General features: G+C 43.5%; 2 protein-coding genes across 4 annotated transcripts; one reads left to right on the top strand and one right to left on the bottom strand.

Moving 5' to 3' along the window:
• The first annotated feature begins 18,703 nt into the window (after nt 1-18,703).
• Nucleotides 18,704-40,061, top strand: DENND10 (DENN domain containing 10). 2 transcript variants are annotated; one of them, XM_084748850.1, is made up of 9 exons: nt 18,704-18,828; nt 21,437-21,633; nt 23,367-23,446; nt 26,606-26,754; nt 27,731-27,842; nt 30,743-30,843; nt 33,295-33,402; nt 34,545-34,639; nt 39,584-40,061. In XM_084748850.1, the coding sequence occupies exons 1-9, from the start codon at nt 18,774-18,776 to the stop codon at nt 39,758-39,760; spliced, it is 1,074 nt and encodes a 357-aa protein (XP_084604976.1). In that variant the 5' UTR covers nt 18,704-18,773; the 3' UTR covers nt 39,761-40,061. The 2 variants fall into 2 exon arrangements, with proteins under 2 accessions (XP_084604976.1, XP_084604977.1); XM_084748851.1 differs by lacking the exons at nt 18,704-18,828; nt 23,367-23,446 and having other exon boundaries at nt 21,496-21,633.
• A 3,028-nt stretch (nt 40,062-43,089) lies between these two features.
• SFXN4 (sideroflexin 4) lies at nt 43,090-64,586 on the bottom strand. Of its 2 annotated transcripts, XM_084748869.1 has the most exons (14): nt 64,443-64,586; nt 62,693-62,758; nt 60,947-61,021; nt 59,774-59,800; nt 59,634-59,688; nt 57,665-57,690; nt 55,453-55,506; nt 55,313-55,369; nt 55,145-55,210; nt 53,398-53,476; nt 51,857-51,972; nt 46,293-46,378; nt 44,398-44,515; nt 43,090-43,403 (listed from the first exon to the last, which is right to left on the bottom strand). In XM_084748869.1, the coding sequence occupies exons 1-14, from the start codon at nt 64,479-64,481 to the stop codon at nt 43,326-43,328; spliced, it is 942 nt and encodes a 313-aa protein (XP_084604995.1). In that variant the 5' UTR covers nt 64,482-64,586; the 3' UTR covers nt 43,090-43,325. The 2 variants fall into 2 exon arrangements, with proteins under 2 accessions (XP_084604995.1, XP_084604996.1); XM_084748870.1 differs by lacking the exons at nt 57,665-57,690; nt 60,947-61,021; nt 62,693-62,758; nt 64,443-64,586.
• Nucleotides 64,587-65,774: the final 1,188 nt, after the last annotated feature.

Raw genomic sequence — 65,774 nt, 5'->3', positions numbered from 1 at the left:
AATAGTTCTTTCATGCAGTTTTTATTACATAAAAATTACTTCATAGACTAAAGAAAGATGCAAATAATAAAAAGAAACTTGGCCTAAATATCAGAAAAGGCTTTCTCACATTCTCGAATTCATTATCAGAAAACAATAAAAATAGGAGCTGAAGAAATGCTTTTCAGCTTAGAGCACTTGTTGCTCCTAAAGCGGATCCAAGCGTCCACCTGGTGGGTTATAACCCTAACCCAGAAGCTCCAGTTCTTGTGTATCCGACACCTTCTGAGCTCTGCAAGCACCAGGCACACACATGATGCACATACATACATGAAGGCATATACTCATGCACATAAATCTAAAACAACAACAAATACTAAAGGTAAAATGGGTTCAGCATTACCTGTTTGGAGGCCCACAGTCAGATGAACGCTAGAAAATTAAAAGATGAAGTGAAAAGCCGAGTGCAGTGGTGTACACCTGTAATCCCAGCACTCAGGGAGGCAGAGACAGGGAGATATTTGTGAGTTCGAGACCAGCCTGGTCTTAGTCCAGGACAGCTAAGGCTGAGAAACCCTGTCTTGAGAAAAAAAATAAAAAAGATGAAGCGAAATCAAATATCCTCATACTGATAATTTTAACTTCACATTATTTAAAGCATATGAAACATTGTTGATATAATACCCAATAATCATGTAAGTGCATTAAATAAAATAAGTCAAATTAGTTAGTATTCAGAGGCTGGTATCTATAGTCCCAGCCACCCAAAGACTAAAACAGAGGATTGCTTGTGAGCTCAAGACCAACTGAGCAGCATATAAGACACCATCTCCAACTATTTCGAATCCGGTACTCTTTGTTAATGAGAATAATAATCATTATCAGGATAAATACATTTCGCCACAGGTTTTTTTGGTTTTGTTTTTGTTTTTTAAGATTTATTTATTTATATATACATGTACACCTGCAAGCCAGAAGAGGACATCAGATCCTCTTCTGATGGCTGTGAGCCACCACGTGGTACCTGGGAATTGAACTCAGGACCTCTGGAAGAGCAGCCAGTGCTCTTAACCTCTGAGCTGTCTCTCCAGGCCTCACCAACAGGTTTTTTGACACCAGCTAGCAGCCATAATGTTGAGTGTTAGAGATGGGTAAGGTACTCAATGTTTCATTTCAAAGAGTCAGATAGGCTTCTTACAAGCTCTCTCTAGTCACCCTGTCAGTCCTTTCACCCTCTCACAAGGCTGGTTGAGTTTCTCCTTCAGTCTACTGGCTCCCAGAAGGGAGATTAGAGACCAACTGCTGCTTCCCAGAAGTACTTCCAGAGCACTCTCTTTCCCTCCTCCCTGACCTCTGAACTTTGAAGCTCACTACTTTCAGATTAGACTAAAGCTTCTTATGGGATTATGTAAGTGAATGTGGATGTTGAAAAATGTTTGGCATCAGTAAAAGGTCTCTGAACACACATAGCCAAAAATTAATTCAAGCTCAAATGTGTAGTGAACCTGGGGTTATTGTCAGAGCCAGCCCATGTTGCATCATATAGCCTTTGTTCTGAACATATGCACTTTGTACCTGCTTTTACAACCAACAAAGATATTCTAAAAAGCTAAAATTGGGGCTAAAGAGTTGGCTCTCCAGTTAAAAGCACTGCCTGCTTCTATCAATCCTGGGATTGATTCCCAGAACCCACATGGAATCTCAAAACCATCTATTCCTCTAGTCTCAGGAAATCTGACACTAGCTTTCAGCCTCTTGAGGATACCAGGCACAGGAGTAGTGCAAGACATAGATGCAGACAAAACACTCAAACACATGAAATTTTAAAATAAAAATACTTTTTAAAAGAACTGAAATGTGTATGTTACGAAGTACGCTGTTATTTACTATATATAGGAAGTTTTATGCTCTTAAACAATAGTTAGCCGGGTATGATGGCATACTACACCTTTAATCCCAGCACTCAGGAGGCAGGGGCAGGCAATTGCTGTGAGTTCGAGGCCAGCCTGGTCTACAAAGCAAATCCAGGATAGTCAAGGCTACACAGAGAAACCCTGTCTCAAAACAAAAAACAAAAAAAACCATTAGTTTTGTTGGTCATGGTGGCACATGACTTTAATCCCAGCCCTTGGGAGGCAGAGACAGGCCTAGTCTACAGATCCAGGACTACACAAAGAAACTCAAAAAAACAAAAACTCAAATAAAACAAAGCAGCAGCAGCAACAACAAATCATAATAGTTTAATTACAAAAAAGGAGGGCTACTAGCATTTCCTACCATCATTCTTCAGCATATATCAAATTAGTCTGTCTGTAGATTGTATTGTGTTAGACAAGCACATCAATGTTGGTATTCAAATTTTCCCACCATCTTTAATAAAGTGCTGAATTTATATATATACATACATATACATACATACACCATTGCTTTAAGATGAAGTTACGGTTTCTTATCAGTTTGATTTATATGCCTGGAGCCACATAAAATTTTCTCAGATGAGTCAAAACTAGAAAAAGTTTAAGAAACCTGCTATTCCTTCAAGTTACATCCTGAAACATCTATAAATCCCAAACCATGCCTTTCATTCCCAGTTTTGGGGACATGTGAAGGCATTTACTGGAGATTGAAACCAGGGCTTTGTGCTTGCTAGGCAAGTCCTCCAGAACAACTTTTCCCCCATCACTTTTTTTTTTTTTTTAAAGACAGGGTTTCTCCTATGTAGATGAGGCTGGTCTTGAACTCATCCCAAATGCTGGAGCTAAAGTCATGCACCACCGTGCTTAGTATTCCAGCCTTCTTTTTACCTTTTGTCTTGAGATAGGGTCTTCCTAAACTGCCTAGGCAGAGACTTGAACCTGCAGTCTTCTTGCATCCGCCTCCTGAGTAGCTAGGATTATAGGCTGGGTTTGAACTTGCTATAGGGCTAGCAAAATAGATCAGCAGATAAAAAGCTCTTCACACACAAGCCTGATGATAACCTGACTTCAACAGATAGATAGAGCTCAAGTAACAGTGGATAGGAAGACCCAACTCCTGAATGCTGTCCTTTGACCTCCATAAGCAGGCCCAGACACTCATATGCACATGATAATAAAAAATATTTAGAAACAAATAAAATATATTTGTTGCTGTTACAGAGGACCCAGGTTCAGTTACCAGCACCCACATAGTGGCTTAGGATCAGGATTGTTTGGAATCTGCATTCCTTCAATTCTGTCTGGTTAAGCTAGAGACACGCTGTCACATATCTGTAAAGGCAGCTACTTGAAAAGCTGATTCGGATTATAAGTTCAAGGCCAGCCTAGGCTACATATAATCAGACTCTAACTCCAGAAAACACCCTGCTACCCTTTTGCTACTCCCCATCCTCTATTTCCTCCTTTCCCAACTTAGATTCTCTCATTGTTGATAGGTTTGTTTGTTTTCTTTTCTGACTCCTTTCTCACTTTTTATTATCGTCTGAAAAACCCCATTGCATACCCTTCCTGCAACCAAAGTTGGAAACGGATGTCACCTCAGATTCCAAACCCTAACCCTTGCATCCACTCAGCCACTCCTGCACTTCCCTAGGCCACTACCTGTTCTCTTGGCCTAGTGTTTCCCACTCTATCCCGCCCTCTGCTACCTTTAGCATATTGGCCTTTTCTGTCTTCCACCCAGCTGCCTTAGTGCTACACAGCCTACACCTTTCCTTGCTATCTTGCTAAAGCCACCCTGTATTCCAGAGTGTCTTCCCATACACAGGCTTGACCACTCCTTGTCCTGAAAGCGTGTTCTCCTTGGCTTCCAGGACCTGATATGCACCCCACCTTGCTGACTACTATTCACCTGTGCCCGTCATCCTCCTCCTCTCTCTCCATCATCATCCTCTCTCCCCCACCCCCCAAGATTGAACTAATCTAGACATCATTTCTATCCTGTATACAAAACTCTATCTACATTAACACCCTTTGACTTCTCTCCAAGAAGTTACACTTGCCACACCATACCTCTATTTTACACATCAAATAAATGTTTACCGTATTGTATACATCTAGCCTGTTACAAATTAAACTCTGTGGCATCCTCTGCCTCCACTTTTTTTTTTTTTTTTGAGACAGGGTCTCTCTGTGTTAGCCTTGGCTGCCTTGGACTTGCTTTAGAGGCCAGACTGGCCCCAAACTCACGATCTGCCTGCCTCTGCCTCTGCCTTTGGAGTGCTGGGATTAAAGGTGTGTGCTACCACACCCGAATTCTTCTCCTTGACATCTTTCCCAAATTAATGCCAACAATTCCATTCTTCCACTTATGCAAATAAAAGATGTTGAAGACAGCCAGGTACTGCCCATTTCCCTGTTGATCTCCTGTGTGATTCTGGAAGTCGCTTAAAGCTGGTGACTGGAGCAGCTCATCATTACTCAGGAAACATTTATTCTGTGTCTGTGTTTTCAGAACACCTGGATTATTCCACCTGCAAGAAAAAAAAATCCAAAACCTCCCATTTGCATCCTTCACCAAGTCTAATTAAGATTGGACTCTTCAACAGGGACACACCAGGGATATATCAGTACAACTGTTATGGGTAGCTTCGAAACTCAGCTTCTGCGTGGGGTTGTAGGAAGTTAGGCCCAAAGCTACCCAAACCAACTGGGCCAAAACAAAATGAGTAAGAAGAGTGCTTTTGGGGTGTGGCCTGAAAACAAATGTCTCTGTTAAACATGTCAAACATGATTACAAGGAAACAGGAGCCACAGGGTGTGGGCTCTCATTCTGGGGAGGTAGAGATAATATTTTTTGTTTTGTATTTTGAGAAGGGGTTTCTTTGTGTAGCCCTGGTTGTCCTGGACTCAGTTTGTAGACCAGGCTGGCCTTGAATTTACAGAGATCCATCTGCCTCTGCCTCCCAAGTGCTAGGATTAAAGGAGCTCGCCGCCACAACCTAGATACTTTTTTTTTTTTGTTATCAAGACAGGGTTTCTCTGTGTAGCCTTGACTATGTATCCTGGACTCACTTTGTAGACCAGGCTGGCCTCAAACTCACAGCAATCCACCTGCCTCTGCCTCCCAAGTGCTGGGATTAAAGGCATGCCCCCAGCATGCCCGGCCTGCATTACAGCATTTTCATGAGTGCATATCATGTGCTTTGAAGTAATCTTACTCCCTTTTCCTTTTTTCCTTCTACATCTCTAGTTTGAATTTTCTGCAGAATGATCACCATTAGCTGATAGTTTTGTTTCCTCAGTTACTGGATGGCCAGCTTTAAGGGACCAAGGCAGTTTTAAAGTTAGTTCACTTTTGTACCCTAGGTATGGTGGTGCTTGCCCATAATCCCAGCACTCTGGGAGGCTGAGACAGGCAGATCTTTCTGAGTTCAAGGCCAGCCTGGTCTACAAAGTGACCAGCCAAAGCTACACAGAGAAACCCTGTCTCGAATTTAAAAAAAAAATCATTTTTGTGTTACCAGTCCTGGAACCCTGCTTGGCCCAAAGCAGTCACTGCATAAATATGTGATGTGTAAATAAATAAAGGAGGAACAAGAAAGGTAGCTCAGTGGTTGAAAGGACTTGGATTTGAACCGTGCCCACATAGTGGCTCACAGCTAGAGGATCTGATGCCCTCTTTTTGCCCTCCACAGGCACCAGACATGCATGCCAAATACAGACAACATGTAAACAAAAGACCCATATACACAAAATAAAAAAATAAAGTGGTGGAGTCTGACCATGGTGACCAGAACTCTGATAGTCTCCTCATGCCTGTCTCATGGTGAGCGTGCTTGGTATAAACCCTGGGCCTGTTTTTTTTTAAGTAGGATTTGGTTGTTTGCTACAGTTAACTTTTTACATTTTTTATTATTGTATTTGAGTGTGGATGTATGTGGAGGTCAGAGGACAACTTTCAGGAGTTGGTTGTCTCCTTTCAGGGAGATCTGGGAATAAAACTCGGGTTGTCAGGGTTCTGCCCAGTTAAGATGACTTTAAAAGGGGGAGATGGGCCAATGAGATGGCTGTGAAACCCCTTAGCATGCACACGCTTACGTATAATACATGCACTAATACACACATTAAGTAAATGAATGTAATAAAAATTTACTTCCCAGCACTTGGGAGGCAGAGGCAGGTGGATCACTGTGAGTTCAAGGCCAGCCTGGTCTACAAAGCGAGTCTAGGATAGCTAAGGCTACACAGAGAAACCCTGTCTCAAAAAGAAAAAAAAATTTACTTAAAAAGTAAAAGAGCCAGGCAGTGGTGGTGCACACCTTAATCCCAGCACTCAGGAGGCAGAGGCAGGCAGAGTTCTGTGATTTCGAGGCCAGCCTGGGGTGCAAAGCGAGTCCAGGACAGCCAGGCTACACAGAGAAACCCTGTCATGAAAAACAAAAAAAGAAAAGAAAAGAAAAGAACTAAGAGCAGTCAGCAGCCACCCAGATAATAAATAGATGTCAGTACTGAATGCTGTCAACAGTCTGAATTTAGAAGCCGGTTCTGCTCAGTCTCCAACAAGAAATGCAGACTGGACATCACCTGGATTCCAGCCTGGAAAGATGCTGAGAGAGCTATGCTGCACCAAGCCCAAAGAGCTATGAGATCATGAGTTTGGGTGGTCTGAGCCTCTAGTTCATGCTAATTTGTTACACAAAATGAAAACTAATACAGAGGCATTAACAGTTTTCTCTATGTTGTTTGTTTTTGTGTGTGTGTGTGGGCATGTGCATGTCATGGCATGCATGTGGAGGTCAGAGGACAGCTCTTACTACTCAGTTTTCTCTTGTCACCATCTAGGATCTGGATAGAAACTCAGGTTATCTGACTTGCATGAAAACACCTCTACCTGCTTGGCCACCTCGATAGTTTTTGTTCTTGTTTGTTTTTGTGAGATGGGGTTTCACTGTCATCCATTCTGTCCTCAAACTCAGGAGGACCCTCTTACCTTAATCCCCAGGATGGAGGGATTACAGGCATTCATCGTTAGGACCTTCTCTCCATGTTATGTCAGAGGAACAATGAAATGCTAAAAGTAATATAGCCCCAACACTTGTAAAGTAGAGGCAGAAAGATGATCAGAAGTTCAAGGTCATCCTCAGCTACATAGGTAGATAGAGGCCAGCCTGGACTACATGAGACCCTGATTCAGAGAGAGAGAGGAGAGAGAGAGAGAGAGAGAGAGAGAGAGAGAGAGAGAGAGAGAGAGAGAGAGAGAGAGAGAGAGAGAGAGAATGAGACTATTTTGGTTAATATGCCACCAATTCCCCTCAATCCACCCATGGTTAGGTGATGCTCAGGGTCAGTTACTAAGGATTCTCATGCTGGGTAGCAGTGGTGGTACAAGCTTTTAATCCCAGCACTCAGGAGGCAGAGGAAGGCAGATCTGAGTTTGAGGCCAGCCTGGGCAACAGAGCAAGCTTCAGGATAGCCAGGTCTATGCAGAGAAACCATCTTGAAAAACAAAACAATTCTCAAACAGAATGCTCTATAAAAAGTACCACTAGTACTGCAGCTAATCTACCATATCAAACATGTCAGGGTTATGGGGAATTGGTGCAGCAAAACCTGCCAGAGATGCAGCTGGCCCTGAATGCCAACAATGCCAACAAGATGAAGGTGAAGGCCATGAAAGTGGACTGAAGAAGAATCCCAAAGAGCTTTGTGGAATCAGGTTTCACACACAAACATGCATAATTCCTCACTGGGGAAAAACTTATTTTTAAGTGTTTTATTCAAAAATGTTATGCATATGAGTGTTTTGCCTGCACATATGTATGTTCACTTCATACATACCTGATGCTAGTAGAGGGTGTTAGATCTTCTAAAACTGGAATTACAGATGTCTGTGACCCACCATGTAGTTGCTGAGAAACACAGATACTCTGAAAAAGTAACGAATGCTCTTAATCATGGAGACAGCTTTCTAGCCCAGAACTTTTTTGTTTGGTTGGTTTATTTTGGTTTGGTTTGGTTTTTGTTGGTTTTTGGTTTTCAAGACAGGGTTTCTCTGTATAGCCTTGGCTGTCCTAGACTTGCTTTGTAGACCAGGCGGGGCTGGAACTCAGAGGGTTCCACCTGCTTCTGCCTCCCAGAGTGCTGGGATTAAAGGCGTGGACCACCACACTCTGCTCAGAACTTGTTTTTTGAATAGGTGATTTGAATATGATCAATACGTCATAAACCTAGAGTATTTTTTTTAAGATAGGATTTCACTGTAGGCCAGGTTGGCCTTGGAGTCTCAATTCTCTTGCCTCAGCATCTCTAGTGTTGGGGGTTATGGGGTTGACCACTGCAAATTACTCACCTAGGACCTTCAAGTAACAGTAGCTGTACACCAGCTAATGCTCATTACTTGCAACAAATGTTCTGATTGATACAAAGTTGACAGAGAAACTGGGCGCAAGTTATATGGTCACTCTCAGTACTGCCCTTGTGGCTTGTCCTTTAAGGAAGAAATTATTTTTAGACACATCCTGTAAATGATAAGTTTCTTAGTGTTTTGAAAGAAGTAAATAAGGATCTGTGGTGATTTGAATGAGAATGACCCTCATAAGCACATATAATATTGTGACCATTTGGTTCCCCAGCTTGTAGGAACCATTTGGAAAGGATTAGGGGTATGCCTTGTTGGAGGAGGCGTGTCACTGGATGGATAATGAGTTTTCAAAAGACTGAAACTGGTGCCATTCTGTCTGGTGTGTCTGTCTCTCTCTCTCTCCTCTCCTTTCTCCTCTCTCTCTGCCTCCTACTTCACCATTATAGACTCTAATCTTCTGAAACTGTAAGACTAAAATTAAATGCTTTCATGGTGTTTTATCACAGGAATAGCATAGTAACTAAGACAAGATCCAAATTAGCTTTAGTTACATTTCCCCCCTGCCCCCCCCCACCCGCCCAGACAGGGTTTCTCAGTGTTTGCCTTGGCTGTCCTGCCCTCACTTTGTAGACAAGGCTAGCTTCGAACTCACAGTGATCCACCTGCCTCTGCCTCCCAAGTGCTGGGATTAAAGATGTGAGCCACCACGCCCGGTTTAGTTACATTCTTTTTATGAACTTTCTCTTTTAACACAACAGAGCTCCAAAGCTGGGCTTCTCAAAGCCAGGTCCCAACAACAGCATCATGACTCTGGAGAATGCAGCAAGGACTTCCTCTTAGATAGCCTCAACTGCCATCTTCTCTGGATTGAGAAATGCCTAGGAGACTATAAAGCACACCTCTGTGGGTGTGGGTGCTGTGATAGTATTTCCAGTGATATTAGTGCCTATGAATTCTGACATAATACCTGGCCTAGTCCCTTAAGGATTATTGTGGAGTGGCGAAAGGTAGGAAGCAGAGCAAGGTTTGAGGATGAAGTAACTCATTAGGGACATGTCCTTGAAATGCCTTCCTGTGTTCCCCTCTCCCTGTTTCTGGCCTCCATGACAGGAGATGTTCTGCTTAGCCGTGCCTCCATGGTTCATTGATACCTCTGAAACTGTGACATGAAGTGGACTGGGGTTTGAACGTAGGAAGTCTTTCTACACCCAGCTCCGTCTATGACACAACAGAGGTCGGCCTTCTACAGCTAAAGTTTGGTTGGATAGATTTTCCCCCATCTCTTCCTCTATCCCTTTTTACTTAATGCTGGTGAACAGGTCTGACAACACAAAGTAATGAAATAAAAGGGAAGGAGGCATAATTATCAGTCATCTCCTCTTAGTCACTGTTCTATTGCTGTGAAGGGACGCCATGACCAAAGTAACTCTTATAAAAGCAAGCATTAGCTTGCTTACAGTTTCAGGCTTGAGCCAGGTGGTGATGGTGCACACTTTTAATCCCAGCACTCTGGTGGCAGAGGCAGGCTGATCACTGGGAGTTCGAGGCCAGCCTGGTCTACAAAGTGACTGCAGGACAGCCAAGGCTACACAGAGAAACCCTGTCTTGAAAAACCAAAATAAATATATTTTTTTTAAAAAAAGGAAAAAAAGCCAAAAAACAAATAAGCAAACAATAAAAAGCAAATAGTAATAAGCAAATAAATGTGGCAACAACAACAAAACATTTTAAATAAGAGCACATCACCAATAATGTCTTTTTTCCACCAGCCCCACAACCCAGTTTTCATCACCTCTCAGTGATGCCATCAGCTGGGGACCAAGCCTTCAACACATGAGTTTTGGGGACTGTCTTAGGGTTTATCTTGCTGTGAACAGACACCATGACCATGGCAAGTCTTATAAAGAAAAGCATTTCTTTGGGGGCTGGCTTACAGATAAGAGGGTTAGTCCGTTATCATCATGGTGGGAGGCACGATGGGGAGCAGGCAGATATGGTACTGGAGAAGGAGCTGAGAGTTCTACATCCAGACCACAGGCAGCAAGCATGAAGAGAAACTCTGAGCCACTGGACCTGGCTTGAGCTTCTGAGACCTCAAAGCCCACCCCAACAAAGCCACACCCACTCCAACAAGACTCACCTCCTAGTAGTGCCACTCCCTAGGGGGCCTATAAGGGCCATTTTTATTCAAACCACCACAGGGGCACTTTAAAAAAAAAAGATCATTTATTTATTATGTATACATTGATCTGCCCACATGTACACATATAGGCCAGAAGAGGGCATCAGATCTCATTACAGATGGTTTTGAGCCACCATGTAGTTGCTGGGAACTGAACTCAGGACCTCTGGAAGAACAGTCAGTGTTCTTAACCTCTGAGCCATCTCTCCAGCCCCCACAGGGGCGCATTTAAGATGTAAACCTTGGAGGCTGGAGAGATGACCCAGTGGCAGAGTATAACTCTTGCAGAGGACTCAAGTTCAGGTCCCAGTACCCACACCCGGTGTCTTACAACTGTAACTCCAGTTCTGTGTGCTTCTGCATTCTCACACAACACCACACACACACATACACACACACCACACACACATCTTTTTTTTAAGTGGAAGAGATAGTTCACTGGTTATTGTTACTCTTCTAGAGGACCCCAGTATGATTCCCAGTACCACATGGCAACCTTCAACCATCCCTAACTGTAGTTATAGGGGTATCTGAATGACCTTTTCTGGCCTCTTCAGGCACTGCAGGCGTGTGGTACACAGATATACATGCAGACAAAACACCTAAACACATAAAATTTTAAAAATCAAATATTTTTAAAAGATGCAAGCCATAATGTTTGGCAAAAGAGAAGATCTGTATGAAAGATTAGGAAAGGCAAGCAAGCAGCCTCACAGAAGAGCAAAGTGAGTGGAAGCAGAAGGAATCAGAGCACTCGCAAAAGAGTGCTCACTGAAGGCTTCTACCTCACACTTTTCATCACAACTTTGTGGAAAGAATGTAACCTTGCCTTAGGCTGGCCCAGGGTGAAAGCAAGTATTGGGTGGCTTGACCTTGTCTCTACAAACTGATAAAGATCTTAGATAGACTTAGAGAGAGGGAGAGAGAGAGAGAGAGAGAGAGAGGGAGGGAGGGAGGGAGGGAGAGAGGGAGGAGAGAAGAGAAGAGAAGAGAGAAGAGGTGGGGAGGAGGGGGGAGGAAGAGGGAGAGCCAGAGAGAGGAAGTTTCAGGTGTATTGTATTGCGAAATGGACCATGGATTAGGGGGAGAAGGCCTTTGGGGAATCAGAGGGGGGCACAGATCCGAGGTTCCTGCACTAGGAGTTGGACGAGCTTGGTGGATTCCTCCAGGTTTGGTCCACAGATGTGCGGCTTCTTCTGTCCGATGGAGGATCTGCTAGACTCCTGAGAGTTACAGCAGAGGGTTCGCCCCGTGGAACTGATGCCCAGAAGGTTTCCTTCTTGTTCTCCTTATTCTCCTTTCCCTCCTATTTAGGAGAGTCGGATTGTAAGGGAGGTACATTTATAATAAAGTAGAATTGTTAAGGAGTCAGAGCCAACACACTTCATAGCATTTATAATACAAGATGTTCTGTCTTTTTCTTTTTTTTATTAAAAAAATATTTTTAGGTGTTTGGGTAGTATGTATGTATGTATGTATGTATGTATGTATATGCACCATATGCACGCCTGATGCACACAGAAGTCAGAAAAGAGTGTCAGATGATGCACTGGAAAGGGAGTTACAGATAGCGGTGAGCTGACATGTTGGTGATGGGAATTGAACCCTGGTCCTCAGCAAGAGCAAGAAGTGCTCTTAACTCCTGAGCCACCTCTCCATTCCCTCCATCATTATTTCTGTTTTGTTTCTGTATTTCGAGACAGGGCTTTTCTGTGTAACCTTGGCTACCCTAGACTGGCTTTGTAGATAGGCTGGCCTCGAGGAACTCACAGTAATCCACCTGCCTCTGCCACCCTGAGTGTCAGGATTACAGATGGGTGCCACTGCACCCAGCTTCATCATTCTTTAAAATGTTTTTAAAAGTGTCTTCACACATTTTCATTCTTAGCAGCAGCACCCCATAAATATCTTTGTACCTGCATATTAAAAGAGAAAGGCTTCTTCAGGGACTTTAATGTATCTAAGTGGAGGTGTGGCTCAGTCATTGAGACTTGGATGCCAGGATTTTAGCAGGCAGTGTTGAGAGAATGAGGAAAGGACAGACACATACACAGTAAAGCTGGCACCAGCTGGGGTTCTCTAACCTCCATACCCCGGAACCTCAGCATATTTATTTATTAGGTATAGCCAGTCTCTGGAGGAGGTCTCTGCAGGCCATCAGTCTCAGGCTATAAAAATGAGGGAGAAAGAAGATGTAGTAGCTAGTGGTTCATAACACTCAAACCTGGACTCCTGAGGAAATGGCCATCCATCTTGAGCTTGGCCCATAATGATAACAACTTTGCCAATTTCCCATGGATCAGTTGGTCTTGGAGTCCTCCACAAACTTTCTCATTTAAAAACATACATTCAAGCCGGGCGTGGTGGCACACGCCTTTAATCCCAGCACTTGGGGGGAAGAGGCTGGTGGATCTCTGGGAGTTTGAGGCCAGCCTGGTCTACAAAGTGAGTCCAGGACAGCCAAGGCTACACAGAGAAACCCTGACTCAAAAAAACAAAAAATAAATAAAAATACACATTCACTCAGGACTTAATTCATTCGGTTTGTCCTTCAATCCTTAAATCCTGTGTGTGGAATGATGAACCTTGGAACCAGCTTTGACCTGTTGCTCAGACACAGCTAGTTCCCCTGTACAGGCTTGGTCCTCTTCACAAAAGTAACATGCTGGGAGCTGAGTGCGGTGACACAGGCCTGAGATTCTGGCTACTTAGGAGCCTGAGGTGGAAGGATTTTGAGTTCAAGGCTACTTAGGAAGACCTATCTTAGCAATAACAACAAAAATATAAATTATAAACAGATGGTTATATGCCTTTCTATTTCAGTAGACAATGTCAATCTACTTTCCAAAAAGAGTTTCACTCACTAGTATATTTTCTTTAAATGAATAAACCCAGATAGTTTCCGGAAAATCATTATGAATGGCCACAAAATCAGGATGCAATGAAAAAGTGAGCTGATTTTTATCTTTCACATTAAAACCTAAAGCATCTTTATTACCAATGAATTCAACATTTTCAACTGTTACATGGTTGGCCTTTACAGAGACTACCTGCCAGACACCTGTAGGCATAAGGTTATTGTGTAGTTTAAATTCAGATTTCCTGTCTAAATGTGTAAACTCTGATCCCCAGTTGTCCCCCTGCTATGTCAATAAAGCAGCTTATAGCCAATCTATGAGAGGAGAGAGAATAAGACTGAACTTCTTGCCAGGCAGGGCAGGAGGAGTTAGGAGAGGGTTCAGCGGGTAGAGGTCCAAGGATGATCAGGAGGAAGGAGCTGCAGCCAGGAAAGCTACAAAGTGCAAGTAGTGCTGGGATGTTTGCTGGGAGTGAGATAAATAGCACAAAGGGTTAAGAACAGACTTCAACTGCTCAAGCTTGTGTTGTGAAGACTTGTATTATAAAAGAGTCTCAATTATTTGTGCGATAACTGGTTTAAGAAACAAACAAGAGAAACAAGCACTGTTTTATAAAAATAACATCAACAGACACCTCCTTGCTTGGTCTTTCCTCTGTACACCACAAACCCATGTCTCTCTGTCTTTGGGTTTCCCCTTCTTTTGTTTATTTATTTGGGTTTTATTTTCTTTTTAAAAAAGATTTATTTATTTATTTATTTATTATGTGTACAGTGCTCTGCCTGCATGTACACCTTCAGGCCAGAAGAAGGCACCAGGTCTCATTATAAATGGTTGTGAGCCTCCATGTGGTTGTTGGGAATTGAACTCAGGACCTTTAGAAGAGCAGTTAGTGCTCTTAACCTCTGAGACATCTCTCCAGCCCTATTTGGTTTTTCAAGACAGGGTGTCTTTGTGTAACCTGCCTGGGTCACAGAGTTCCAGAGTGCTGGGGTTAAAAGCATGTGCCACTCCACCTGGATATATATTTTTTTAATTATATATTTAAAATTATATATATATATAAATAAATATATATATATATGTTTAATTATGTGTATGTGTGCCTACATGTGGAGCCCCCAACCCCAAGCCCCTGGGAACCAGTCCTCAACAAGAGAAGTAAGTGCTCTGAACTACTGAGCCATCTGCATGGCCCTGAATTTTCTTCTTTATAGACACTTGTGATTGGGCTAGTGGCCATCCAAACAGCTTTATTAACTTTAACTCTTTAAAGGCCTTCTCTCAAATGTAATCATGTTCTTAGGTACTAGAGATTGGTAGTTCAGCATAGGAATTTTTGAGGGGACATATCTTTCAGTTCCTAGTAGTAGCATTTTGAGGTGCATATTGGTGTATTGTTAAGGTTCCTGAAGGATGTTGGAAGTTGGTCTTGTGTATTGTGTGTTCAGATGCTCATTCCTGCACCATGAGATCTGGTTGCAGTCAGGATGTAGACGTTATCATCTCTATGAAGAATCTTCCTTCTGTCTCAGTGTTGTGTAAAAATTGTTCTCCGTCAGCTCTGATTGGTTAATAAAGAAGCTGATCAGCTAATAGCTGGGCAGGAGGGGGGGCTGGAGAGATGGCTCAATGCTTGAGAATACCGACTGCTCTTCCAAATTCTCAGGTTAAATTCTCAGCACCCACATGGCAGCTCACAATTGTTTGTAACTCCAAGATCTGACACTCTCATACAGACATACATGCAGGCAAAACACAAATGCACATTAAAAAAATAATAATAATAAACAAAGCTGGGTGGGAGAATTAAGATGAGACTTCTGATCCCAGTGAGGGGGGTCTCAGAGAAAGGAAGGCTGAGGAGCTGGGCAACAAGGAGGTTGCTATGGCAACAGGGAGGTTGCTATGACGACAAAGATGGAGTAGGCATGGCCAGGGTGAAACTAGATGGCAGGTAACAGGGCACATGGCTGGGAAATAGAACAGGACAGGCATAGGAAAAAACCTATTATAATATATGTAATTACAAAAGGGTCTTTTATAAATGTGAAACCCTACAAAGCACTACTCAATTTGAGTACCATTATCACCTTGACTTAGAGACAGATTTTGAATCTGCCCTGTCCTTCATTTCCTAAGTACCCGCTTCTTCTTGGTGAGGACTGGATGAATAAGAGTTGGATACTACAACAGAAAACACAGGGAATGTGAAAACAAATAGTTCAGAGTCCTGCCCTTCAACGGGCGTTGTGGCCCACACCTTTAATCCCAGAACTCGGGAGGCAGAGGCAGGCAGATCGCTGTGAGTTCGAGGCCAGCCTGGTCTACAAAGCGAGTCTAGGACAGCCAAGGCTACACAGAGAAACCCTGTCTCGAAAAAATAAAATGAACAACAACAACAGAAAACAAAACAAAACAACAACAAAAACCAGAGTCCTGTCCTTCACAATATCTGAAGAACGGGAGCAATAGAGCCACAAATGTAAATATAATGTAGAAATTACTAACCTTGCTCCATAGTCAAATGGTGTTAGACCCTGGGAGGCTGCATCACTTCTTGCATTGCTGTAACAAAAACCCGACAAACGCAATGTAAGGAAGGACTTACTGTATGGTGTGAGTACTGTCTATTACATCAGGGGTCCACACTCTGGAAGCTGAGAGAGATGAGCACTGATGCTCTGTCAGCTTCTTCCTTTTTCCTGACTCTAGGACCCCAGCCCCTAGAATGATGCCATCCACATTTGGGGTGAATCTCCCATCTTCATCTGAACTTGTCTGGCAATATTCTCATAGACATAATCAGAGTTGAATCTTCTAGGTTTTTTCAAATCCAGTCAAGTTAACAGTGAAGATTTGCCATCAGAGTGAGGGAAGGGGAGAGGGAGAGGGAGAGGGAGAGAGAGATATACTTTTGCCTAGGTTAGGAGAAGAAATGGCACTTGAATTTTCATGATTTCAAATCTCCCAAGGGAAAGAGCAAGTAGGAATGAGAAGACTTGTTCAAAGTATAGAAGCAAAAACAACAACAACAACAACAACAACAAAACCAACAATAACAAAAAACAAAGCATTATAATAAAGTAGATAACAAATATTAAATGTAATTCTCCTCAATAGATAAGAGAAATAAGCATCTTTTCATGCAAAAAATATTACTCAACAATTAAAAGTACTTGTAAATGTTGTTTTTATTTCCTCAGATAAGAGGATGAAATGAGAGTTGTACCCAAGCTTTACAAATGCATGGCTTGGCCAGGTGTGGTGGTGCACATCTTTAATCCCAGCACTTGGGAGACAGAGGCAGGTGGATCTCTGTGAGTTCAAGGCCAGCCTGGTCTACAAAGAGAGTCCAGGACAGTCAGGGCTCTGTGTAACAGAGAAACTCTGTCTCAAAAAACAACAAAAAAACCAAAAAAAAAAAAAAAAAAACCAAAAAAAAAAAAAAAAAACCTCAAATACATGGCTTGGACTTAGCCCAGAACATTTCTATCCACGTATCCCTAGGCATAGGCCTAGAAACTTCTAACCTCTGTACAATCTAATATGCAGCCTGGACTTTGAAAGCTTCAGCTTCCAGTCTTTGTCTGCTAAGTAGGCCTAGAATGTTTTCATCCTCCAAGACTTACTGCTGAATAAGCTCAACCTTTCTAGTTCTTTCTGAACTCTGGCTGACTGGTTCAACTCAGCTCTTCAGGCTCAAAACTCCTCTCCAAGCTGAGTGAGTCAAACTGGCTTCTTGATGCTTTTCAATGAACTTCTCTGCTTGGAAAAACTGTCTCTAAACTCCACAAACTGAACTGCACTGTACTGTACTGTACTCCAGAACTCTACTGTACTGTCTCCATGAATTCTCCCATATTCCTTCCTGTACTGTACTCTCCTCTACTGTACTAAGTGTTCTGACTGTCTGACTCTCTCTCTGTGCTGCTCTTAAGTAGCCTCTCCCTCTCTGGGTAAGAACACCTTGACCCTGACTTGACCCCTAAGCCCAAGATTAGGTCCAAGAAACAGAATCCCACCAATCTCTGAGTTCTCCCTATACTCAAGTCTTGAAATCTTACTAATTCTCACCCTGGAAAGCCTCATCTCCCAAGAAACTATAAACCCTGCCTTCTGCTCAGTTTCCTGCAGAGGCAGCCGCTCTCCTGGGTTTGTAAGGGTCTGAAAATTCAAAAACAGCTCATGGAGTCACAAGAGTCCAGCAAAGCAAGAGTTTTTTTTTTTTTCATGACAAGGTTTCTCTGTATAACAGTCCTGGCTATCCTGGATTTGCTTTTGTAGACCAGACTGGCCTCTAACTCACAGCAATCCACCTGCCTCTGCCTCCTGAGTGCTGGGATTAAAGGTGTGCGCCACCACACCCAGCCAAAGCAAGATCTTTATTTGAATTAGGCAGCAAAAACTGATCAGTCTGGGCAACAGCACTGGGGAGCTGACTGCATCTTGGAACGTTCAACTTAGAAAGTATTTAAGCAGATGAAAAAAATGTATTGTACTCAGGCTGCTACTGATCAATTGGGGTCACAGAACAAGACGTGGGAGTGAACTGTGACAGAGTTTTTAATGCAGGAACTCTAGGAACATCTGGGTTAACTGACATGAAGTTCTCCACCCCGGAATTGGAGACTGTGGGTCACCCTGCAAGGGCTCCAACATCGGCTCCAACACTTCCTTCCACAAACATCTTTACCAAATTATCCCACCAATCAGGACTTAGGAAAAGGGGACTTCTTAGGAACATGTCTTTGTGGTAGGTACACTTATCTTGCTCCCATTGGTTGGTTATTCAACTGTGGCAGGGTGACTTGCCTAGCATTCATGTCTCAACTTGCCAACCAGGATGTCAGTTACTTGCTTACGTGTCTCTTTTCTGCCAAGGAAGATGTCAGTTACCCAGGGAGGTCTTGGGAACTTAAACTTTATTTGACCCCTATTCATAATGGAAGTTTTATTCAAAATGGCTTCAGTTTAGTTCTTTTTTACAGGTTCATCTCTCGTCTCTCACCCCAGTAAATCTCGTGTGAGGTTTGTTGTGCGATGTGACGTTATATTCCTTGGCTTCTGAGTGCCAGGTTACCTCTCTGAGCAGATCTCTCTGGGGAAACCACCCTCTGCTAGAGCAGAGCTGTTACATTTGCATTGTGGAAACTGCTAACACTTCCGTAGGGGAAGCCTTTCCCTTCAAAGCTGCAACATTTACATATTAAGTCTACAATTATTATTTGTTTTTGTAAAAAACCAGTGAATAGAGATCCATCTCTATGGTACTAGACAAACAGCTATTTCTCCGTGATAGAACAAGGACCAAACTGTAGTGGAGCTGCAAGAAGCCTCTGGCCAAGGGAGAGAAGGCAGAGGCGGCACCTGTAGAGCCTGCTCCGCCCTCCCGGAAGGGACGGGACTTGTATGTGGGCGTGGCCAAGAGGAGGGGCGGGACCTGCGCTGCGGAGCAGGGGTGGTAGCGGAAGATGGCTGCGGTTGTGGCAACGGACACGCAGCTGATGCTCGGAGTCGGGCTGATCGGTGAGGACGCTGGCTCTAGCCCGCCAGGCGTGCCGCAGCTCCGCCCGGGTCCTCAGATCCGCCGGGCTGTTCCGCCAGGGAGGGGGTAGACCTGGGCTGTGAGCTGGGCCTCCTCGGCGCCGGGGACTGACGTGGGGCCTGCGGGCGGGCGGGGCTCTGGGACTTGGCGGCTGGGGAGCTGGGGCCGCCGCGCACGTCTGCGACCCCCTGAGAGTATGGGTGCCGCCCGGGGGCCCTGGGTGCCATTGGCAGGACACCCCAGGAAGTGGCGGGGCCGATGTTGGAACCCGTGCTTGGTGACCCACAGTCTCCAATTCCGGGGTGGAGAACTCCATGTCAGTTGACCCAGATGTTCCTGGAGTCCCTTCGTGGTCACATGTGGGACCCCGGCTAGTTTATAGGCATTCGTGGTGAGGAAGTTCATAGGTATCTTTGCACAGTCCAGTCTGTGAGCGAACCTTGTGCAGCCCATCCAGGCTGTAGGTGACAGCACTGGACTGCAAGAACGAGTGGACCTTTATGAATTTTTTCGAATAGTCTCTCTCCTGAGATTCGAAGGCACATTTAGACACTATCCTTCATTGCAGAGTGCGCGAGTTGCTTATTCTTACCAAATCCCTGCGACAATTGTTTTTCAGGAGCGCAAACAATGTCTTTGTCCTGTATTCACTCCTTTTTGTGTAAATTTTTATTTATTATTTATTTGGTATGAGTGTTTGCCTGACTGTATGATTGTGCACCGCCTGGTGCCGAGCGGAGGCCAGATAGACCTCAGACCCTCTGGACCTGGAGCCAGTTGTGCGCTGCCATGTGGGTGCTGGAAATTTAACCCAGGCCTCTTGAAGAACAGCTGAGCCATCTCTAACCCCCTTGTATTAATTTCTAATGTGATTTTTAAAAACTGCTTGAAAACAAATCCTAAGTAATTCAGGCATCTTGGTCCTGTCAGCACTTCAGAATTAAGGTTGAGCTAACCTGTGAAGATGAAAATGACTTGGATGGTGGTGGCGGCATACAATTTTAATCTCAGCGTTCAGGAGGCAGGCGAATCTCTGAGTTTGAGGCCTGTCTAGTATACAGAGCTAGTTCCAGGACAGCCAGGATTACACAGAGACACTCTATCACAAATAACCTCAATATATTTGTCCATTCAACAGGTCTTTAAGTTTTATTTATTTATTTATTATCTCTTTAGTTTTTATTCTTTTTTCTTAGTTTTTATTCAAACATGCACTTAAAAGGTATTTATTTCTTTTAAAAAAATTTAATGTATTATAATTTATTCAGATTACATCCTGAATGTTACAAAGGTATTTATTTCTTTTGTTTTAAATAATTCTTTTTAAAAATTTATTATTATGTATATAGTGTTGTGCATGCATGTACACCTACAGGCCAGAAGATGGCATCAGACTACATTATAGATGGTTGTGAGCCACCATGTGGTTGCTGGGAATTGAAATCAGGCCCTCTGGAAGAGCAGTCAATGCTCTTAACCTCTGAGCCATCTCTCCAGCCCAAAGGTATGTATTTCTAAGCTGAATAGTGGGGGCATGCTTTTAATTTCAGCACTTGATAGGAAGTAGAAGGTGGATTTCTTGAGTTTGAGGCCAGCCTGGTCTACATAGTAAGTTCCAGGATAGCCAGGACTACACAGGGAAACCCTGTCTTCCCTTCCCCCCACCTCCATGTTCCCAAGTAAAGGGGTTATCAGAGGCATAGTGACACAAATCTGTAATTACCAAATACTTTGGGGGACTGAGCCAGCCCCTTATTTCTTTATTTCCTTTTTTTGTAATTGAGCTGTTTATTTTGGTGATAAGACTACATAAGGACTAGATAGCTTTTTATTATTGTTATTGTAAAAATTTTGGCAGAGTGGTAGAGCTCTTGGTTAGCACATAAGATGTGTTGGGTTTAACCCATAGCAGTGGGAAAAATGTAACATTTATATCTAGACTGAAAAAAAAATCTAGACTGTATGTGGTAACATGAATTAAAGGAGGTTTCACTGTTTCCTTCATTGTTGGGAAGGGGATTAAGGATCAAATTCAAGGCTTCAATGGCTCTGCCTATATGCCTAGCTCTTTCCTTTTTTCCTTTTAACAACCTGTTCCTGTGTATTTTTAATGAAGAGTCTTCCAAGTTGCAAAAACATAATTATATGTCAATAAGCATTTTTGGTGGGAGAAGTTCGAGAATCTTTTTTTTTTTTTTTCTTTTCTTGAGACAGGATTTCTTTGTGTAACAGAGCCCTGGCTGTCCTGGACTCTCATTGTAGACTAGGCTGGCCTCAAACTCACAGATCCATCTGCCTCTGCCTCCCAAGCCCTGGGATTAAAGGTGTGCGCCTCCACCACCGCCCGGCAATAGAGAGAATCTATCTACATAATTCAGCCACATAATTTGTGATTGCCTTCAGTGGTAACAAAAGCAACTAAGCAAATGCACATCATAAGTTCACGTGAATTTTGTGTCTCAAATGATCTGGGTTGCTTCGTAAAGTGGGGTGTTATAAATGATTCCACAAAATGCTTCTGAGTAACCAATCAATTCACGTTCCTTGCTGCTGTTTGACATTCTCACAGTGACCATCTTTCCACCATAGAAAAGGACACTAATGGAGAAGTCCTGTGGGTGTGGTGCTACCCTTCCACGACAGCCTCACTCCGGAAGCTGCTGCTCCGCAAGTGCTGCCTGACAGACAGAAGCACAGCTCTCCACCCCTTTGTCTTTGGTCAGTACAGAAGAACATGGTTCTATATCACTACAGTTGAAGTTCCAGATTCTTCAGTTTTGAAAAAGGTATGACCTCTTCAAGGTTAAAAAACAAACAAAACAAAAACAAACAAACAAAAAAAACCCAAAACCCTGAAAAACCCAAAATATCTAAAGTGATTTAAGAACGTAAGATTTAGACTCTGTGTATCACAGTACACACTTGGAAGCAGTAAGCCTTATTTTCAGTGGGACCATTCCCTTTAACACTCCATTTACTGCACAAATACTGATCTCCATTGTTTTTATTTGAATGCTCAACAATTTGAGGATGTGTAGTCTGTTTTATCAAAGTTACACTCTGATGGACTAGAGATATAAAGCAGTTTCAATGCCATACTGAATAAAAAGGAGTTTTTTCCATAATTGAAAACTGTTTTAGAACGGTGCTGTCTTACACCTTTAATCCCAGTACTTGGGATGTGGGTGGATCTCTGTGAATTAGAGGCCAGCTTGGCTTCCACAGGGAGTTCCAGGCTAGCCTGAGTTAAATAGTAACACCTATTTCAAAAACATAAGACTATTTTAGAAGCTAGGAGTAATAGCACATGCCTGTAATCCCAACTCTTATGGAGTTTAGGCAGGAAGATTGCCAAATTAAACATAATGCATTCCAGGCTAGTCAAAAAGTTTTTAAATTTTTTGTTGTTGTTGTTTTTCCAAGAAAAAAACAAGGAAACAAGTTGCTGAGTCTCTTGCATGTACCTGGGGTGTCTGTTTTCACTTTTCAGGGTTAACTTTTGAGCCATAATGGGACTGTATGAAGTATGTCCAGAATACAGAGAATAGTGTTGACTGTTTTCATAGTATAAGAAAAATCATTTAGGAACAGCTATAGGCTTCTTAGAAAATGTCAAGTTTGGAAGTTTCCATGTATTATAAGATCTTTGGTTTTTGTTCAGTAAGTCCTTTTTCTCTTTCGTGGTTTGTTTGTTTGTTTTGAAACAGGGTCTTTTAAAACCCACGCTAGCTGTATACTCACTCCTTATCACACTGCACCACATTGTCGCACAGTCTATCACTACATACTCACTCTTGATCCTTCTGTCCTTGGTCTTCCCCAAGTGTTGCCATTACAGACTGGTGTGCCACTCACGCACTGATATCAGTTGGGTGGGTTTGTTGTTTCTCTTTCAAATTTTGTTTTTACTTTGATTTGCATGCATGCCCATGTGAATACAGGTGTCTTCAGAGGCCAGAAGACAGTGTCAGAACCCATGGAGGGGGAGTGAAGGGCAGTTGTGAGCTGCTCTGTGGGTGCTGGGACTCAAACTTGGGTCCTCTCCAAGAGCAGCAAATGCTTTTAACTGCTAAAGCATCTCGCTCCCTCTTTCAGCTCTTTATGGAAAGGCTTGATGAGCCTTAAGAGGGTGTGGTCTGTGTTTTGTATTACAGACGGCCAAGTTGTAGCAGCATTCGCATCACACCTGTGTTTCAGATTTTAAAACAGTAAGGTTTAGATAGTTCAAAATATGTTTTTCAATAGAGCACAGTGACACACACATGTAGCACTTGGGAGGTTGAGGCAGAAGGCCTCAAGTTTGAGACCAACAGGTGCTACATAGTGAGACTGTCTCAAAATAAAACAAGGATAGAGAAGCAAGTGAAGACTTTGGCATTTTGGTCTTTTAAATGCAATTACGTTATGTCCAAGAGGTTTGTTAGAATAGAGTAATAAATTAATCTTTTATAGTATCTATTGAATTCTGTTCAAGTATCTTTAAAAAGTGTGCTTTTGTTTGTTTGTTTCTTTTGGACAGGTGACTCATTTTTCTATTGTTCTGACCGCCAAAGATTTTAACCCAGAGAAATATGCCGCCTTCACTAGGATATTGTGTAGGTCTGTATGAAAACTACGTTAAATGCTAATTCACTGAAACAAAGATCTCATTCAGTAGTGACCCAGAAAATGTCCACGTGAAAGAAACAACGTCAGTCTTTAGTCTACCTGACTTAATCCGTTTTGGCTTTGCAGAGTCTGACTTGTAAAGAGTGACTTTCTCTTTGGTTTGTGGGTTTATCCTCTGATTTGGGAAAATGGGCCGGGGAGAAGAAAGAACAGTTTGTCATGGCTTTTGTAGTTCCTGGGCATCTTGGAGTGCTTGCCTCTTTTGGTCTGTCTCAATCTTTCTTTTAATTAGGAATATTGGCTTGTTTGTTTGCTTGTTTTTCGAGACGGGGTTTCTCTTAGTAGCCTTGGCTGTCCTAGAACTCACTCTGTAAACCAGGCTGGCCTCAAACTCACAGAGATCCTCCTGTTTCTGCCTCCCTCCTGAGTACTAGGATTAAAGTAGTGTGCCACAACCACCCAGACACTGGCTTCTTTACCTTTTTTTTTTTTTTCTGAGACAGAGTTTCTCTTGTCCTATGGCACACGCCTGTAATCCCAGCACTCGGGTGGCAGAGGCAGGCAGATCTCTGTGAGTTGAAGGCCAGCCTGGTCTACAAAGCTAGTTCAGAACAGCCCAGGTTACACAGAGAAACCCTGTCTCAAATAAACAAACAAACAAATAAATAAATGAAAAAGAAAAACTCCATTATCGAAGAGTTTCAATTAGATTGTATTTTAATAAAGTGAGGTTTTACTGTTTATATAATTAGCCATACTACAAGACTTGCTGTGAAAAGACAAATTGCACGCGTATGGCTCACTGTTGACAGAAACAGCTGCTGTTCTATGGCTGAGATTGTTATTGATGGAAGGATTGAAGTCCAGACGCTGCAAACTGAAAACACTGTAGAGGTGTTTTCTAAAAATCATTAGACTTCACTGCATCTGACCTCCCCAGGCAGGCCTAGTTCCTCACTTGAACTGAACAGGAAGTATTTTGACGTTCAGAAGGCAGTATTGCTTCAGGTGCCACTTCCACTCAGGAAGCCTAGAGGCCAAAGTTCCTGTAGTGCACAGTGTTGCTGTCGCAGGGCAGAGGGATGACTCAGCAGTTGCCACTTCCTCTATCCTCTATCCTCTGTTCTTTCTGCTTCCATGTGCTCAGCTTTACATGTGTTCTCATGTTCCTACACATGTGCTTGATGTCTTTGTACACACCCATGATCAAATACTTTTTCATGGTGGCGAGGTGATTGTAGAGGTGTTTACATTCATTTCTGGGGTGAGTCAGGCAGGTGTGCTTCCTGTAACATACAGCAGAGGCCACTCCAGAAGGCGTCGATCTCTGGGGCATTCTTTGCCATCACTCCTTTCATCTTCTAGTCCCTGTGGCTAATAGGGTTTTGTGCACACCTGGAAGCTGCCGTACACATCAGGTGTGGCAGGCCTGAGGGTTCCTGTGTGAACATGGTCCTCTGGGCTACGCTGCATGGTTCTCCCGCAGAGTCTTTTCAAAGGGGCTGTTCTTTTTGTCACCCATGGCCCAGGGTTGTCATCTCACCAATCTTATATTTGACTTCTCCATTACTATAGTTGGTTTCCGTTTGTTAGCTTGATGAATTTTTTATTAAGAAGCATATAATAAAAAAAATCAATGATGGTGCTGGAGGGATGACTCAGTGGTTAAGAGCACTGGCTGTCCTTCCAGAGGACCTAGATTCAGTACCCAGCTGACAACTAATTGTCTGTAACCTCAGCTCCAGGGGATCCGACTCCCTCATACAGATATACATGCAGGCAAATCACCAGCGAACATAAAATAAAAATAAATAAATCTTTTAAAAAAAGTATCAGTGACACAGAGGAATCTACAATACAATTTAAGATTCCCCACTGCCTGTTCTGCATGCAGCCCCAGGTCACATCGTCCCTGCAGCATTCTGTTTGCATAAGCTTGTTTTTGAATTAGTGGATTGATTGACATACCTTAGAGTTCACACTACTTATTGTTCCCCACTGTTTTTTCAATTTGTAGCTTGAAATTTAAGTATTTAGTAATCAGTAAAATACAGTTAGTTTTCAGTTAGCTTACAATAAATATAATTTTCAAGTAGTCAGTTATAAAAATCAGTTGTCAGTTTAATTTTTCTCAGTTTTCTATTACATCAGCTACTGAAAGGCTCAAGTATGCCCAGTAATGGCAAATGGCATTATTATTATTATTATTAGTATTATTATTATCATCATCATCATCATTATTATTATTATTATTATTATTATTATTATTATTATTATTATTCAGTGCTGCAGATCAGACTCGGGGCCTCCAGCAGGCTAAGCCCACTCTTGACTACTGAAGTAACCACCAGCCCCAGTCAAGGTTCTGAAGCAACATGTAGCTCTAAGCCAGGCATAGTGGTTTAGGCCTTTAATGCCAGCACTCTGAGGCCAGCCTACATGGCAAGTTCCAGGACAGTCAAGGTACACAGAGAGACACTGTCTCTAAACAAACAAACAATCACCATCTATAAATACATAGGAGAGAAGTAGCCTTAGTTGTTCACAGGAAGGGATTTAAAGGGGAAGAGGCTTAACTTGGGCTCTTTCAATGCAGCTGGCTTCCTGTCAGCATTTTTGGGAAGTCTTTAACTTGGTGACAGATGTCTGTGTTTATCACTGAAAACTTTAAAGAGCATGGATTTCTTAATCATCTAGATGTGGTTACCTCTAGGATTGCTTATAATAAGCATGGGTTCTGTGGACAACTACTGCTTTCTCTGTGAACAATGCCTTGAACTCCTTGTCAAAAGAAGCTGAGGCAATAAACCAGAGCTGTGTGATTGAGAACACTGTGAGCACTTATGAGCATAAGATATAAAAGGACATAAAAATGTAATTTTCCTAGGAGTAACAGCCTTGGGGATCCACTGTTAATTCCCCTGTAGAGGGACTACATCTCCAGACATCAGGGAAGATAAAGAACATTCCTCAAAGAAATGGTCCACATTTGTTAAGTGTTGTATTTCAAAGTATGGACAGGTTTGCACATTTGGAAATGCTACCAGGTTACTTTATAATCTAGAAAGTACCAGTGTCTACTCTTGGTGACTTTCTCCACATTTCCTATACTGCATCAAAAGCACTGTCACCTTTTGTCCTTTCTCACAGAATATATCTGAAATATGGAAGCCCAGTTAAAATGATGGAGAGTTACATTGCAGTTCTCACCAAGGGGATCTGCCAGAGTGAAGAAAATGGCTCTTTCCTTAGCAGAGACTTTGATGCTCGAAAGGCATACCTTGCAGGCTCCATCAAAGGTAAGGAAGGAAGGAAAAAGGAAAAAAAACAAAACAAAACAAAACAAAAAAAAAACAAACCCTGGCCAGCAACAAAAGCCCCAAGCTAAGGTCATTGTATGTGTGTATGTTTTGTTTCTTTGTCCAAGGTCCTTTTAACATGTATTTCCTACACAGAAGAGTACATCAGCTCTTACGTTTCTTACTACTTAGAGTTCTGTCTACGCAAAATCTATTTTGTGACAATCTTTTCCATACTGTGTTTCTTATAGAAATATTCATAGCTGAGGAATTTGCAATGACAGGCAGTTTAAAGACAGAGCTTAAAGGAGGTGGAGTTAGCTAGGCGTGGTGGCTAGCCTTTAATCCCAGCAATCCGGAGGAGAGGCAGGGTGGATCTCTGTGAGTTCGAGGCCAGTCCGGTCTATAAAGTGAGTCCAGGTCAGCCAGGGCTATTGCACAGAGAAACCTTGTCTTGAAACAAAAACAAAAAACAAAACAAAAAAATCTTTAGTGGTTCCTGAACATTTGGTTGAGGTTGGGTGTTCTTCAAGATTTTTATCTTTTTCTTTTTTCTTTCTTTCTTTCTTTCTTTTTTTTTTTTGTAAACCAGGCTGTCCTCGAAGTCACAGAGATCCACTTGCCTCTCCTCCCGAGTGTTGGGATTAAAGGTGTGCACCACCACTGCCCAGCCTTCACGAAAAGTACTGGGTCTCTTTTGTATTATTATTTGTTGTAGTTTAGGAGCCTGGAGTTATCTGTACATCTAGCACAGAGTCCCTGTGGGGCATTGCTAGTAACTATGATATTATACCCTGCTAAATATACATGAATAATCATACCCATCCACCAAGTGAAATATGTCTGCACCTAATAACACTTGCCTAAATGTGTCTGGTATATTTAAAATAATTTTGTAATTATATGACAAGAATTCTTTTTAAAGGAAAGTTTATGCCATTATGTATTTAATGCAATATTATCTTTTTTTTTAAAGATATTGTATCTCAATTTGGAATGGAAACTGTTATCTTACACACAGCATTGATGCTGAAAAAACGAATTGTTGTCTATCACCCCAAAATAGAAGCTGTCCAGGAGTTTACAAGGTATCATCATTAATTATTAAAAAGTATAAGCTTTCCTGACAGTTGGAGACACTGGATGCTACTGTGTGCTATGTTCTGATACATACTGAATAAAAGGAGTATGAGTTAGTCTAAGTAAAGTACCATTTTTGTGATCTTCCTTAGAACTAGTAGCCACCATCGCCTGGCTGAAAGTTCTTATTTGATTTTAGAAATAGGACAGTTGGAAGGCAGAGGCTGCACTCAGGAGGCAGAGGCAGAGGCTGCACTCAGGAGGCAGAGGCAGAGGCAGGCAGATCTCCAAGTTTGAGGCCAGCCTAGTCAACAGAGTGAGTTTCAGTCTCGCCAGGGCTACACATAGAAACCCTGTCTTAAAAAACCAAAAGTAGGCCTGTAGATGTGCACTGGTAGACAACAGCATCCCGGGGAGAAAAAGCTCTACCTAACATTTCTTTGATGTATATGTTAATATATGTGGGTTGTGTGCTTGGAGTAGTGTATGTACACACTTTCCTAAAGGAATCCTGACTACAAATATTTCTTCGGAAGATAATAATGACTTATCAAACTTTTGTTTGAAAGAAATCTTCAGCTTGGGTTTGGAGATATGGGGTCAGTAGTTAAGAGCACTGACTGCTCTTCCAGCAAATCTGAGTTTGAGTGCCAGCACCCACATAGTGGCTCTTAAACATCTGTAGCTTGTTGGATACCAGGCATACATGTGTTGCACAGACATGAATTTGGGCAGAACAGTCATACACATAGAATTAAGTAAACTAAAATTAAATATATATGTCTATATGTAACTGGTCTTTGCTGTTTTGTGGGTTCTTCTTTCTTCCACCCTTCTCCACCCCTTGTCTTCTTCCCTTTCAACCCCCTAACACTAGAAGAGAAAGAAAAAAAGGATAGAGATGAAAGGAAAGAGATCCCTAAATAAGTCTGGTTAGAAAGGGGGTAATGTTATCATTAAATAACTTTTTTTCCTGCTGATTAGGGGCATTGAGTTCCTTGGGGCAAGTTTGGTCTTTGCCATCAGGATATCTAATTTCTTGTTGGTGTTTTTTCTTTGTGCATGACTACTAAACAAACCGTGACTGTCTCAGTTAGGGTTTTATTGCTGTAAAGAGACACGACTATGGCAACTCTTACAAAAGAAAACATTTCATTGGGGGCCTGGCTTACAGTTTCAGAGGTTTAGTCCATTATCATCGTGGTGTGAAACATGTTGGCAGGCAAACACGGTGCTGGAGGAGCAGCGAGTGCTACTTGCTGATCTGCAGGCGGCAGAGAGGACTCCCCCGCAGGCGGCAGAGAGCCTCTCATTCCACTCTGAGCAGAGCATGAGCACTAGAAACCTCAAAGCTCACCCCACAGTGACTCACTCACCCCAGCAAGACCATATTACTCCACCGGGCACACCAAGCATCCAAAAACATGAGTGTATGGGGGCCAAACCATCAGTGTGATTGAGGTGACCAATGGTAACCAAGAACCAACAAACAACCTGCACCACCTCTCAGAACCCAAGCATTTATATACCCTCTGAAGAGTCCCCAGAATTCTAACGTCACACAATCATAGAAACATCTGTAGCTGGCAGATCATAGTCAGCTGCTGTGAAGCAGCCCCATATCTCTATAATGGGATGAAAACAAAAATATGTTATATTATTTCTGTGTTTTTAAAGAAACCAAAATTCTTGCTACATGTATGTACCACACACACAGACAGACACGTATATAATAAATATTTTAGGCATGTGAACTGTGTTGTTTCTGCCAGTTTCTTAGCTGCCTGACATGAGTAAACATGACTGTGTTGATAGTCAGCTAGTCCATGAGGCCTAGTTTGCAAACCTCTGTTATAAGTAAATTGTTTCTTTGGTTTAGTTTTACCTGACTCACTGTTAGTGCTGCATGGGGTGTGGGGAGTGGAATGTTTTGTTTACTAAATCTAACTCATCTCCCCACCCCCTGTCTCCCACCCTAGGACAGGGTTTCTCTGTGTAGCCTTGGCTGTCCTGGACTCACTCTGTAGACTAGGCTGGCCTCAAACTCATAGAGATCCACCTGCCTCTGCCTCCTAAGTGCTGGGATTAAAGGTGTGCGCCACCACCACCTGGCTATTTTAGAACTTTTTAAATGGAAAATTTCAAATACAAAGGGAATTTAATCAGCTCTTATACACTCATCACCTAGTAATAAGTATAAAGAATCTGCTGATCTGATTTCCTGGAGCATTTACCACATTTACATATGGTTGTGAGCCCCTAACGGGTGCTGGGAATTAAATCTAGAAGAGCAGCCAGTACCCTTAACTGCTGAGCCATCTCTCCAGCCCCCGGCTGCGAGGATTTCTGTTTAAATGTGTCAGAAAACAACACATTTTACAAGTTTGGTTGGAATTGTAAATATAAATAAGAGACTTCTAGAAAGCTTCTGTCTTGCTGGGACTAGTTTGGGTCCCCAGCAGTTGGCAGCTGTGTTTGAAGGGGAACTTAAGGGCCATCACTGTGCGTCTTTGGAAACTTCACCTTGAGCTTTGTGTAGCCAGTCTGTTCCAAAGGGTAGTTTAAATGCAGCCTCCTCCAGGTCTGGTGCGTATACCTTTAATTCCAGAACTTTGGGAGGCTGTGGCAGGAGGATTGTCATGATTTTGAGGCCAGCCCAGCTACATAGTGAGTTCTAAGTCAGCCAGGGTGCAGTACCTTGTCCCAAAACGCACACACACGACACATATACAGACATTACTTTATTATCAAGTCCAGAGGTTTTAGTACATTTAATACTTCAGTTCCTGACTAGCCATCCACAGCACTTTATCCTGAGAGTTTCCTCTTGGAAGGGGAAGGAGCAGGCAAATGTGCAAGCTGAAGGCCAGTGACTGTATGACTTGAATTTTTTGCCTTTATTTTTTAGGACCCTGCCTGCCCTAGTGTGGCATCGACAGGATTGGACTATCCTGCATTCTTACGTGCACCTCCATCCTGAGGAGCTGGAAGGCCTACAGATGTGCACAGGTACATGAAAACATCCAGGGGAGGAAAGACTCTGCTTATGTTTGTTTGCTATGTAAAATTTGTCTTGGTGGGGTGTGCACACATTGGTAAAATGAATAATAAAACTTTTTTTTTTCAAATACAGTGACTTTTTTTCATTTTAAAACATTTTTAAAAGTTGTGGTAAAATGTACAAAATTATAATTTTAACTTTTTGTTGTTATTTTTGTTTTGTTTTGTTTTTTTCTTGGTATTAGAAATTGAGCTCTCTTACCTTTCTTCTTTCTTGCTCTCTTACCTGTCTTCACCTCTTTTTCTCTGTCTTTTGTCTCTCTCTGGGGCATGCCCTCTTCCTTCTCCTCCCCTTTTCATATAATAAACTTTTCCATATCAAAAAAGAAAGAAAGAAAGAAAGAAAGAAAGAAAGAAAGAAGTTGAACCCAGGGCTTTAGGCATGCTAAGCAAGGCCACAGCCACCGAGCTGTTCCCAGCCCCAATTAATCAGTAATTTTATCTTGAATGTTTAGATTTTATTTTGAACCTCTTAATGTTTTTTCTCATTTATTACTTGTGTCTACAGAAATAGTAACTTTCTATAGGCTTTTTAAAATTTTTTAATTTTTTAATTTTTAAAATTTAATACTCTCTGTATTTTTATGCACTAAAGATTCTTTTAGGGGCAATGAGATGAATCAGCATTAACCCTAACGTTGATGGCTTGAGTTTGATCCCTGAAACCTACATGGCAGAAGGAAAGAACTGACTCTCAAAAGATGCCCTTTGCCCTCTACATGTATGCTGTGGCATATGCATACGCCCATACATACACATAAGCACATATGCATGTAATAAAGGAATGTAGTTTAAAATTTTAAAGGTCCTTTTATCAAAGATGATGATGATGTTGCCCTTCTGTTGTTGTTGTTGTTGTTTGAGACAGGGTTTCTCTTGTAACCCTGGCTGTCCTGGACTCGCTTTGTGGACCAGGCTGTGTATGTAGTATCTGATTTTGGACCCAATATTTCCTTTTTAAAGATTTATTATTTAAAATCTTTGTTTTTATGTTATGAATGTTTTGCCTATGTGAATGTCTGTGAACCACTTGTGGGTCTAGTGCCTAAAGAGGCTTGGAATTGGAGTCACAGATGGCCGTAAGCCACTGTGTGGGTTCTAGGAATCTAACTCCTGTCCTCTGCAAGAGCAACCAGTGCTACCTTTTTCTTTTTCTTTTTTCCTTCCTTCTTCCCTTCTTTATATAGAGTCACCTCTGGCTATTTATTTATTTATTTATTTTATTTTGGTTTTTCGAGACAGGCTTTCTCTGTGTAGCCTTGGCTGTCCCAGCCTCTCTTTGCAGACCAGGCTGGCCTCGAACTCACAGTGATCCACCTGCCTCTGCCTCCCGAGTGCTGGGATTAAAGGCCACCACACCTGGCTTGGTAATTTATTTTAAATTTTTTAATTTGTTCACTTTAGCTGCCAGTTGTAGCCCCTTCCTTCGCAGCCTCCTGGTCCCACCACTCTCTTTCATCTCTCCTTCCCCTCCCCTCACCATTTCCTCTTTCCCTTCCCCTAGTCATCAGAAAGGGGGAGCCCTCCTCCCCTAACATCTGACCTCAGCCTATCAAGTATCATCTGGACTGCTTTCTGACAGTCTTTTTCTTTGTTTTTAAATCACAGTTGTAATTTTTTTTTGGGGGGGTCGTTGAGATAGGATTTCCGACCAGGCTGGCCTTGAATTCAAAGTGATCTGCTTGTCTCTGTCTCCCTGAGTGCTGGGATTAAAGGTGTGTGCCACTGCACCCAGCTCCAGAACTGTATTTTTTAATAAAATGATATTTTCAATATGTCTTCTACATGAGGGTTAAGAGAAAAAGAGAGGAGAGCACTCAGAAAGACAGATACACACAGGAGCATTGGTATAGGCTTCTTCTCCCCCCTTTCTTCTTCTTTGTTTGTTTGTCTGTTTGTTTTTTTGAGACAGGGTTTCACTGTGTAGCTTTGGCTGTCCTGTAGACCAGGCTCCCAGCTGAGAGTTACCTACTTTCTGACATTCTTGGCCTAGATAGCACTAAGCAAAAAGTAAATGCTTTACTCCAGCCTGTTCCTTGACATTGAAATTAAATTTTAAGCCAGGTGTGGTGGCGCATGCCTTTAATCCCAGCACTTGGAAGACATAGGCAGGTGGATCGCTGTGAGTTTGAGGCCAGCCTGGGCTGCAGAGTCTGGGACAGCCAAGGCTACACAGAAACCCTGTCTCAAAAAACAAAACAAAACAAAAAAACCAAAAAATTGTAGAACACTTTGAACCATGTGTATTTTTTAGCAACTACTAAGTACCACTGGAACAGCTAATGCTCCTGAATAGTAGGAAACCATGAAGAAAAGCAGCCAGTGAGCTGCCAGGTTCTTCTGATACCTTCACCTCATGGTTTCTTTCTCCTCCAGTAATTTGATGAATTTGCAATGCAGGCTACATTGCTGGCTTCGTGGAAGTGGAGGTGAGCAGCAGACCAGACCTCTACGATGTGTTTGTGAATCTGGCAGATAGTGAGATCACTGTTGCTCCACTTGCAAAAGGTGATTTTCTGTTCTAGTCTATGTAAAAATATTAACATGAGGTAAAAGCCAAGTAGCTACAAGTTTTAGGCCGATTCACTAAAGCCAGGATATGAGCACCTGTTTGGCATCTGCCGTAGCTAGAGAAGTTTCTCAGTGTCTAGAGTGTACAGTTTACTCCTGCAGGCCTACGTGTGTTAGAAAGACAGGTGGGATTGCTGCGCATAACTTCTGTGTGATCTTTCATCAGTTTCCAAATGTGGGAGCAGCTTCACTTCAAATGAGTAAAACGAGAATCGTTCTCTTTTTACTTATTTTAAAATTTCAAACATGACTGTATTCATGTGGAAAAATGAAAATAGAGCCTGACCTTAGGAAATATTACCTCTTGTAAGACTCAAATGATAGAAAACGGCCATGGCCAGAGCCAGAAGGGGCGGTGCTGCCTGGTTCCTGCTGTGACTGCAGAGCCCCTCATCCTGGTCTGGACAGAGTGGCCCTTGCAGTGAAGCAGAACTTTCTATCTGCCAACAGCAGGAGCAGCATCTGTAATTGATGTGACCAAGGAGGTGTCCTTGGTATATTTCCAAGGATTTGCATATGCTATGTTCTCTGCTGCCACCAAGGGAAGTTCTTCTTTCACAGCATTCCTGCCAGAACACACACACACACACACACACACACACACACACACACACACACACACACACACACACTTACACACACACACCCCTTTGGTGACCATCTCTCTTCATAGTCCTAACTATACTAAACTATACTAGAACTCATTATGTAGATCAGGCTGGCCTACAGCTCACAGATATCAGCCTTCCTCTGCCTTTAGTGTGCTGGGATTAAAGGTGTGTGCTTAACTGTAAAGACCTGGACAAGTTAGACTTTTGCCTTCAAGTCACAGCTCACTTGTAGTCAGGGTTTTTTCATTCAGTTTATCAGGTAGATATGAAGGGGAAATCTGATTTGGCATTGGTGATTATACTGCTATATTTGTGTTTTGTAAATAAAATGGAAACATGGAGGGTTATCTGCTGCCTTTTGAAAAGTTCTTTAGTGTGGTCTTTCAGATTTTCAGTTGAGTAGCTTGGGTTTTTTTTTATTGTATAAAATTTTAAGTCTTCCTTCAACATTCTTTCTGCTTTATTCAGAGGCCATGACAATGGGCAAACTGCATAAAGAAATCGGTCAGCTAATTGTGCAGTCTGCAGAAGACCCAGATAAGTCAGACGGCCAGGTGATACAGGTAACCCTTGATCTGCCTCGTGACCGAGGAAGCATCCTGAAGCAGCCTCATTGCACACTCTCAGGGCATCATAGTAGAGTCAAGTGTCAGGGGGCAGCCCAGCTGTGTTGTAGTGGGCAAGATAATGGTGTGTGTGTGTGTGTGTGTGTGTGTGTGTGTGTGTGTAGGTCATTACTGGGACTGGAACTGAAGTCAGCTCCAGTCGTGAGAATTGTAAGCACTGAGTGGTCTGGAATGCCTGTGAGGACCACCAGTGTATTTCATCCTGCTACAGGAATTTTCATGGAGGAACAGTAATGAAGCAGTACCTTTGGTATCCAGTCTCCTCTTTTTAAAAATTACTTTATGTATATATGAATGCTCTATCTTCATATACACCTACATGCCAGAAGAGGGCATCAGATCTCATTATAGATGGGTGTGAGACACTATGTGGTTGCTGGGAATCAAACTCAAGACCTCTGGAGGAGTAGCCAGTGCTCTTAACTACTGAGCCATTTCTCCAGCCCAGATCTCCACTTTTGAACCCTGAAGAGCCAGCTCCTCTGGGGAGGTCTGCTTGTTAAGGTAACAGTATCCATATGCACTAGTGTGGCACCCTGTCCTCTGCCCTCACCAGCCTAGGAGGACAAGTGGCTTTTATTTCCTGAGTTTTTCTTATGGTGCTAAATCCCCTTTCCTGACCGGAGGCTACTCCAGTCTCCTAATTGCTCTTTTGCCTGTTCTTATCTCTCTGAGGAATTCACTCCCTGTCTAGCCACTTAGATCTATCTCATAGCCTAGGCTTATCTTCATCCTTGCAACCAGGGGAGCATCTTTCAGATGTAGGTTCTACTTGCTCACCTGGTCCCACCTGTCACATTTCTTCCTGAATCCTGAATCTATCCATCTGCTCAGTATTCCTTGAGCCATGACTGTGGATTCGGTGTAATAAACATCTTGCCTTCAAGGAGCCTGCTCATTCATTCATTCATTCATTCAATCACTTTACAGCCTGATCCCAGTCCCTTCCATCCTCTCCTTCCTCCCACTCTTCTGCAAGACTCCTGAGCCCAGCTTATTGGCTGTGAATCTCTGCAGCTGTTTCTGTCAGCTTCTGGATGAAGCTCTCAGAAGACAGTTATGCTAGGCTCTTGTCTGCAAGCATAGCAGAGTATCATTAATAGTATCAAGGGCTGGCTCTCTCCCATGGGGTAGATCTCAAGTTAGGCCAGTCAGTGGTTTGCCAATCCCTCAGTCTCCACTCCATCTTTATCCCAACACTTCTTGTAGGCAAGACACATTTTGAGGCAAAGGTTTTATGGGTGGGTTGGTGTCCCCCTCCCTCCACTGGAAGTCCCACCTGGCTATACGAGCTGGCAACTTCAATGGAGCCTACTTTTTTTTTTTTTTTTTGAGACATGGTTTCTTTGTGTAACAGCCCTGGCTGTCCTGGACTCACTTTGTAGACCAGGCTGGCCTTGAACTCAGAGATCCACCTGCCTCTGCCTTGCAAGTGCTGGGATTAAAGGTGTGCGCTACCACACCGGCCTGTAGCCTACTTTTTAATGAAGCAAATCAATAAAATAATAGTAACTGACAGACACTGTGAACTACAATAAATGCTGTGGCAGAAACAAGGCATTGAGGTAGAAAATTCTGTGGAGGGGATAATAGCTCTTTAAGGAGTAGTTGATGTATAAACAGATGCAAGGGGCAGCAGGGTTGGCTAACAGCACCATTTTCTCTTTGCAGTGCTGGTGGCCTGGGCAGCATGGGCAGGAAAAATGGTCCCCTCTCAAGACTCAGACAATTCTATCCTCCTGTGTGAATTGACATTGTCTCTCTATCAGGGTTAGAGCAGAAACATTCATCCTTTTTAATACCATTCTAAGTTTATTCTTTGAGGATTTCACACATGTATATAGTATATTTTGGACTTTGATAGATAGCTACCCGCCCGCCTCCCCACTTGTGAATCTCTCTAATACATTCCCTCCCAACTTTGTTCCATCTATTCATTCATCATCCAGCCGTCTGTCTGTCTGTCTATCTATCATCTAATCTTTTTTGTCTTTGTTTTTGTTTTTTATACCGAGATAGAGTTTCTCTGTGTAGCCCTGGCTGTCCTGGACTTACTTTGTAGACTAGGCTGGCCTCCAACTCACAGTGATCCACTTGCCTCTCCCTCCCAAGTGCTGGGATTAAAGGTGTGGGCCACCATGCCTGGCCTTTATCTAATCTTTATATATGTTTGTGTGTGTATATTAATGTTTTGTCTGCATGTATGTCTGTGCACTGTATTGCACACAGAGGTCAGAAGATGTTGGATCCCCTACAACTGGGCTTACAGAGGGTTGTGGGCCACTTGTGGATGCTGGGAACCAAACCTGGGTCCTCTAGAAGAGCAGCAAGTGCTTTTAGCACTGAGCCATCTCTTTAGTCCCATATCCGCCCTCTACACACTGAGTTCAGTGGGTCCTGTCTATTTGCACATGAGTGTGGAGCCAACCAGTGGAGCATGAGCACCCTACAGTGACTACATCCCAACAGTGACCACAGTGGTGTCAGCTGTGTCAGCATTCCACAGGTTTCTCTTCCATCCTCTAGGGCTTAATTTTCCACCTGCTCTTCCATGATTCTGTGGTGCTCTGTGAGCCTTGTGCGTTGGTGATATAGATGTCCTGCTTAGGGTTGAGCATTCAGTCACTTATTTTCAGCACTTTGATCCTTTTGAGTGTCCACATTAACCACTGCTCACTTCAGAAAGAAGCATCCCTGACCATGCATGAAAGCAGTTTATAAACATGTATGTAACCAGAAATATTTAGAAGGCATTTGGCAGTATGATCCATTTAGGAAAGAGAATAGTATGTTCCACACTAGTGTGAACCCACCTCTTCCCTCGACCCCCAGTCATGGGCTTTCAACCAGGTTTACAGTAGCAGTCAAGAATTCTCTCCTGTGGAACAAATCCAGTCAGAAAGCAGATGATTGTTACTGTAACAGCCATGTCGATATTGGACCAGAGGTGGGCATATATTACTTGGCAGGTAAATTTTACAGTATTCAGTGTTTAACACGATGTAAAACCATTGTCATTTCTGTGCCAGTGACCGATATGTAGTACATTCTGGCACCGTGAAAGCTAGCAAGCAGGGAGAAGCTTCTCGATCAGTTTCAGCTTAACGTCTGTTGTCCTACAGCTGAGCATGTGGTGTAGTCAGCAACACGGTCGTAGCATCTAGTTACAGTGGGCAGTGAAGAGCAATGGCAGTAGCCTGAGCAGCATCCATCCTTAATGATGCGGTCAGTTACAGAGGTTACAGTCATGGGTGATTTGAATTATTTCTCATGGATTAGAAGTGATACATAGATAGTAGATAGTTCCGTGTAGTGCATGAGATCTTGGGAAAGGGAAGTGAAAGTGATAAGGTTAAAAAAAATTTGAATGAGTTTGTGATGTCATCAAAACATGTAAAAGACATGATTTTAATGTGGGTTCCAATGGGTCACCGGTCTTTACTGAACAGGCATAAAGCCCATGTGGCAGGTGCCAGGTTATTCTCCTGGAAAACAGGGGAAGAGACTTGTTCAAAAAGTGGTATCCATATTACTCAGCAATTCCACTTCTAGGCGCATATCATACAATAGAGTATTATTTAGCCTTAGGGAAGGGGAAGACCTAATGGCCAGGAGTGAACCTTCAGGACATAGTGACATGTTGCTTGAAACAAGCCAATCACAAAATGACAAGTTATGTGACTCAGATAAGGTACCAGAGTTGGTGAATTCAGAGGGAGAAATAAGGCACAGGTTATCAAGTTTCTGCAAGGAAGAAAGGAGTTGACTGCTTCTGGGCACTCAATGCCTGTTTGGTGTGGCAAAAACCTAGAAACAGTACGACAGGGCAACTGTACTTTTTTCTTTTTAATTATATCTGTCTGTCTGTCTGTCTCTTAACCATCTATCTACTTACTGGTTTTTTGAGACAGGGTTTCTCTGTGTATAGTTTTGGCTATCCTAGAACTCACTCTGTAAACCAGGCTGGCCTCGAACTCAGAGATTCACCTGCTTTTGCCTCCCAAGTACTGGGGTGAAAGGTGTGCACCACCACTGCCCAGCTTCTTTCTAATTACTGTTTATGTGTGCATTTACACACATCCTAGATTTGGTTCTTCCACTGTAGGATCTGCAGATTGAACTAAGGTGGTTTTACTCACTGAGATTTCTTGCCAGCCCTTGTAACTATTCTTCATTATTATTTTATTGTGCTTATTTATGTGTATGTGTGTGTGAGTACATGTCACTGCATTGCATGGAAGTCAGAGGACAACTTTAAGAAATGTGAGTCTCTCCTTCCACCATGTGGGTCTTAGGGATTAATTGGATTGTTGGTGGCTAGCTTTTACCTGGTGGGTTGTGGTGCCTGCTAGCTGTCCTCAAATTCAGGAATCTGCCTGTCTCCATCTCCTGAGTGCTGGGATTAAAAGCATGCACCACCACGGTTAGCTCTTCTCTTCAAGCCCTGGCTTGCCTGAAACTTACTGTGTAGACCAGAGTGGCCTTGAACTCACAGAGACCTACCTGCCTCTGTCTCCCACTGGGATCAAAGTTGTATGCTACCATGTCTGGCCTCTATGACTGTTCTTAGTACCAATGCATTATGTGCTTTAAAATGACTGCAGTGATTGTAAACATAATTTTGTTTTAAGAATTTATGACAGCCAGGCATAGTGGTATATGACTTTAATCCCCGATCTTGGGAGGCAGAGGTAGGCAGTGTCTTGAGTTGGAGGCTAGCCTGGTCTACAAAGTAAGTTCAGGACAGCCAGAGAACCCTGTCTTGGGGTGGGGATGGCAGGGAGAATTTATGAAGTTAATCTGATATGAGGAGAGTCCTAGGAAAGAACAATTAACATTTTTAGATATTAACATGCTGTGTATTTTCCTGTTCTATTAAAGGACATTGCCCTAAAAACAAAAGAAGTCTTCACCAACCTGGCACCATTTTCAGAAGTGTCAGATGATGGGGGAAAGATCGTTCTCAATGTTGAGGCGCTGAAGCAAAAGCGATTTCCACCCTCCACAGAGAACTTCCTTTATCATCTAGCAGCCGCAGAACAGATGCTGAAGGTCTGACTGTCCAGTGTCGTCTGCAGCCCTATAGGACTCCCTTTTGTTTCTAGTACCCATTGACCTTTACAGCATTGGGATTACAGAGGAAGGGTCTATTTTTAATGATGTATTTCCAAGTATTAAGATATGACCGGAGAAACACACAAAAACAATTGTGATCTTTCTCCCTGCCAATTTGATCCAGTGCTGGACAGTTTCAACTGCTGTACTAAGGGTAGCTACACAGATCAGCACATGTAAACCGTCACTGTTCATCCCTATTTGTCTCATTATAACCATAAACCTAGTGGTTTATTTTCAGAAAGCTGCCTCAAAGTTTGCTTTTTATTCTTCTAGGGAAAAACTTGAATTCCTCATGAGTGATTTTACTTTCTGAGCCTAACTGCTATGTTTTCTGCAGATTTGTCTAAAAGGTGACCCAAGAGATACTGCAGTTGCACTTTCTTGTAAAAGAAAATGTTTTGGGACCTTTGAATTTTTTGCCTGTATTATGAGGGTTTTTCATAGATTTTTATACTTGAGTAGACAACTCCAACAACCTTTATACTGCCCTAGATAGAAGCATTTGCCAAGCATCAGCCATTAGTACTCTTCGCCTAAGCACTGCTAGCAGTGTCTTTGGAAAAGAGGCAGAAGAAGCCACCTTTAAATGTAAACGTGTAAGAAACAGAACCTTGGTTGGTTTTTGTTTGTGGTGCAGGTGCTGGAACCTGTGGCCTCGTGTATGCTAGGCAGGTGCTTCCTGCCATGCGTGTGTTGGTAAAGGAACATGAGCATCAAATGTCAGGCCAAAACTAGACAGTGTCTCCAAGTGACTTCAGTAAGAGCATTTGGCCACACCATCAAGGACACTGTTACTAGACACTCTTAATTTGAGATCTTAAAATTGCCAGACAAGCACAACTGTCTAAATTATGCATTCCTTACATCTACTCATGTTAATTATGAAAGGTGACCTTTCTTCAGTACAGTTACAGAACATTCAAACCTTACCAGAAAACATGTTTGCAAAAACTTTATCTAAGTTGGGTCTTTTTTTTAAACCTTATTGTTAGGCATTTAAGTAAACATAAAAAAATAGTATTTCCCTTTTGTCCTTGGGTGGGAACAGGGAGGACCTGAAATAAGTTGTTTACTGTAGCTAACAATTGAGGATTAAATTTGCACTTTATGAAAATAACTTCTGCTGTATTTCTCATTTTCTTCCTTTTCTTGCAATATTGTTAAAATTACAAATGTATGATGTAATAGAAACATTTTGATAACATTTTAAGTAGTGTTAAGGTAGTCTTCCAACTGGAAGACCATCTTGTGGTCTTTTGATTTATGTGTATGAGTGCTTTGCCTGCACGTATGTACATGTACCACTTGTATGCCTGGCTCATGACTGTCAGAGGCACTGGATTTCCTGGGGCTGGAATTATGGTTAACGCGCTACTGTGTGGGTGCCAGGAACCAAACATGGATCCTCTGCAAGAATACGTGTTCTTAACTGCTGAGTCATCTCTCTGTCCCTTACCCTCACTGTGCAGCTCTGTCTGGTCTGGAACTTGCTATACAGGCAAAGCTGGCCTCATACTCAGAGATCTGTCTGCCTCCTGTATGCTGGGATTTTAGATGTGGCTACCACACATTCCTTACTATCCTGATTTTCCCTCCTCCCACACACAAAAACTTATTTATTGGTATATGTGTGTATGCCATGTTTGGGTATCAGAAGAGGGTGCTGGAGTCGCCAGCAGTTGTTAGCTGGCCACGTGGGTGCTTGGAACTGAACTGCGTCCTCTGGAAGAGCAGCCAGCACACTTGAATGCTGAGCCATTCTCTAGCCCATCATTCTCTACCTTTAATTCTGTGTGGTACCCATCTGTGGCTGCACAGAACCATTTTGTAGGTAACGTTATCTGTTTTTGTCTCTTTGGGCTGCTATGATACTTTAAAAACAAAAACCAAATGTTGAAGTAACTGTCCTGCAGACAGGGAAATAGAAAGGCATAAACACCGTTGCTAAGTTTAGCGTGGAAACATCACTGCAGTAATGAAATATGTGTACATCATCTCTAAAGACAGTCTGCTAGGAAATAGAACCAGCCAACACATCTTGTGTGTGGCTGGGACCAGGTCTGATAAGAGAAATGAGGTGCTGTCAGAGCCAGTGGAAAGGATAATTTGCTCAGTATTGTGGGCTCTCAAGGCCTCCAGAACAGAAGGAACAGCTTCTGAAAAAGGGCCAGAAAAGCATGAGGAGCCAGATATTAGGTCCTGCAAACAAGAGACGAGAATGACAAGTGATGAGTAAGATAGAGGGTTTCCAAGGGTATTGGGGACCAGAACTTGGTCTCCAAATACAGGCAGGAAGGTTCAGAGAACAGCCAGAGTAGGCTATAAAGCCACAAGGCAATGTCAACAGAGGTGCTGTTGCACTGAACTGAGGCGGCACCTGAACTCTTGAGTTCTTAACATGAAATTATGCCTATCTGGGGTGAGGGTTATGGATGTCAAGGCATCTGTCAGACACAGCTGGGTAAACAGTAGGGAGCTGAGCTAAGGCACGGTTGAGTCCTATGGGGCATCCAAAGAACCAAGTACATTGTGGCAACTGGTTGGGGTCTGAGGGGCTGGCGGAATGGCAGCCCAGCCTTGGATGGGTTTGGGTGAGAGCCATCTCTGCAGAATGGAGTTTGGGGCCAACACATAGAGAAACCCTGTCTTGAAGAAGAGGAGGAGGAGGAAAGAAGACAAAAAAATGGAAGAAAAAAGTCTGGCTAGGGAAAATGTATTGTTTTGGGGGTTTTGGGGGTTTTGTTTTCAAGACAAGGTTTCTCTGAGTAGCCTTGAACGTCCTAGACTCACTTTATAGACCAGGCTGGCATTGAACTCACAGCAATCCACCTGCTTCTGCCTCCCGAGTGCTGGGACGAAAGGCGTGCCCATCACACCCGGCAGTATTGCTTTCTTGATGAGGCAGTTTCAGTGCTCCTGGGCATACCGTGCAGGGAGGGAGATGAGCCAGAGATGCCCCAGTGGCTACAGAGAAGGCCCAGAGGAAGGGACATGGGTATCCCTGAGGGATGACTGTGTAGAGACCTGGGCTGGTATGAGAAGGAAGCTGTTGCTCGCTAGCGGTCTTGGTTATTATAACCTGTCCATCAGGAACCAGGGAAGCAGACAGAATACTTGCAGTATGGATCAGATGAAATGAGTAGAGATACAGGATTACGTTAGGGACCAGAGGCCTTAATGAGCTCAGCAGAGCTTTGTGTCTGTCTGGAGGCCATCAGTGTAGTGTTTCTATCCCAGACAAGGTATACCTTTGACTATTTTTCAAGTACTCAACTTCAAACAAGTTTATTCACAGGTTCACACTATCCTTTCCCGGGCCGATTCTTACTGAATCCACTGTGCATTCAGCAGTCTCCTGCGTGGTGGTCATCTTTCAGTAAGACTCAAAAGCCCAAGTGCAGTGGGCTTTGAAGCCAGCTCGCTGCACAGGTGTCGCTGGGAACCTTGCGGACCACGGCAGTGTTCTCTGAAGCAACCTTGAGGGGCCAAAGATTTCCAACCCTCCCTAGACCCCTCTGTTATAGAAGAGTTCTTTTTCTTCTGTAGAAGATTGAATCTTCTCTTCAAGCCGGCTGCACTGGATCTGGAAGACAAGGTCACATTCTTTACGATTCATCCTGAAGTTCTGCCTTAAAAGCTAAGTTGTTGGGGTTTTGTTTTTGTTTTTGTTTCCCCCTTCAAGACAGGGTTTCTCTATGTAGCCTTGGCTGTCCTAGACTCACTTTGTAGACCAGGCTGGCATGGAACTCATGGAGTTCCACCTGCTTCTCCCTATGTCAGAGACTGAACTCTGAGACCTTTATCTGCTAAGCCATCTCACTGGCCAATGAGCTGAGTTTTAAACAGGCACAGAACAAATCTCTAAAGCACCAATTCTTGACACAGACACTGTCTTCACCTTCCTCCAAATGACAAGGAAACTGAGAGAATTGACCAAAGTGATGGAGTGTGGGGCTACAGTGGCCCAGAGTTGTGGAGGAAGGGCAGGGAAAGCTTCAGTCCCAATACCTCAAACATGAGGACGGCAGGAGCTGCCTACCTCCCTCCTCCCAAACTGGTACCATAAAACCAGCACCCCGACATCAGCCCTACTAAGATGTTGTTACCCTGACAGTTACCAGGCTTCACCACTCCATGCCCACCCCCAAGTATACAGATGAAGCACCGTCCGACACCTGTGCCCTGGCAAATGGTGCACAGCCACACACACATCTTGCCTCAGAGACCCTGGCACTGCCCGCAAGAGGCATAAATATACACCCAACAGTCCATCACTCTAGTCCCAACTTTGTAGATTTTTAAATAAAATTATTTCCTTTTTTGCTTGTTTGTGCTTTTTTTGTTTGTTTTGGTTATGCTATGAGGCAGGGTTTGTCTGTGTGGCTCTAGCTGTTCTGGAACTTCCTCTGGAGACCAGGCTGGCCTCAAACTCAAGAGATTTGCCTACCCTTGCTTCCTGAGAGCTGGGATTAAAGGTCTGTACCACCACTGCCTAGCTAAAATTATTTCTTTTACTCCTACAAACTTGAAATAAAAACCCAGCTATTCCTATGAGGGGAAGGTGTGGGAGGTCTTACCTGTCCAATTTGTGGAAACATGCTGAAGGACACTGGTACCATCAGTCCCATCATAAAGAGGGTACAGCCCAGTCTCATGACCACTAACGAAAACGTACTTTTCGGGGCAAACTGGGTCCTGTGAGAGATAAGGCACAGCTTACAAACAGTATTCCACACTTTACAGCCTCTTTTCTGAAGCAGGCCTTCTGCTTCAATGATGGCTGATTTGGCTTAGCTTGAAGCTACAGACCTATGCCTGGGTCATTGCACAACCACCCATCAGTGGGCCCTAACAGGCACATGGACTGAGCACTGGGTGAAGTTTATCTACTCAATCCATACATAGAAACGAGGGATAAGGAAATGACCAGTTTGTAGACCAGGCTGGCCTCGAACTCACAGCGATACATCTGCCTCTGCCTCCCAAGTGCTGAGATTAAAGGCGTGCGCCACCATGCCCGGCTGTTTTTTGTTTTGTTTTTTAAAACAAGTTCCTCAACATACCCTTGGCTGTCCTGGAAGCTTTGTAGACAAGGCTGGCTTCAAACTCACAGAGACCCGCCTGCCTCTGCCTCCTGAGTGCTGATATTAAAGTCATGTGCCATCACTGTCTGGCTGTGGGATACTCTTTCAAGAATGGAAGGGGCAGTATGGAATGCAGAGCATTCCAGCCTGGGGTGTCAGACCTGAGGCCACATGAAGGCTGCATGTGCCATTCTGTTGACTGAGCACACGCCCAATAGGAGTTCACTTGCCCCTTTAGACCTTGGGTTTTCTGTTTCTTGAGATTCAAAAAGAGGAACTTGAGATGGAAGGTCCACAAGATGCTCCACTATGGATGCCATCTGCTCTCCTGTCTCTAAGACACTGGTTCTGTGAGATCATCTCATTAGATGATCCTTCAGGCTTCCCTCCGCACCCTAGAAACAAATGCCACTTTAACTCCACAGAAATCCTGTGTATTATTCAAGCATTGTAGCTCTGACAAGGCTTCAAGGATAACGCTGGCCAGAACAGCTCAGGAAGATACCAACTGAGCAAGTCTCTTTCATTCATCTGATTGGCTCTCCTGTGAGAAGAGACAGGATGGTTTGTTCTGTCCAGGGCATTTCCTTATTTTACAAAATGTGCCCCATATGAAGTGGTAGGTGGATTTTTTTAGACTTGCCATGATGGACTAAGTGGCTATTTCAGGACAGACACATGACCATCATGTGCCTACAGAAAGTTCTGGAGTCTCTTATCTGAATGAGGATAGATCTGATTCTAAGCTTTGCTGTATGGCTCCCTGATGGGGAGGCTATGAGGTGACCAGAGGTGATCAGCAGGTCTTTATCTCTGACTCTTTCTGTCTCTTTCTGTCTCTTGTCTCTCTCTCCAGGGTTTCTCTGTGTAATAGCCCTGGCTGTCCTGGAACTTTCCTTTCCTCTTTGTAGACCACGCTGTTCCTGAACTCACAGAGATCCACCTGTCTCTGCCTCTCAAGTGCTGAGATTAAAGGTGTACACCACCACACCCAGCTCAGTTGTGTCTCTTTAAGCATCCACTTTGGCAGATTTTTCAACATCACAGAGCTGAAGAAAAGGAGACCATCTAGCAGAGGTTCATGAGGCTCAGGGCTAGGGACTGTTTCTGCCTATGCCAGACAATCTATCTCTGTAACTGCAGACTGGGCTCTCATTTGGCAACCACAGGAACATGTCCAGAGACACATAACCAAGGGGAAGGAGCCTGGCTCACTTCCGGATTCCTCTCCTTCCAAATGGAGTCTGTCTTACCTGGTCCATCTTATAGGAAGGCTACAGAGGCCCTCGTGCACTAGGTTTTGTATTTGGTGAGTTTAAAAGGGTTTTGATGTGTTTCTTTTCTCTTTTAGATGGCTTTTGACGCACATAGGGAAAGGCAGTTCTTACCTTTTAAAGAAGTGGATAAAGACCTCAGGGACCAAGCCCGCAGTCCCAAACAGCACTGCCCTGGAGAGTGCTGTTTCTCTCATAGCCTGGTAGAAAAGCCAAGGAGACAGCTTAGTAAGAGGAGACAATGTCTAGGGACCCCATCTGAGACTATTATACAACAGCTCCTTTCTCATTGAACAAAGGGTTGCTGGAAAAGAGGTGGAGGTGACACTTTACTAGGACCCGTAGGGCTGGTGCTAAGAGTAACTGAGAAAGGACTTCACTTCCTTTACCCTACTGTGATCTCCATCAATCCATCAAAACAACTCCAATAAACCACCCAGAAGTACATACCAAGGCAGCTTCTAGACAAAGCCTCACATAGAATGAACTAAAAATAGCAGACTCCACAGGCAACTCAGGATTTGCACTGAACTTGGCCCATATTGCCTTTTAACCTTACCCCTGCCACCAGCCTCCCATCCTACCACTGGGGAATCTCCAGCTTTCAGTACACTGGGTTACTCTCCAACCAAGGATAACTGTCTACACCCAGCTCTCACCTGTGTAACTAAAGGTAGTATAAATAAATAAATAAATAAATAAATAAATAAATAAATGTAGTGTGCTATAAAGGTCATATTTTACCTAGGCATGCATTTAAAATTTGCAGCATTTTTTAGGGACTATAGTGATAGCTCAGAGGGTAAAAGTACTTGTTCTTCCAAGGACCTGAGTTCAGGTCTAAGCATCCACGTCAGGTGCCTTACAACCACTTGCAACTCTATCCTGTATGAGCACACCTGCCCCCCGCACCCCCTCCCTGGCACCCACTGATACACATACAGAGAATACACTCATACAGACACATTCACATAAATAATAAGATATAGCTTTGGGGTCTAGAGAGATGGCTCAATGATTATGAGCACTTGCAGCTCTTACAGAAAGCCTAGATTTGGTTCCTAGCACTCATATGGTAACTCACAACTACCAGTAACTCCAGCTGCAGGGAGCCAATGCTCTCTTCTGTCCCCATTGGACACCAGGCATGCATAAGGTTAATACCGTTGGTCAAAAGCAGAGAATAAGTGACTGTGGGGTGCACAGCCCCAATTGGGACATCCATAATACAACCTTTACATACAGGGCTCAGGGAACATCACAGAAAAAGGGTAAGAAAGACTCCACAAAACGGTGTCTTCTGAGCATGACAGGGATGCTACCCCCATGCTCTCAGCAGTATGCTTCCTACACAAGCCTGCACAAGACCATACCAGTCAACACTCCACCATGGTTTTGTTTTTTCAAGACAGGGTCTCTTTTGTAGTCCTGGCTGTCCTGGACTCACTTAGTAGACCAGGCTGGCCTCAAACTCACAGAGATCCACCTGCCTCTGCCTCCCCAGTGCTGGGATTAAAGGTGTGCGCCGCCATGCCCGGCTTTCAGCGTGGTTGGTAAGAGCTCATAATGTCCCATTCCTAGCTGAAGAACTAAAGACAATCAACAACTGCTGAGTGCAGAAGGAGATTCAGCTTTGTTCAGAGATGAGCACCTCAACAGGTGCCAGTCCCCGATCCCAGGTGCCTGATTATAATCAGATACCTCTGGTTACACAGTTCTGAAAGTTTAGCCAAGGAAAATAAAAGTTTCAATGACAGGGGAAACACAAATAAACGTGTATGCTTACATACAGTTGTGAACATTTCACTCTTAGGAGAAAGAAAACTTTTTCTTTAAAGCAGACCATCAAACTTGTTCTTTCACCCGAAACTGGCTGTCCTGCAGACATAAATGCAGTTTGTGCTGTTGAGATAGCCTGAGGATCTCTCCAACCCCCCAGGACATGGGCATTTGGGCTGTCCAATTTGGGTTTTTAGGAATAAAGATGCTCTGAACCATGTCTGGCAGCAGTTGTTTGTGTGGATATGTTTTCATTTCTTTTTGACTCAGTTTTCACTTCCGGTTATTAGTATTTATAAATGCTTGAAGTATTTATAAGTGCATGAAGTATTTATAAAGCAAGAGAGTAGGGAGAAAACATGATTTTAATCAGCCAGTTGCGTAGCTCCTCCTATCTGTGAGCCTATGGTAGGCTCAGGATATCCAAGGTCAATCTAAACTCATGTCCTGGAGGGTAATAAAGATGGAGAATGAGGGCCATTCAACAACACCGTGCTAAACAGTAAGAAGGAACAACTGAGGCCGGTGTGGTAGCCCAGGCCAGTAATCTCAGCACTCAAGACATAGAAGCAGCAGGGTTGAAGTTTCACTGTTACCTAGTACTACATAGCAAGTTTAAAGCCAGCCTAGACTATAGGGAACCCCGTCTCAAATAAAAAGCAACAGTAAAAATGGAATACTGACTGACACATGGCAAGAAATGGATTAGCTGCGAAAGCAAAAGAGGTCATACAAACACTACTGTGTGATTCATTTACTCTGATTTCTAAAAGAGGCACACAGTGGAAAGCACATGCAGACTGGTGTTCCTCTGGGGCTAGGGGTGACTGACCGACAGAAAGAGAAATTTAGAAATACTCCATAATTAGCCAGGCATGGTGGTGCATGCCTTTAATCCAGCACTCCAGAGTAGAGGTAAGTGGATCTCTGTGAGTTTGAGGCCAGCCTGGTCTAAAGAGCTAGTTCCAGCACAACCAGGGCTACACAAAGCAACCCTGTCTTGACGATAAAACCCCAACCCTTTGTTTTACATATATTGATCATGTGTGGCTATATGGGCCTGTGTGTGGAGATGAGAGGACAGCTCGCAGGCACTGGGTCTCTCATTTCTCCACATGGCTCTGGGGACTGACCGCTGGTCCTCTGTCTTGGCAGCAAATGTCCTTACCTGCCCACCCTTCACATTATAATTTTTCAGTTAGAGTTATTCTAAAGACAAAATCCCTCCCCTGTTGAAATATTATTTTTATTATGAGAGACAGGGTTTTATAATGTAGCTTAGTCTACCCTACAGCATGCTCTACAGCCTAGGCTGGCCTTAAATTTGTGACCCTCCTGTTTCAGACATTGGAGTGCTGGCAGATAGCCATGTGTTACTACACCTGGGTAAACATTTATTATTTTAAAAGTACAAAGCTGAGTGTGGTAGAGGCGTGTGTCTATAAACAGGGACGCTGAAACATGAAGATCCTTGTGAGTTTCAAGCCAGCCAAGACTACAAAGAGAGATCCTGTCTCAAACACCAAAATAAATATAGTCCATACTCTAACTAGGAGATGGTGGCGCACACCTTTAATCCCAGCACTTAGGAGGCTGAGGCAGGTGGCTCTCTATGAGTTCGAGGCCAGCCTGGTCTACAGAGTAAGTTCCAGGACAGCCGGGGCTACACAGAGAAACCCTGGCTCAAAAATAAATAAATATACAGATAGACGGACAACAAATAAATAAGGTTCTTACTGCAGTAAAAGGCTTCCCTAGAAAACAATCCTACTGGATTCTTATAGAAACTGCTGTACTGAATTGAGCAAAGAAATAAAGTATTTAACTGTAAAAATAACTACAGATTGAGGCTTTTATATGATCTTATTTTAGATCTGAGTACTGGATTTCCCTAGTCTGTTCTTTACAAAGAATTGTAAGATAAAGACTGTAAACATCCTGGTACAGGGCAGGCTGGGAAAGAAATGGCCAAGAGGGACCGCAAGCAGCACATACAGGAAAGATAGCCACTGACGATGAGCAAGCTCTCGCTCACATCAGCATTGTGACACGTCCACTAGCATGGTCATAATTATGGGTCAACTTGGTGCTAGTAGCCACTTATTTAATATTTATTTATTTATTTATTTATTTATTTATTTATTTATTTAGGTTTTTCGAGACAGGGTTTCTCTGTAGCCTTGGCTGTCCTCAACTCGCTTTGTAGACCAGGCTGGCCTCAAACTCACAGTGATCCACCTGCCTCTGCCTCCCTAGTGCTGAATTAAAGGCGTGTGCCACCATGCCCGGCTCCACTTATTTAATTTTAAAAAGTTAAAAAGGAAAAGAAAAGACAATCTTATACTTCCTAGGGACTTTGAACTTATCATATAACCAAGAATGACCTTGAACTTCTGACCCTCTGCCTCCTGAATGATAGAATTATTACAGACATGCACTACTGTATCGGGTCTGAGGTGCTGGAGATCAAACCCACAACTTCATCCAAGGCAAACAATTGCTCTACAACTAAGCTACATTCCCAGTACCCAGTTACTTAATCAAACCCTGATCCCAGTAGGAATATTCTGCCAATATCTATAATTAGTTTTCTTAAAATAAGAGACCATTCATTCATAACTGTGGGTTATCGCCTCTAATCAGCTGACTAAAATAAAAGCAAAACCTGAGCCAGGACTAGTAGCACAGACTTGTGGTGTCAGCTAAGGCAGGAGGACCACAAGTTCCTGACTGGGCTGGTCTACAGAGACCCAGTCTCAGAAAATACTCACCCTGGGACCAGAGAGATAGCTGAGTGGCTAAAAACACTTGCTACTCTTCTAAAGGACCCAAGTCCAGGTCCTAATACCCATATGGGAGTTCACAACCTTCTGTAACATTAGGTCTCGTGCCCTCCAGTCCCAGGAAATCTGATGCCTTCTTCTGGCCTCCGAGGGCAACAGTAACACATGCAGGCAAAAACAAACAAACAAAACAACAACACAACCAAACAACCAAACAAAAAACACAAATAAAATTTTAAAAAAATTAAATTACCCTAAGACAAGGTGGGGCTGGTGCACAGTTTTAATCCCAGCATACAGGAAGAGGCAGGCAGATCTCTGTGAGTTTGAGGTCAGCCTGGTCCAGAATAGCCTAAGGCTACACAGAGAAGCTCTGTCTCAAACAAGCAGACAAATAAGCAAAAAGGGTTGGGAATGCAGGCCAGTGTCGGGTATTCACTTAGCATACTTGGGGCCCTGGATGGAAGCCCCAGTATTAGTGTTCAGGAGAAAACCAAGGAAGGGAAGGCAAAGGAAAGGGGAAAGAAAGGAGGAGGGCAGGGGAGGCAGGGAAAGAACAGTATGTGGAACACACGCCTCTGAGGCCAACACTGTTGAGCCTGAGACAGGAGTCCAGCATAGGCTCCTAGACAAGAACTTGTTTCAAAGAACTGACAAAGAGAAAGAGACCAAGAAAGTTGGAGAAGAAAAGAGAAAGCAGGGGAGGGGAGAAGGGATAGGAAAAGAAAACAAAACAAAGCCCAAGGGTCCCCAGGAAACAATTCTGCCTTCAGTCTGGTGTGTAGGGCCCTGCCTCTAATCTGCAGGCCTGCTCTATGGAGCTGCAACTCAATAGCCCCCAAATCCCGTGAGCAAACTTCTGAATAAGAATCTCTAACTGGTCCATATATACACATCTTGGTTCTGTTTCTCTGGCAAGCCCACATCACTGCACCATCTCTTAAACACCAGGGTACAAAGTACAGAATCTCTTTCTGGTATGACAGGGGAAGATGCGTTCAGGAAAGTCAGACATTTGGTCATAAGCTTTCAAGCATGATATCAAATTCCGTACCCAAGGATAAACAGTAGCTATAACGCACCCCCACCCCCACCCCACAACCCCGTGCTCCGAACCTTTCTCCCAGCTTTTCTGGAATAGCCAACAACATGTCCTTCCTTGTCCATCACCTCAATTCCTCGATGAATCTCAAAACTTCGGGATGCAAAAACATTCATTGCACTGATTTGGGCTGTAGATAAAAAGAGCATGAAACACAAGTCTGAGTTTGAGACCAGCAATCAGTGCAACAGCTGCTCTTCTTCTGCCTCTCAGAGGCTCACCTGCTACAGGCAGGCACTCATGCCCTCTCCTGGGGCTGCAGAGGTAGGATCAGAACCTCTAACCAAGTGGCCTTTGATCCTTACTACAGCCCAGCAGAGGACCCCAATGCATGAAGTCCATGCTGTCTCCTGGGTTCAACTGCATAGTAATCTCCAGGATCATTGAAATGACTTTCTTAATTCTGCTTGGCATGGACTGACCACGTCTACAACATCACTTGCCCAGCTTCAACATCAATCTGCCAATTCTTCAAATTTTGTTGATCCCCAAGCTTAAATGTGGAACAAGAAACAGTAAACCTGCAGGCTAGGAGCTCCAACTATTCTGCAGATACAAGTAACTCTCTCTGGAATCTCTCATTCCCCTATATTATACTACACCTACTTGCTGTGAGACTCTGAGTAAGTTTTCAAAGATCCCTCTACCTCGAGATTCCTCATTTGTAAAAGGGGATATTTCCTACCCATAGGCTGTCGGGATTATGTAAATGATGACTAGGAAATGTGTGTATAAGACAGAGGCAGGTGGATCTCTTTGAGTTCGAGGCCATGCTGGTCTACAAAGAGAGTTCCAGGACAGCCAGGGCTATTACACAGAAAAACTCTGTCTTGGAAAACCGATCTTTAGACTGTGATTTGAGTGGATTGAGAACTGGCTCAACAGTAGAGTGCTTGCCTAGTTCTACAGAGGCCTTGGGTTGATCTTCAACACTACAAATGAAAGTAACAATAAAGGCCATCTGTGGCTCCTGGGTCATGTTCACTTATCTGTCTGTTTGTACACAGAGTTTCTCTGTGTAGCCTTGACATCCTGGACTCACTCTGTAGACCAGGCTGGCCTCCAACCCACAGCGATCCACCTGCCTCTGCCTCCCTGAGTCCTGAAACTAAAGGTGTGTGCCACTAAATCCAGTTTTGTGTATCCACAGGCTGAAGAGAGGCTGAAGAGGGTGCTACCCATACATTAGGTTTGTGTGGCATGAACTAACTTTTAAAAGAATAGTACTGAGTACAGGCTCAAGTTTGACCTCCAGCACTCATATTGAGTGGCTCATAACTGCCTGTAATTCAGGGCCCTTTCCTGGCCTCCACATTTACATGCACATACCTACATAGATACATAATTAAAAACATACAAAAGTTAAAATGTAAATTTAAAAAAGATTTCTACAGAGAAAATGTCATCTCAAACCAAAGATTCAGTTTAGGCCAGGGAAATCCAGCAGACTACAAATGGGACTGTTACAGGTCACAATATGGCCAAGTTACCCATGGTCTCTGGAGACAGAGTGACCACAAAGACCAGCTTCCTGCTCCCATCACTTTCTGCTTACCAAGAAGGAAGGCTGGCAAGGTTTTCCTAAGCCAGAAGTTATTCAGAGGATACTTCATTTGAAAGAGATGAGGGATTAACTGGAAAATAAGAAGGAAAAAATCATTTCACAATACCAAATAAACAGCTGAACCAACACAGAAACAGAGCTGACACAATCTGGTGCCATTACAGGTATGACTGCAGGCAGCACACTCACATTTTTGTTGTTGTTATTTGTTTGTTTTAATTACAACCCTGGGGTGGGTGTTTCTGCTTATTCCAGGAGTAGACGGGGCCTAGAGAGATTCGTAACCTCTTTCTTCATAGTCTTAGAGCTGGGAAGGGTTACACCCAGAATGGAAAATCAGGCTTGTCTGCTTCTAAAGTCTTATTTATGGATCTTGCTGTGTAGCCCATGCTGACCTCAAACTCATAACCCTACCACCTCAGGCTCCTGGGTGTTGGGATCCCAGGCTTGTGCACCATGCCTGGCCTTAGGGTTACATTTGTTTTCTTTCAGTTTTCTGAGACAATAGCTCTGGCTGTCCTAGAAATTGCTATGTAGTCCAGGCGGGCCTCAGATTCACAGAGATTCACCTGCCTCTGCCTCGTAAGTGCTGAGATTAAAGATGTGTATGAATAATCCTGGCCTAGGGTCTACATTTTTAACCATCACAGAATTTTGATATCCAAAGTAGGGTGTTACCCATACATTAGGTTTGTGTGGCATGAACTAACTTTTAAAAGTCAGTACTGAGTACAGGCATCCCTCAGTTTCAGTGCCAAGACCTTCCTTAGACACCAAGCTATGTCAGCGTTCAAGTCTCTCATATAGGATGATGCGTTTGCATCAGTATGATCAGCATGTACTTTATACATTATCTACACTATAGCTTAGATACATCTTACCTTGGCTCTTAAATCACCTCTAATTTAGATATAATACCTACTGTAATAGATATGCTACATAAATACTCTTATGCTTCTCTGCTTGGAGGATGATAAGAAAAAACACTCATAGACGGGTGATGGTGGCGCACGCCTTTAATCCCAGCACTCAGGAGGCAGAGGCAGGCGGATCGCTGTGAGTTCGAGGCCAGCCTGGTCTACAAAGCAAGTCCAGGATAGTCAAGGCTACACAGAGAAACCCTGTCTCGAAAAACCAAAAAAAAAAAAAAAAAAAAAAAAAAGAAAGAAAGAAAAGAAAAGAAAAAGCATTCATACATGTTTAGTCTAGATATTGTCAGCCCAGGGTTAGTTCCTTGGATGCAAAACCCACCATATATGCCTAGAAACTAGTGGGTAATTACTCTGAGGAGACAGGATTATATTGACTCAAATTTTCTACTCAAATGTTCTACATTTACAGGTCAGAACAGAAACAAAATTTAAAATTAGTGTTAGAATCTCAACTGAGGGACTGTCCAAATCAGATTGGCCTGTGGCCAAACCTATCAGGGACTGTCTTGATTATGTTTCATGTGGGAGGGCCCAGGCCACTGTGCCAACACTATCCCTAGGCATGTGAGCCAGAGAGCAAGCCAGGGAGCAAGCAGGATCCTCCATGGCTCCTGCTGGACTTCCTCAGCTCTGAGTGAGCTCTTGGGTCAGAAGTAAAGCTGTGGGGAATAGCAAGTAGCTCTGCCTGAGTTCCTGCTGTGACTTCCCTGGAAATGTAAGATAAAAATAAACCTATTCCGCCCCCAAGTTGTTTTCAGTCAGAACCACAGACATGAACTGGAACAACGCGGTATAAAAACACTTACTCCAAAGAAGGTTGAAGACACAAACACCCCTGCGCCCAACAACGTTCTCTCTACTGGTCCATGACTCTAAGGAAACATGAAAGAACACAGTACGCAGTTATGGTTTGCTCTGCGAGAATAATTTTTTAAAAATGCAAATCCTGTCTTCCTAGGGTTCACAATACTTACATAACTGGCATTTCCATTGATGATGTTAAAGGGTGTGGTGTATGCGTAAAAGCAAGCCTACAGAATAAGAAATCAGTGGGTCACTTTCTGGTTTCACGCATCACAGAACCCAGAAATCATGAAATTCAAAGTACTACTACCTGAGTTGAAGCGATGGACTTTATTCCAGTGGCTGGCATCATCAATAGAACCACCTGTAAAGAAGAAAAAGCGCATGCTCATAAGTCTCTAGTGAAGAGGCAGAGCCTGCAGAAACAAAAATAGTTCCCAGACAGTCAATTCTGTGGTAATCTGAATGAAAATGGCCCCACAGACTCATAATGAGTAGCATTATTGAGAGTGTGGCCTTGTTGAAGGAAGTGCATTACCCAGGGGCAGGCTTTGAGGCTTCAAAAGCTCAAGCAAGGACTAGTAGCTCACTGTCTCTTCCTCCTGCACACGGATCCCAATGCAGAGCCCTCAGCTCCCTCTCCAGCACCGTGTCTGCCTGTATGCCACCATGTTTTTCCTATGATGATAATGGACCAAACCTCTGAACTGTAAGCCAGCCCAATTAAATGTTTTCCTTTAAAAGAGTCGCTGTGAGACAGGCAGTGGTGGTGCACACCTTTAATCCCAGCACTTGGGAGGCACGGGCAGGCAGAGTTCGAGACCAGCCTGGTCTACAGAGTGACTTCCAGGACAGCCAAGGTTACACAGAGAAACCCTGTCTGGAAAAAAACAAAATAAGAGCTGTGTGGTCATGGCATCTAGTCAGAGCACTAAAACCCTACCTAAGACACAGGACCAAGGCCCCCAGGGGTGACACAGTAGAAAGTGGACACAGTGCTAATAGCCAGAGGACAAACCCGTGTTTGGAGTATACTTAGCCAACCCTGAACTAGTGGTGCCTGAGAGTTTCACCAATGCTGTTTCCGAGGCCTACAAGACGGGGGTGGGTGGGGGTAGGGGCACAAAAAAAGCCTGTCTTTGCCAGGGAAGGTAAACGTAAGACAAGAGTAGATGAAATATAGCCAGCACATGATGGCCTTACTGAGGGTAAATCCCTGTGCTCAGTGAGGGATGCTTGGGGGTGGACTTGGGCAGGAAGGGGGCTATAGTTTGGTCAGGAATATCTTCCAGAGATGCTTTAACTAGATATGAATGAGTTAAAGGCTTGGTCTCCAGAGTGAGGTGACAATGGAAGGAGGTATCTAAAGAGATGTCTTCAGGTCACTGAGGACCTGTTCTTGGAAGAGAATGTGGAACCCTAGTCTCTATTTCTTTTGTTTACTGGGTGCCATGAAGCAAATAGCCTGACTCCCCAGTCCCTAATGTACGCCCACTAGTCTGTGCTGATCTGTTACAGACTCAAAAGCAACGAGGCCAAGTAAACACGTAATGATGCCTCCAACACTATGAGACAGAATATATCTTCTTTTGCCCCCTGAACTTATGTATTTATTATATCATAAAGGTCAGGAGACAACTTAAGGAGCTGGTTTTCTCTTTCCATTATGTGGGTCTTGGGGCTAGAAACAGGGTTGAGGGCCTTCGCCTGCTGACCCATCTCACTGGCCCTCAATAAACAGTCCTTTTCTTAAAGATTTAGTTTTATTTTTTTGTTTGTTTGTTTTTTGAGACAGGGTTTCTCTGTGTAACAGCTATGGGTGTCCTGGAACTCACTCTGTAGAGCAGGCTGGCCTCGAACTCACAGAGATCCACCCTGCCTGTGCCTCCCGAGTGCTGGGATTAAAGGCATGAGCCACCACTTCCTGGCTAGTTTTATTACTTTTAATTACATGTATATATGTCCATCTGTATGGAGTATGTGTACATGAGTGCATGTGCCCCAGAGGCTGGCCTGATGTCCCTGGGACCAGAATTGCACACAGTTGTGATTGCCCAATATTAGCCCTGAACTTATATCCTCTTTGAGAGCCAGAAGTGCTTTTAATCACTGAGCATTCAATCTAGCTCCAAACTCTTCTTAGAAGATTTATTTTTGTTATCTGTATGGGTGTATGAAATTTTTGTTTTTATACACTGATTTTGTTAAAGTAACAGAAAGTAATGTACACTTCCACTAGGCTGTGGCCAGTAGTATTTCCCAACTCACTGACCTACAGTACTATGTATGTGGTAGATGTTCAAAGAAAGGATGGCTTTGTGACCCTGGTTTTCGAGAAGGCCAAAGCCTGACTGAGTTAAGTAGAGTAGGGGTGTGGGTATAGGAAAAGTAGACAAAAGTCACAGGAGGACCTATAACCATCTATTAGAGATCCAGAGCTGGAGAGACACCACTGAGGTCAGGAGATTTTGGGTATCCAAAACTTTATCCATTTCTCTGGTGTTAGTGGTCAGCTGACTCACCATGGGTGCTGTCAAAGGCAGGAAAGCTGTAGGAAAAAGCAGTGTGTTAATGATCACGGCTACCCGGGCTGACAAGTCCTGAAGGGGCACGACCCCTTGAGAATTTTCTGCAGCCTCCTAAGGGCTCAAACCTTAGAGGATATCTATTACTTGTTTTTCTTTTTCCTAATAAAAATAAAAACTATACGGATGGGGAAATGGGTCATTCCGTAAAGTACTTGTAGCATGAACTTGAGGAACTGGGTTCATGTCCCTGGTACCCACATAAAAAGCTAAACATAGTAGCACATGTCTTTAAAGACAAAGAGAAATGGGCCCCTGGAGCTTATTGGCTTTTTATTTTTGTTTGTTTGTTTCGAGACAGGGTCTCTCTGTGTTAGCCTTGGCTGTCCTAGACTCACTTTGTAGACCAGGCTGGCCTCAAGCTCACAGCGATCTACGTGCCTCTACCTCCTGAGTGCTGAGATTAAAGGTGTGCGCCACCACACATGGCTTATTGGCTTATTATAAGCCTAGCCAAATGTATAAGCTCCTGGTTTAATGAGAAGCCCTTTATCAATTTTTTTAAACGGTAGAGAATAATAAAAAGACATGTCAACCTCTGGACTTCATATGCCCATATGTATGTGCATGTGTGCGCACACACACACACACACACACACACACACACACACACACGGGGGGGGGGGGGGTGGGGGGGGGGGAGGGAGTTAAATGCGTATGGCAGAAAATTAAGACCAGAGTACAGAAAGATCTACCCATAGACCAGCCTTCCCAGGCCTCTGCCTGAAGGTAAATGGTAACAACTGTTAACTTGTTCATCTTTCTAGATTAAAAAAAAATTTTTTTTGAGGCAGGGTCTCATGTATTTTAGGAGGCTTCAAACTCCCTGTATAGCTGAGGATGACAAGCTCTTCATCTTCCTGCGTCCACCGCCCAAATGCTGAGATTGCAGGTATGTACCATAATATCCCAATTTATGTAGTGTGGTACTAGAGATCAAACCAAGGTTTTTGCAGGCTAGGGAGGGACTCTACACCAACTGAGCTACATCCCAGTCTTTCAAGTATCGTGTGTGTATGCATGTAAGTGGGTGGTAACATGTGAATGTGCATAAACATGCATGTGGATGTCAGAAGACAAATTCACTATTTTCTGCAATAATTCTCTCCCTTTTCTGTAAGATAAGGTTTTACCAAATAGCCCTGCCTGGCCTAGGGCTTGCTATGAAGATTAAGCTGCCCTTGAATTCACAGAGATCCTCCTGCCTTAGCTCCCCAAGTTTTGGGGCTAAAGGCGTGGGCTACTTTATTTTTGAACCTGGAGTTCACCAATTAATCTAAACTGGCTAGACTGGGATCCTCCAGTCTCCCAAGTGCTGGGGTCACACGCCTAGCTTTCTACAAGGTGGAATTCTGAACTCAGTTCCTCAGAGTTGCACAACAGGTACTTGACTGACTGGGCCACCATCCAGCCCCTCTCAAGTATTATGATTTTTTTGCTGGGCAGTGGTGGCCAGCAATCAAGAGGCAGAGGCAAGTGGATCTCTGTAAGTTCAAGGCTAGCTTGGTCTACAAAGCAGGTCCAGGGCAGTCCAGGCTACACAGAGAAACCCTGTCTTGAAAAACCAAAAAAAAAAAAAAAAAAAGTTTAAAAAAATATATACATATGCATTGGTGTTTTGCTTGAATGTATGTCTGTGTGATGGTATCAGATTCCCTGGAACTGGGGTTACAGACAGGTGTGAGCTGCCATGTGGGTGCTGGAAATTGAACCCGGGTCCTCTGCAAGAGCAACCAGTGCTCTTAACCACTGAGCCATCTCTCCAGCCCCTCTAAAGTATTTTTTTAAAGCTATAGCTTCCAGAATTTCCATCAGCAATCTCTGTAAAGGAAAATAAATTAAAGCAGGCCGTTTTCTGTTATAAGCCACACTTCCCCTCATATTCTGAACAAGAGAATCAGCTCACCTGCAGGTCGGAAAAAAGTAGGGATCAGCTTGCTGCTGTCAGGGTGCACAGTTGACTTCAAAGGGGCAGAAGAAAAGGTTAGCTGGGTGGTGGGTTGTATTATTTAGGAAGCCAACAATTATAACGGAGCTGAAACTTACAAGACTCCTATTCCATGCGTCTTTAATCTAAAAAAGATAACAAGAAGTGTTTGAGAGATTTTAAAGGTGGTTCAACGGCAAACAGAATCTCTTGGCCTGATGTCACATTTATACTGCCACTCAGACAGGGCAGGCTAGAGCAGAGAGAACACTACCAGCAAAATGAATGGAGCAAATGGATCAAATAAATACAAAATTAACAACAAGCCAGGTGATATGCTTGATGAAGACACTGCCCAGAAATTAGGAAATCCTAGCCCCATGGAGAGGACTGTTATTTAACAACCCTCCAGTGAGGCTAGAGGAGTCTCCTAGCACAGACAGCATGCCGAGCCTGTCCAGCGCCATCAGCCCCACCATTTGTCACAGAGACAACTGTTAGCCCAGAGGCTTCAATGGATTCTTTAAAAAAAAAAACAAAAAAAACAAAAACAAAAACTAACCAGAAAGCTAATGTGAGCTTTCCATACTTTTTTTGTTTTTTTGTTTTTGTTTTCTTCAAGACAGGATTTCTCTGTGTAGCCCTGTCTGCCCTGGAACTACCTCTGTAGACCAGGCTGGCCTGGAACTTGGTCATCTGCCTGCCTCGGCTTGCCGACTGCTGGGGTTAAAGGTGTGTGCCATCACCACTCAATTTCTACAGGATGTCTTGAGAGACTGATATTTATAAGTTTGAGAAACCCCTTTTGCAGCTGGGCGGTTGTGGCGCACACCTTTAATCCCAGCACTTGGGAGGCAGAGGCAGGCGGATCGCTGTGAGTTCGAGGCCAGCCTGGTCTACAAAGTGAGTCCAGGACAGCCAAGGATACACAGAGAAACCCTGTCTCAAAAAACCAAAAAAAAAAAAAAAAAAAAAAAAACCTTGGTCTGCACTTACTCTCAGGAATACAGCCACGTCTTGGAATACTGCCTACAATGGAATATGGACTCTGACTTCAGAGGCCTGCCCTTGAGTAAGCATGTGTAAGAGGAACACTGTTCTAGCTGGGTTATAAGACAGAGTCCTAACTACACATTTATGTAAAGTGAGTCTCCTGGGCAGCGTGTGCAATGACAGGGTTAGTTACCAAGCACAACTTCATTTTACTCTGTGCAAGATAAAACACTGTGAAGACAACTCTAGGCAGCCTTGAACCACACACATCTGTGCACACACGAGCTCATGGGACGTACCCTTTGGTCATCCCAGTAGTGCTTGGAGGCATCTTCAGTGGTAAACAACAGCTGTCGTGATTTTTCTATGATTCCCTGTAAACAGATATCAAGAAATCAGGCAACAATCTCAACACAGTCTGTGTTTATTTGTTTATTCTCACCTTTGAAACCAAAGCCACCAGCACACACCGCACTTCACCTGCACACTTGATTTCAACACGCGTCCCTAGGTTTGGATATAATGATCATTCTGTTGTTGCACAGAATTAGGCCTTCTGGCTTCCTAGCCTGCTCCAGCAGCCTCACTGAAGCTGCCCTCTCCCTTGCTTCTGGATGTCAACTGCCTCCCTGGGCAGAGCCCTGTCAATCCCTAACCTCTCATCCACCCCCATGGCTAGTTACTTCAGTCTTGTTCCCTAGCCTTTTCTTTCTTTCTTTCTTTTTCTTATTTGAGGAAAAAATATGTGAAACAGAAAAGAGTAATGACACACTAGAACCCTTTACCCAGAATTAGCAACTGTGAAATATACGGCTTTATTTGTTTCTAATTTTATTTTGCTTTTCAAAATGAACCATTAGTCATCCCCTCCTCATTCTATCAGAGAGACCACTGTTATGAGCTCAGGGTATAATCTCCCAGTCCATCTTGCTACACTATGTATACATACTTAGACACACATGCCCATAACTAAGTATATAGTATTTCATTATAATTTGCATAAATGATATACTCTGCACCCTGTCTCACAAACATCTGTCTTCTCATTTGTTTATAGAGTTTTTGCAGTGTTAGGAATGAACCCATGGCTCTGTCCATGACAGGCAGGCAGCTCATCACTGAGCCACATGTTGAGCCTCATGCTCTCCCATTTAACATCATACATTCTATGCATTTCCACTAAGTAAACTATTGATAACCAGCGCACACTTTAAACGGCTGGTCAGAGCTCCACTATACTGTGTATTTCCCTAATGGGCACTCAGTTCCTTTCCTGGTTCTTAACATAAATGAAGGGGTGAGAGAGATCTAGAGTGTGAACATGGTATGTCCCTTACGGTCTGTCCCTGAAGAGCTATTATGATGGCAAAGCAACTCCTCGTCATCTCTAGCCACAATGATCCTGCAGGAACAGTCAGCCATCCCAGAATTAATGGGCTTACCCACATTTGATGTTTCTGACTAGTTACTACTTGGCCACCAAAGACCCCTTGGCACACAAACCTCATCACTTGGCTCTATAGGAAAAGTGCCAACCTATAGGACCCTGTGAGATATGCCTGGACCCCTAGTAATTGAGGAAGGCCTCATCCTAGCCTTGGGCTCTATGTACATCCTGTCTCCCTGATGCCCTTTCTTCTACACGTCCAATCAGAGAGTCCCCCAACTTTTAGCCTTGGTTAAGGGAGGTGCCTAGCTCCACCAGTCTTCTTACACAGAAGATGGATTTTTTTTTTCAGACATCTCATTATGTAACCCAAGCTGGCTCGAACTGACAACCTTCCCTCACCCTCTACGGCAAGCAACTGACTCCAGGTTGGAAGGCTGGGCTGGATTAACTCTGAAGCAACAACACCCAGACCAGGAATGGCATCCTCTGCTCAACAGACTTGTTTAACTTATCACTCTTCCAACCCAAAAAGCTTGCTCAATAATAATACTAAATATAATAACCTGCATATATATGTATACACAGATACATGGGCTATTGTCTCAAGTTTCAAAATAAGGCATGAAATTATTTCTTAAAACAAAATTATACTTACAGTTGAAATAAACAGATTTACAGGATCTAATAAATCCATCCACTGAAGAAATCTTCGAAAAAAGGACTAAAGATGGTGAAAAAGAAACACACCAGAGAAAAAGTTAAAATAATAAGACTTAAGCCAGGCAGTGGTGGCGCATGCCTTTAGTCCCAGCACTCAGGAGGCAGAGGCAGGTGGATCCCTGTGAGTTTGAGGCCAGCCTGCTGTACAATGCAAGTCTAGGACAGCCAAGGCTACCCAGAGAAACCCTGTCTCAAAAAACCAAATCAAACCAAAACAAACCAAAACAAAAAACCAAAATGACAACAACAACAACAACAACAACAACAAAACCCCAAAAGAGTAAGATTTAACAAGGTAGTCACAGTTCACTTGGGCAGAGGCATCTTTACTAAAGGCCTGTAGGTATTCTGAGTTTGTTTGTTTGTTTGTTTGTTTATATCTCCTCTGACCACTTGGGATAGAATTTCCCTTAAGAATTAAAACCCAGGGCCAGGCACGATAGCCCACACCTTCAATCCCAGCACTCGGGAGGCAGAGGCAGAGGCAGAGGCAGGCGGATCTCTGTGAGTTCAAGGCCAGCCTGGTCTACAAAGCGAGTCCAGGACAGTCAGGGCTACAACACAGAGAAACCCTGTTTCAAAAAACAAACAGACGAATATAAAGGATAAAAACCCAGAATTTGGGATTCAATTTGGGTTTCTGCTCATATTGCCATGTGACTTCAAGGTAGTGACCTAGAAAGGCCTGACTTTCGCCTAGCTTTCTGTGCTGCTGTAAGGCATAACTATTGCAACAAGAGGCAAGCTCCCCAGGTCAGCTAGGGTTGCAGCTCAGCTGAAAAGTGAAAGGAAGTGTGTCTAGCTCCAACAGATTGCCTATCTTCAGGTGTGTCTAGCTCTAACAGACTGCCCATCTTCGAAGCAGCTCCAGCATTAAGTTCTGGGTCTCCACACACAAGGGTAGGCTTAAATTTAGTTTAAGGTCAAGGCCTCTAACAGAACCTCCAGAGCATGAGTATACGTAACAAGTGAAACCAAACTGGGCCAGGCTGCAGGCACAGGTTACACACTGGACTTCAAAGTCTTTGTACCAAAAAAGAAAGAAGAAAAGGTAGAATCTAATGTGTTTCGTTTTGTTTTTATTACATGTTGAAACGTTACTTGGCATTGGTTGAACTAAATATGTCATTAAGATTAATAGCGAAAAAAAGATTAATATCTGTCTCTCTCTCTCTCTCCTTTTGGTTTTTTTGAGACAGGTTTCTCTGTGTAGCCTTGGCTGTCCTGGACTCACTTTTGTAGACCAGTCTGACCTCGAACTCACAGAGATCCGCCTGCCTCTGCTTCCCAAGTGCTGGGATTAAAGGCGTCACCAGGCAATAGTGACTGGGGGTGGGAAGGGGGCTGTGACTTGCTTAAAGCAGGGTGTATGTGTGACCTTAATCTGAATGGGTTAAGTCAATCGGGGCTAGAAGGCCAGGAAAGGCTTGTTTTCTCTTCACTGTGCCGCCCAGCAAGGGAAGTCCCACCAAGGACTGGAACTCCTTAGGCCCTGCCATCGATTGAGAGCGACTTTGTGGCCTTCTTCAACCCAGCCTTGGACCTAAGCAAGAGATGCAGGAGCAGGGACCACTGACAAGCTTGGGTTTTCCTTCTCCTCTCCAGGAACCTGAGCAGCCGCCTGGTCTGTCATGGCCACGATGCCCAGGACAGCCTCCCGCCTCCGACTCCCGGCCCCTGCATACTTGGCGTTCGGAAATCCCGAAGCACAGGTTGGGTTCCATGTGGACCGCAGCGCCTCCGCGCCCTTGGAGACGACAGCATGAGCCTCCTCCTCTTCCGGGAACCTACGCGAGGGCAGCGCGGGCCGAGATCGACAGGCAGCGCAAGGGGAGGAGCTTAGCGGCGTGTCCCGCCCCGAGCCAGAGGGCTCCCTAGCTGTAAGCCTTCCTGTCTCAGAAGAATCCAAAGCTCTGGGCACAGTCTCCAGAGCGTAAGAGATGCAAGAGAACCTCTACCGTCATGCCCGCGCTTCTGCTTCTTACCAGAGGCACATTACCCTGAAACCTGTTGTATACACGAGTTAGGTCGGTCAGAGCTGGATACATAATTTGCGTGGCCCAGTGAAAAATAAAAAAATATCATGACATTTATTTTAAAAGTATTGAGCGTTCTAAAAGTGTGTATCATTGAAGCAAGGGTGGAGAAGCTGGCTCCGGAGAGAGTGAACCAACCACTCAGTCAGACCGGTTAGGCTTTATTCTGTCTTTCCAGCATTGGATCTGTGAATAAACTAAAAGGAGTGCGGAGACTGACTGCTGATTAGAATTTCAGTACTGCAAAGAGACTGGAAAGTTGTGGTGTAGAGGCTAATTATCTTGGGTTAAGTTCTTGCCCATGAGAACAGCCATTCCTTTCCCATCTGTGTCAGAACTAACATTTTATGACAATGGATTTTTTTAAAAAAAGAATCTATTGATTTAGCAGGTATCTAGCTTCTACCAAATCAAAAGTTAAGGACGCCATCAGATAGCATCTGGAGCCTATGGGAAGCCTCTCTGATGTATCCACCAATGTATTTTAAGCTTGCCTTAATATGACTTTCTGTTCTGTAAACGTATAAAGTTTGTGAGGGCTGGAGAGATGGCTCAGTGGTTAAGAGCGCCGCCGCCTGTTCTTCCAGAGATCCTAAGAGTTCAATTCCCAGCAACCACATGGTGACTCACAAACATCTACAATGAGATCTGGTGCCCTCTTCTGCAGATAAAGCACTCATATGTAATAAGTAAAATAAAAATCTAAAAAAAAACTTTGTGAAACAGTTTCCACGTTGGAACATGGGATTTGGGGTAACCGAAGTCTGTGTTCCCAGGCCATGATCACTCAAAATGTCTCCAGAATAAACTCTAAAGCTGTACTTTTTGCATTAAGAGGTCAAATCCACTTTTGTTGAAAGTCAGATCAACCAGAGTCAGATCGGCCTTCCTTGCCTTCTGTCATCCCATCTCTCCAGGGTCAGGGTGATAGACTGGTCGGTGTACACTTGAATGTGTGCAGAGAATATGCATGCTATGCTG

The sequence above is a fragment of the Acomys minous genome (assembly GCF_964271855.1).
Source record: "Acomys minous genome assembly, chromosome: 2".
Classification (NCBI taxonomy): Eukaryota; Metazoa; Chordata; class Mammalia; order Rodentia; family Muridae; genus Acomys; species Acomys minous.
Note: the sequence above shows the minus strand (reverse complement) of the source record. Positions and strands in the feature narration are given on the sequence as shown.

Coding starts and splice junctions, on each gene's coding strand:
- DENND10 (XM_084748850.1), top strand. CDS start 18,774: ATGGCTGCGGTTGTGGCAACGGACACGCAGCTGATGCTCGGAGTCGGG. Junction 18,829..21,436: donor GCTCGGAGTCGGGCTGATCG/GTGAGGACGCTG, acceptor TTTCCACCATAG/AAAAGGACACTAATGGAGAA. Junction 23,447..26,605: donor TTCACTAGGATATTGTGTAG/GTCTGTATGAAA, acceptor CCTTTCTCACAG/AATATATCTGAAATATGGAA.
- SFXN4 (XM_084748869.1), bottom strand. CDS start 64,481: ATGGAACCCAACCTGTGCTTCGGGATTTCCGAACGCCAA. Junction 62,759..64,442: donor TCGGGATTTCCGAACGCCAA/GTATGCAGGGGC, acceptor CACCATCTTTAG/TCCTTTTTTCGAAGATTTCT. Junction 43,404..44,397: donor TGTTTCCACAAATTGGACAG/GTAAGACCTCCC, acceptor CTTGTCTTCCAG/ATCCAGTGCAGCCGGCTTGA.